This window comes from Centroberyx gerrardi, chromosome 11 (assembly GCF_048128805.1).
Source record: "Centroberyx gerrardi isolate f3 chromosome 11, fCenGer3.hap1.cur.20231027, whole genome shotgun sequence".
NCBI lineage: Eukaryota > Metazoa > Chordata > Actinopteri > Beryciformes > Berycidae > Centroberyx > Centroberyx gerrardi.
Genome location: NC_136007.1, coordinates 4,041,183 through 4,113,115, shown reverse-complemented (window position 1 = coordinate 4,113,115; position 71,933 = coordinate 4,041,183). Strand labels below are relative to the sequence as shown.

Below are 71,933 nucleotides of genomic sequence, written 5' to 3'. Positions count from 1 at the left end.
CATCTTCGCTTTATGGATTCTTTTACATGTGCCTAAGACATCGGTAGGGTACAACAATGTTTTTTTTTAAGCTTTTGTGCAATTTCTAAACTTTTCGAGAAATTCTTTAGTCATACATTTCCAGACTTGTGTAGGAACCCTGGGAAAGGGAGAGGAGAAGATAGGGAGTGGGGAAGAAAGGTAGATCATTGGAGAGGGATAGAAGAGGAGAAAGGATGGGGAAGGAGAGAGAAAGAGAGGAGAGGATAGGAAAGGAAAAGGGGAGAGGAGAGCAGAGTAGGAAACATGGTTCTCGGCGCCTAAACGTGTGTTGAAGACATGAGAGAGTCTGCCTGCAGTTCGCTCCTCGCTCTGTCAACTATATTGATTTCTTCTCTTTGTTTTTCTTCTTTTTCTGCCTTAATCTCTCTTTCCCTGTCTTCTCCCGAACCCTCCGCTCTCTCCTCCCAAACCTCCTCCGCTCTCTCTTCTCTTCTTTGTCCTTCTCTTTCAGTGAACTCATAACTTCATAACGATGTAGTAAAATATTCTGTTAACGACGGCTATAAAATTGATGAACTGTCATATAACCTCCCGTTCCTTTCATTCTCCCAATCCCCTTCTCTCCTGTCCTTTCATTACATTACATTAAGCTAACATTCCTATCCAAAGTGACTTGTAATGAGTGCAACAGTAGAATAAACTCAAATTGTTAGATCACCTACATGGCACTTATAAAACTAAGGGCTCATTCTTCCGAGATCTAAAGGGAGCCAATAAATACCTTTGGGTTTCGTTATTAGAAAATATATCTGAAGGCTTCTTTGAAGAAGGTTCATCTTTCATAAAGAGGTTTTTTCAAGGAGCCTTCCTGGGTTCCCTGTGGTTGCAATTTGGTGAATCCCTAAGCGTTTCCTCAAAGCACTTATTATTTTAGTTTTTCCTCTCTTTTTTTACTGTGTACAAGCAACCAATAATAATAGGTGCAGGGGTTAAAGCTACAGTGCCTAGGCGATGTATAAAGGGTTTCATTCCAAATTGCTGTTAATTCCTTTTGGATTTTTTTTTTTTATTATATTCATCAGTCAATATTTCAGAAACACAAATGATTCTCTCCTCAAAAACAGCTATTTTGTATGCAACAGTCTTTATGACTCATAGCTGCAATAGCAACTCATAACATGCTTTCATGCCAACAATAATTGTGTACAAGTAGGTGTATTTATTTATTTTTAAAAATAGTGGATGTTTCAGGAAAACTGAGATACTAGCTCTAAGATTGAAAACCTCCAGTGAGGAGAAGGTAAACTCTTTAGCTTCAGGACAGTTTGCCTCGAAACACGTTGGCTTTAAGTCATGATAATAAAGGCTTTTTCCCTCCTTACTGGATTCAGAGAGCCTGGACTTTGTGCATACAGCTCAAGATTTTACTTTTTTCTCACTGGAGGGTTTTAATCTTAGAGCTAGTATCTCAGTTTTCTACAGATTTGGTTCTTGCTTCCAATGAGCGCCTGTAAACCGAAGGACTTTACTACATTTTCTTAATCCAAAAGAGCACCAAGTGTGACTTCTGTCTAGCGGATATCTCATTTTGGAATGAAACTCATTCTTCTTCTCCTCTCCAGCCTGTCGGCCAGCACCCTGTCCTGTTCGTCGGGCAGCAGTCGCGGCTCTCTGACCTCCAGCCGCGGCTCGCTGGCCACCACCTCCAGCCTGGGCTCCACCTCCTCCCTCAGCTTCACCGACATCTACCTGGAGCAGCCGGAGCTCGCCGACCCGGACTTCCAGAACAAGCTGGACAGCCTGCTGCAGGAGGGCGGGCCGGGAGGCTACCGCCCCTCCAGTTCTATTACGACCATACACGAGCACGAAGTGGTGACGGCGTCCGGAGGGACGGACGCGGGGACGGCTGAGGCCAAAGCGGGAGGGGCGGGAGGAGGCGCGGGGTGCTCTGCCGGCGGGGGCGGAGGAGTAGGAGGCGGAGGAGCGGAGGCGGGATCGTCCAGGATCCAGGCGCTCAGACTGTCGGAGACGCCGCGCTCCATGAACTCCTTGTCGCCGCGGTCGTCGCTCTCCTCTCTGTCGCCGCCGTGCTCGCCGCTGGTCACGGACGCTACTTTCCTGTCCGGGGAGGCCTTCGCGGGCCAGACGGGGCCGGGTGGGCTGGCCCTGGATCTGGAGCTCCACAGCAGGCTAGCTGAGCTGGAGCTCGGCCTGGACTCCCAGGAGCAGCGGCAGGAGGAACACGGGGGAGCCGGGGAGGCGGACGGCAAGCAGAACCACAACGCCACGCCGGGCGATGAGGTCAAAGGTACGAAGGAACATCCACAGCAAACTAATACGTAACCTTTGCAGTGGAAATGCCAATTCATTGTAGGACAGGAAATTCTTATCTGAATGTGATTAGAAAATGTTTCCCCTCATGAAACCAGTGTGTGCATGGTAGTTAGGAAGTGTGACTTGCACACAGCCGTGGAATTAGCATGAAAAATTAAAGCACAGGCAATGAATAAAGACATTATCACTGCATTAAAGCTGCGACAGCAACATAAACACAACAGTAGCAGCATTCAGCATAAGCATTAGGCGCTTTGTGGCAGATTCAGTGCTGTACTGAAACCTAAGGCTGCACAATATGAATATAAAAAATTTAAATTGCACTGCTGCAGAAACACAAGAGGCTGCAGTATTTTGGTCAGAGGGGAAAGCGGTTCCAGCCAAAAAAAATCCCTGGTCAATGAATCATAAAAGAAGCCTATATATTAGCATGTTATTTTTGGATTTATTTATTTTTTAAGTATATATTTTTCAGGTGGTGAGAAGGACGTTGCAGTACGTAGAAAATGCCCACATACTGTACATTGCAATATTCAGCAAAAAACATTAGCAATTTTAAATCACTTGAACCAAAAGTCAATGATACAGCATTCACTGAAGTCGAAGCTCCCTGTGAACCAAATGCAACTTTCTAAGCATCTCATTCACGTTTTCTAGACTGGAAAAACTCTCGCTCTCTTGTTCTTACTATGCTATCGCTATCACTCTCTCTACCTACATGTGTAACCCACAGCTGAATACAACAAGTTCACACCTGTTCTCTGGCGGGTGTCGAAAGTAGAGGCGCGCATTCTCAAAAAAATAGTTTTGCGCTCGAGTTAACGATCAAATATCGATGTTTGTAAGGCCCAAACATGTTACAAGCCCCCCCTCCACACACAAACCACACCACACTAGGGCTGAACAATTAATCGAAATTTTATCGAAATCGCAATATGGCCTACTGCAATTTTCAAATCGCAGGAGGCGCAATATTTGTTAAAGGCGAAATGTGTGTCAAAATACCATTTTAAATGAAATATTGTCGTGCTGCAGAGGTGTCCTGGCCTACACATCATATTCTACAGACTTAAGAAAACATCTTTGTTTGGTACAGATCCCCGCAAAAATCACACCATAATCATTTTAATACGTTTTTCAATGAAAATGAGAATAATGATGTAAAAATGATCATTCCCTCTAATATCGCAAATCATATCGCAATTGCAATATCGGTCAAAATAATCGCAATTAGATATTTTTTCAAAATCGTTCTACACACTTAAAATAAAAGCATTATCCAGACAAAAAACTTGACTCACACTGATAAGCATATGGAAGCAGAATGGAGGCTATAATCATGACTAACTGAACACTAACTGAAGTAGGAGTAGAGAAAGCAGGTTGATGGAAAGTGGGTTCACCAAAAAAATAAATTACAACACTTCATCACAAAATAACTCCTGGAATGCACTGAACTTCACAGATTGGTGATCTATAACAATCTAAGCTTATCCGATGGGGGATTTTTTACTTTGTGACAACAATTAATTGTCTTAATCCCTAAGAGAGACGGAGGGAGGGAGAGAGAGAGAGTGAGAGGGAATGTGAAAGAGTGAAATGGAGAGAGAGAGGGAGAGCAGAGTATATGAGGAGTTGGCAGAGAGTCGGGTGATGTAACACCTCTCTCTCTCTCTCCGTTACACTAGACGACATGCAAACACACTCCGACTTTATTGGAAAGCAGGGTCAGGAATCCTCCTCCTTGCTCTGTGTGAGTGTGTGTGTGTGTGTGTGTGTGTGTGTGTGTCCTCCTGAGGAATTTAATATTGCGCCTGAAACCTGATTGCTAGTGGGAGCAGTGAGAGGGAGGTGGTGAAGGAGAGGAGAGGGGGCTGAAGAGAGTAGAAGAAGAGTGTTGGATTACAGCCGCTGTGTTGCCTCATGTGTCATGATGTTATGCTAGGATGCTTTATTTGTTTTGTAGGGATGGGACGATACATCGAAATTCAACATATCGCAATACAAAAATGTGACAATACGGATCGTGGGGCAGAAAAATTTATCATGATATTAGTTACATTTTATTCTGCTGTAGTAATCACAAATGAGACGCTTGACCATCACCGTTTCACAAGCTCTCCATCCAAATTAAATAATAATAATAATGCATTTTATTTGTATAGCACTTTTCATTCATAGTGAATCTCAAAGTGCTACAGAGTTAAAAACATAAAAAATGAAAACAAAGAAAAAAAGAGATCGCTAACAAAAGTTAACACGAAAAAGCCTTCCTGAATAAAAAGGTTTATATTATTTACACTTTGGAATGACATTTTTAAATTGTTGTTTACATTCTAGCGAGCCAATGCCATTGCTAGAAAGATTTGTGGCTCAGAAATAAACAACAACAACAATAAATTCTGCACAGTCAGGCTTTGATGTCATTGAACTTTAATTTATTACATCGTATCGTGGTTGTATCGAATCGTGAACCCCATATTGCGTATCTAATCATATCATGAGATAAGGATATCGTCCCATCCCTATTGTTTTGTTATTATCTCCTAACTGTCCTGTAAATTAGCTTGGCCTTAGTCGCTTTAGATGAAGGTTTCAAAGTGAATCGAATGGAGGTGAGTTTAAATAAATTGGGGTGAATTGAATTAAAGTGAACTGAGCCCACTCCAGCCGTGGAACCTGACCCAGGTTCCCATTGTGGACGGGGGGGTGAAAGGTTGACGTGGTGTCTGGTTTCTCCAACACTCCTGCTCACTCTCTATCCCTCCTTCCAGGGCTGAACACTATATCAGGCACTAGGAAGGCAGACAGGCCTTCGAGTCCAGAAACAGGAGAATCGGTCCTCATTGGGAAGACCAAGAGGAGAGACTCCCCCAGTCTGCCTTTGTAGAGCCGCTGGAAGTGTTTTACAAAAGCCAAGATACGCGTACTGTGCAATAAGTAACATTTTTACTGCCTCATCACTAGGCCTGTGCTGATATGAAAATTTCATAGTACGATTATCTTGGCCAGAATTATCTCGATATACGATATTTTTTATTATATTTTTTTTATACGTTATCCTGATAATTATTAATAAGATGAAAACTTACAAAAACAGTACTGTAATATGCTTCAATGACTTAAAAACTAATTTATCATATCAATCACAAGACATTTCTCTTTTTTTTAAATGTAAGACTGTAGAACATATGTAACATATTTATGTAAAATATTGACTTTTTGAGTTTGTCATTTAAGTCAGTGGTTATCACGTTGGTCACAGTAATAAAAATTACAGTTTCATAACCGTTATTGTTTTTTACCGCGATATATAGTAATACCGGTTACTGTCCCATCCCTACCCATCACACAAAATGACCATAATGCATCTGTGAGAAGTTAATAGGATTGTCGATCAGTGCCAGTGACTCAACGATTACTTCGCCAGCTGCTGAGATTTTTGGCACACACTCACACTCTTCTCGTCTTCAGACTCGGCCCCCCAGCTGCGCGGGTCGGGGGCGGGGCCGAAGAAGATGGGCGTGACCTCGGCGGTGTCCGACGAATCGGTGGCCGGCGACAGCGGAGTGTACGAGCCGTCGGAGCGCAGGTAGGAAGGGTTTCGCCTACGTTGTTTTTTTGTGTAGCGGGATGGGAGGAGGACGGGGGGGGGGGCGGGGGGAGTTTCATTCCAGGTTCATTTCACTCCTGGTCCGATGCTGCATTCATGTCATGTGGGAATAACCGTCGGAATGACTTGAAGATTGAAAGCAATGACTTGGAAATGTTCACAAGTTTGAACTCGCTTGAAGCTGTCAAACGCCATGATTGAAGTTTAGTTGCTTGTGATGAGCATTTCAAACTTAATATACATCCTTGGTGAGGGATATGTGTATATGTTTGTTTTACAGCAAACCAAACATTGCAATCTCAACCAAAAAAGAAAAATACAGCAAGTAGTTGTGTCCTCTCATGTCATCTTAAGAGTTGGGAACAGAAAATGACTTACGTGATGAAAATCGCCACTTCTGGTCGTTTTATTTGAAATGAAAATATGTTTCCCTACACTTGACTGCAGATATTTCCTTGTTGGTTGAGTCAGAATTCATTAAGCTGGAGATATCAGAGTTCATCACCAAACCCAGAGTTTCCAGGTAGTATCTACCACCTGAAAGCTGAGATGAACAGTAGTTTGTATGGTTTCAATTAGGAAACTCAAATCTACTGTCTTACCCATGTGACGTAAATGCAGCATTAGGGAAATAAACATATCAGGACTCGGGGTCGGTCTCAGCATACATGATTATTGTGTGTGTGTGTGTGTGTGTCCTCAGGCCGGGCCACCCTCCAGAGCTCCTCCTGGGCCCCTATGAGGAGAGGCCGTGCTGCTCCCAGGTCCAGCTCGGCCTCCGCTACGAGCCCCGAGACCAGCGCTTCACCGTCTACGTCATGCAGCTGTCCAACTGCAGCGCCCTCTGTCTGCCGGCTGAGCAGAAAATGTACGCCGCCGATTCATATACAGTACTTCCTGCCAGTGTACTTCTTGTGTCTGTGTTTGAGATTTCATGTGTTCGGTGAATATATTTTAGGTGTAAGTTTAAAAAAAGAACAAAAAAAAAGGAGCTTATATAAATCTATATCTCACCCCAAAAGAAAAAGACAGGAAAAAATCAAGATGATTGAGACACAGATGAATTGGGCAACAGAAACTAGACATCAAAACTTAAACACAGAGGAGAATACTACCCAAAAATATACATAAGTGCATATTAAATGCTAAAATGTATTTGTTTGTTTATTGTTATGCACAAATTGCAGAAGACGTAAACCATCTGAAATACTTTACATATTTACATAAGGGTTAAATAGTACATCATTAAACTAGGTTAAATGTTTTTAAAATTTTAATTAATTTATCTTAAGAGCTCCACAGATGAATGTCACTCTGCTTTACATTTGATCACAAAACAAGGCAAGAAAATCCAAGTTTATACAGAGAGACTGTCCATCCTCGCTGTTTAGGTGTGTGTGTGTGTGTGTGTGTGTGAGAGAGAGAGAGAGGTGAACACACAGTTTATTGTGTTGACTTTATCCTCCAGCTGTCATGTTTGTCGTCCTCCTGTACGCCTGCGACTTGCTGTGGCTGTGCAGACACTGTTTGTTTAGGCAGATGTGTCTCTTCTGCACGCCTCTGTGTCTGTGTCAATGTTGTGCATTTGTGTACTTAATGTTTCTCAGTGTTGTCCATTTGTAACCTAGTTCACAGTGTGTGTGTGTGTGTGTGTGTGTGAGTTGGAAGCAGTGATGGAGCGGTAAATAAAACGCTGGAAACACTGTGACCTCATCATCATAAGGCATCACAACAGCCAATATAAACAAAAATCAATTATATTTTCAGATAAGCGTTCATTTGTTAAACCTTACTTCAATTTGACACTACTTACTATGATGTATACTATGAATTTATGTCATAAAGATTTGTGTTTATGCCGGGCAAACATTGTTGTGGGAATAGAAAGTGTGATAGACTGAGGTTAACTGGCTTTACTCTCCACTACATCACTGGTTGGAAGGAAACCAATTTCACCGCAAATGTGTATTCAGTGCATGCGTGTGTGTGTGTGTGTTTTGTACGGTTGATATATGCTAAAACATTTCAACACGGCTTCCAACACCCACATAATAAAGCGTCAGGCGTGTTTGAAGCTGACGGTGAAGCATCACGCGTGTTTGAAGCTGACGGTGAAGCATCACGCGTGTTTGAAGCTGACAGTGAAGCGTCACGCGTGTTTGAAGCTGACGGCGGAGCGTCACGCGTGTTTGAAGCTGACGGCGGAGCCTCATTCGCTGGGTAAACGGTGTCTTCTCGGCCGCTGCAGGTACCTGCGGCTGGTGGTGCTGCCCTGCTCGGAGGCGACCCGCTGCCTGTTCCGGACCCGCGGCTCCCTGCCTCACGACACTGTGGAGGTCAACGAGGTGTTCGGCCTGCAGATATCCCACAACGCACTGCGGCAGAAGACCCTGAGGCTCGACGTCTGCAACACCGGCAAGTCGGGCCGGGAGGACTGTCTGGTTAGTGCCGCTCTGTCTTCTTCCTGCTGCATGTGGTGTTTGTCTGGGTTTGTTTTTGTGTTTGTTTTTGGGTTGTTTGTTTTTCTGCACACCCTTCCAACAAGATTTCCTTGTGCCCGTCCATCAACATATGAAGAATTTTGTTCCAAATTGAGATAAACATTTGACAAAACAGTTACACCGAGTGTTAGAAAATCATGGATGGTACAAAATTAAAATGATGGTACATGTAAAAGAAATGTAGGAAACTTGTACACACTTGTTTATTTTAGAGATAGTGAATGATGAACAGTTTTTTTCCCCTAAAACTGATATTTTGGAAGTAAACGCCTCACATTCTTGCAACCATTCAAGATAGAGCCGCGCCACATCGACCAGAATGCTCAGCTCAAGTTCATCGTTCAGTGTTCCTTTTTTGAATATTTGATTTTTCATTTTTCACAATTAGTAAAAAGTCGAAAATATAGACGATCCAGTCTGCCTAAGAATTCTAATTTATCTAAGGACCAATGTTAAGTCATCGTTTGTTTTAACTATCAGCGGTTTTGAAAAAGTAGGTGTCCCGATTCTAAACTGGTAGATATTTCATTTTGGAAGGAAACTCCGCATCCGGTGCCCATCTGGTGCTTATTTGCCAAATGTAAAATTGATTTCCCAAAGTGCGTATTCATCATCGGGGCGGTAGTGTAATCAGTCGTCTGGTGTTTCCAGTCGTCTCAGGCAGAGTGTGTGTAAGTGTTTATAATGTGATGTGAGCCTCTGATTGTTCAGCCATATTGTCCCAGCAGCAGGATATTAATCGGGGCTTCAGAGGCTCTTGGGTTCGCTCGCGTACGACTGTTGCTTTGTTGTTTGATCTTTCAGCCGACGGTAAATAGACTCCAGGCCGAGATCTGAAGAGGTGTTTGGATTTGTCTGCGTGTGTTTGTTTTGCGTTTATGGGTCCATTGTTTATTTTAGTTTTCTTTTTATTTGTTCTTTGTTCTGTGAGCGTGTCATAAATCGAATTTTATGCGCAGTACCAAGAATATTAGCAGTAAGCAGTCAGCAAGAAAATAAAGTCTGTGAGGGCGATGATGTGTGGTTCATGTTTGGAGGCAACAGGGCATGGACTAATATGGCCTTTGATTGGGATAGGGATTAGTTGAAGTTAGTTGATTAGTTGAAGCCCAAAATGTGACCAATATCGTGGGCTACAAGGAACAAAAGCATGACTGCAAAAAACTATTTGTGACTTTTGTTTTACATTCACACTGCAGGCCTTTGTGCTCAATTCTGAATTGCTGCTCATGTCTGATTTTTTTGTTTGGATGACAGTTCTTATCTAATCTAGGATGTAAGCTACATCTCATACTAATATGAACTCATGGTGATGTCAAAAAGACACGCGTGGTGGAGTAACAGTAGCAAAAGAAGTCACATCAGTTTTCTTTTCCTGAACAGATTTGGTTTAGATTTAGAGTTTTGACAAAATGGAGGCGTTTCCCCAAATAACAATCAAGTCGGCTACTTTGTTTCGTTGTCCTGTCTGCTAACGATGACCGTAGGCTCCAAAATTATGAAACTTATGTCTCAGGTGAATGACGTGATATTTACTTACTGCTGACAAGTTCCCGGCCTCCTCTCTGCCCTCCTCCTCTCCTCCCCCCCCCCCCCCCCCCCCCCCTCCCCAGGCGGGAGCCCAGATCAGCCTGGCTGATGTGAACTGTTCGGAGGAGAGATGCACCAAGTGGTACAACCTGCTGAGCCACGCCTACATGCCCGAGATCAACAACAAGGACAAAGACGGCGAGGCAGCCGCCAAGCCGGACAGGGTACGGAGGGGAGAGTTTGTTCAGATCCATATATACATACACACATACATGAAATATACAATAATACTAATTAAAAATAAAAAACAATAAAAGGCTCGGCAACAACTTGGTAGACCTGTGCTCTTGCTGCTGCTCATTATTGTTGAGGCAGTTTTATCCCATTTATTAGCCTAGAGTAACACAAAAAATGTATTCTTTTGTTCTCCATCTATTGTCTGCTTGTGCAGATTTTTACTGGGAACTGCGTTGTTAAAAAGTAATTGAATGAAAGCTTTTCCCTCCGCTGGATTGTGCGGATGAGTATTTTGTAAATGTTGAAATTATTTCAGTAAAATAGAATGATTGTTTTGGGCTGAACAGACGGGCAGAGTACAAAAACGTTACTGCCTGCACAGAATATTCCCACACTGATTTCACATGTCTTGAGCAGTCAGTAAGTGTATGGACAACTGATTTGTGTGCGGGAGTTTCCCACACAAACAATGTGGGTCGAGGGAATAGGATGGAGATAACGAGTAGTACATGCATAAAAGCACATTCCTCGCATTCCTCCAAGCAAACACTGAGCCTTGTTTTTACGTTAGAAGTTAATCTTATTCATTTGTTCACACCAGTCGCCGGTCGTTCTCATTATTTTCTGTAACGCAGCAAGCAACAAGCTAGGCGGGTGTGAACAGTCGGACAGATTGGATTTAGAGGCTATTAGAGCAAAACTACCAAAGCCCACCTGTAGGTCAGTGAGCAGAAATCACCCAGCTGACTTCTTGATGATTAATTGAGTTGCAGCAGTTGCCACCTGCCATTTTGGTTGAGGCTGATAAATGTGTTGTTTTGTTTTGGCCGGTGTGGGCAGCAGCCAAACAGTGTTGTTATTCTCCTCTGATAAATGCTTTGGCTGCAGAGGAATTAAATCGGAGAAATTCAGAATCAACTTGCCTGTTCACTAAGAAATGATGCACAGCGCAGAAGACGTCTCGTCCGGTTTCTTCTTGAAAATTACATTGACAAGAAACTCCGGGTTTGAACTGGGGCTGAACAGTTAATCGAAATTTTATCGAAATCGCAATATGGCCTACTGCAATTTTCAAATCGCAGGAGGTGCAATATTTGTTAAAGGCAAAATGTGTGTCAAAACATCATTTGAAATTAAATATTGTCGTGCTGCAGAGATGTCCTGGCCTACACATCATATTCTACAGACTTAAGAAAACATCTTTGTTTGGTACAGATCCCCGCAAAGATCACACCATAATCATTTTAATACGTTTTTCAATGAAAATGAGAATAATGATGTAAAAATGATCATTCCCTCTAATATCGCAAATCATATCGCAATTGCAATATCGGTCAAAATAATCGCAATTAGATATTTTTTCAAAATCGTTCAGCCCTAGTTTGAACAGCAGCTTAGCGCGTCACAGCAACCGAAATGAACGTTAATTAACATTATATGGGAAACACTGATGTATTTCCCTGTTGTGTTTTCTGTGTTCCAGACTGTTTCCAGCAGCGAGAGAGTCAGAGCGAGTCTAGAAGGAGCTGCCGAGGACGAGTGGTGAGTCTCCTCTTTGTATTCCTCTTCCTCTTTCCCTCTTTCTCCCCTCTCATTTTTTCTTCCCCTTGCTCGTCTCATCTTTTGTCACCACCTGGTTTCCACCTCTGTCTCCTCTTCTCCTCCCCTGTTCAACTGTAGAGACTTTGAACTCTGAAAGAAATTCCCCCTTCAGACCCGCTGTAGACTTTTCTTTCCACAGCTAATAGTCTAATTAGCTAATTGTCTCACCATGAATTTCCAGATTTTACGTTGAATCACAATGTTGTTATGTTATTTAAGTTATTTTTCAATTAAAATGTAAACTCTATTTTATTATATTGTATTTTAGAAATTGTGTCTAACAAATTACAAATTTAGTCACATGTTAGTTCGTCATATCGCGTTTCTCTCTCTGACGCAGTCAGCGTACAGTCTAGCTACGTTTTAAACTTAGTTAAATTCGCCAGCAGCCATGGCTTCACTTTACTTCACTTCATTACTTTAACTAACTTTTTAATGTTGGAAACCGCTAGCTTGTTTGATGAAGCTTTTGCGATGTAGTGCCAACTTATTTGATTGGTCTACACACTGCCGCTTTGCTCCATAGGAAATGCAGTTTTCTGGCCGGTAACACTGAATAGATACACACTCTTGTACACTTAATTTCTTGAATATCATAGTTTTTTTTAATTTTACTTCATATGTTTACACCTAGTGGATAAGTTTACTTCCGGTACCAGCGGAGCGATTGCATAGGCTCTCCCCCTTTCTATTCTTCCCTGTAGAATGTACACACACACACACACACCCACACACACACACACACACACACACACAGAATGCTACCCAGCAGGTTGACAGAAAATGATGCTGCTTGAATTTCGGATATACCTCCCCCTCTGTTGAGTAACTGCCGCCTCCCCCTCTCCTCCGCCCTCCTCCTCTCCCTCCTCTGTCCCACGGGAATTAGCAGGTGTCCCCAGGTTATAGTGACCCCTCCCCATCCCCAACACACACACACACACACACACACACACACACACACACACACACAGGAAGACATCTGTCCTCCAGCTCCTCTTTCACAAACGAGTGAAGGATTCAGACCGCCTAGACCTCCGTCGCCCGTTCCACCTGCTCCTTTCTTCTTCCACTCTCTCTCCTTTTCTCACTTTACTGTGAAATACTCGACTTGACGTTGACAGGTTCATTCATACAGAGGCACAGCACTCGTCAGTTAACATCTCTTTAGTTGTGCCAGCTAGTTTTCATCTCCAGTAGTGCTGAAGCCATTAGTTGATCGACAGAAAATTAATCAATTATAATTTTGATAATCGATTAATCATTTTAGTCATTTATCACGTAAAAATACCAAACATTTCCTGGTTACAGCTTCAAGATTTGTTGCTTTTCTCCGTTTCATATCATTATAAAATGAATACTTGGGTTTTTTTGGCTGCTGGTCAGACCAAGTAAACAATTAGAAAAATCACTATTGGCTCTGTTAACTTGTGATTGGCATTTGTCATTATTTTTGACATTTTATAGACTAAATGATTAATCGTTTAATCTGAAAAATATTCGATAGATTAATCGATAATGATAGTAATCGTTAGTTGCAGCTCTAATCTCCTGCACATGTCCCTTTCTTTCATTCTGTGTGTTCTTTTGCACTCCGTTTGACATTTCCCTGTTTAGATTTTAGGCATTTAGCTGACTGACTTAAGTGTGCAACAGCAGAACAAGCTTCACTTCCTAAATCACCAACATCCCAAGCAACTAATAGTAAAGAGGTCAAGGGTCAGAGCTGCAGTGCCTCGACAATAGATGTAACAAATATTCCTTTGACCCTAGACTGCTCACACATAATAGAGAAGTGATGGGTAAAGAAATAAGAGCCTGGCAGAGAAGGTAATGTAGTCTTTTAGTGGCATGCACATACACACACACACACACACACATGCAGTAGTAGTAGAGGAGAGGGATATCCCATCTCTCTCTCTTTCATCCTCTAACTGCTTCTCTATTGTCCTCTGTCTGTCTGTCCCGCCCCGTCTCTCCCTCTGCCAGGCACGGAGACCCGCTGGAGGCGGACATGTTTGACGACGAGGAAGGAAACGGCGTGGAGGGGGAGGGGCCTCTGGAGGCAGAGGAGGAGTTTTATCCTGACAGCAGCCAATGGGAAGCGGAGGAGGAGGAGGAAGAGGCGGAGAAGGAGGAGGTGACCAAACCCGCTCCAACAGGAGCCATTACAGAAAGGGTAACTCAACTCTTCAGTGTTCGTCCCATTGATGCTCACCGCCTCTATCACACTTTAAGGAAAAATCTGCCTGAAAACACTGTAACACTGCTAAAAAACAGCTAATAGTGACTCGCACTGGGTCCATTTTGTTGTTTGGTGTATTTTTCTTATTCCTGTGGATAACTGGCCAATCATAGATGATGCGATCAGAGTGTGTGCAGATCCTGAAAAAGTCTCAAAATGTCTTAAATTATATTATCTATACTGTAAATATTGTGTTTGAAGTCTTAAATTCAGCTTCAGAGGTCTTAAAAATGTTGTGGTTTCTTGTTGCACCATTTTTCTTTTCCGTTGAGAAATTATTTTGGTCATGCGGACTATATTCTGATTGGTCTACAGTTGTTTTCATTGTCACGTTTTTTTCAAATGTGAAATTGGCCTTATATTTCATTCTAACTGGAAGTAAAAGGGTCTTAAAAGTCTTAAATTTAAGTTGATGAAACTTCCGTCCAGATATTTCCAGCAGCTACAGTGGAGTTTGATATCAGAAAATGTTTCAGGATGTAAAACATCAGCGGTAAACGTCAGGTTTTGGTGTCAGTCCCTCAGAATCAAAGAGCGAGGGCTTCTTTCTACAGCCGCCATTTTGCGCCGACGTTCAACAGTCTCCTTACCCTCCTCCTCCTCCTTTTTTTCTTCTTCTGTTTTCTTCTGTTTCTCCTCCTCCTACTTCCTCTTTTCCCTCGTATTCCTCTCCCTCTTGTTGTTCTCCACCTTCTTCTCCTTGCTCTTTTTGTCATTCTCTTTCTGTCCTTCTTCCTTTTTCTCTTCTTCTTCTTCTTCTTCTTCTTCTTCTTCTTCTAATCACTGTGTGTCCTGTGTCCAGGTGAACAAGGAGACCAGTATGGACGGTTTGTTGCCTCACCACTGCTCCGTGGTTCGGCCCAAGGAGCGCCGTCCGGACGTCCCGCAGCAGAACCCCTTCGTCAGGGGAAACACCATCATCCGCTCCAAGACCTTCTCCCCGGGACCCCAGAGCCAGTACATCTGCAGGGTAAGTGGGACACACACACACACACACACACACACTTTTTGCGAAACCTCATTTTGAACGAAAGCTTCCAGGAGAAATTCTTTTTTTTTACTCCCACAACCTCAAAATATCACATCAGACATAGATGGACAGACCTTTGACATCATCGTCATTTTTCCTCCCAAGAGAAGCAGCAGTCAGATGTACAGTGGGCTCTGTTCACCGTTGATGTGACAGACGGCGAGCGGAGCCTTGACATTACTTTTGTCTTTTCAGATCAACCGCAGCGACAGCGACAGCTCCACGCTCTCCAAGAAGTCGCCGTTTGTCAGAAACGCCTCCGAGAGACGCAGCATGCGCATGAAGAAGGTAGAAAACACTCCACACTGTCTCCTGCTCTCTGTCTTTTTTAAAAAATGAGGTCTTGAAAAGTCTTCGATTTACTTTGGTGAAACTTCAGACAACCTGAAATCGGTGCGGCTGATGACACCAATATGCAAATCAGCATATGGCGTCATCCTGCCAGGCAACGGCAAAAGCCCATTTCAGACCAGGAAAAACCCTGATAATATTTGCTAGGCAAAGAGTTTCAAAATAGAGTAGGTGTCACTTTTTTTCAAATGGTGGAAATCCCAGTCTGGAACAAGGCAAAACTGTTTTGTGGTTTTTGGCTGATGAAGAGGAAGCTGAACGCTAAAATCCAGCTGTACAAGATCCAGGATATCTGACTCCAGCATTTTGGTTTTGTTATAGCCTCTTTGATTTGACTCCTATCTCTCTCTCTCTCTCTCTCTCTCTCTCTCTCTCTCTCTCTCTCTCTCTCTCTCTCTCCCTCTCTCCCTCGCAAAAGACTCATTTTCTGTCTCTGACCAATCTCCGTTCAGTCGCCTCTTGCCTCTTCAGTTCCTGACAGTTTAATAGTGAAATCAAAATCAGAATTCACCGACCACATTAGGTATTCTCTCCATTCTCTTGACACAGAGAGAGAGAAAGAGAGGCTATTTGCATTTTTTTTTTTTTTTTTTTTAAGCTTAAGCCGTGTGACGAGTCTCAGTAAAAGTAACTCTTAATATTTAATGGCCGTCTGAATGTTTAATGCGCTCTGACATTTGCCAGCCTCTATTAATTTAGTGACAGGCAGCCAGCTCCACCTTAGTGTCCCTCCTGGGGATCTGTAGAGTAGCGACAAGAGTGGGGAAATCACACGAACACAAACTTAAAGTAGAGTAACTAAAACCAAAATCTGTGTAAAGCCTGACATCTAATGGTAAAACGCGTGGTACTGAAATGGCCATCTGCTATTGGCTGATCTGTGGTGCCAAGTGATGTCACGATTTGGGGTTTAGATACTCTTTTAATCAGGTAACACACACACACACACACACACATACATTTCCCCATGCATCAGATGTGGGTGACATAGTATTTCGAGTTTGGAGTACCAGATGGGCGGCTTTTACTGAATCGGGACAGTTCAAATAGTTCCATGTAAGTTGTGATTCATAGAAAACTATCCTCAGTTGACTTTCAGATACTTTAGTGCAGTGGTCTAAATTTTCTAGGACTCCCTGTATGTATGTATGTATGTGTGTGTGTGTATGTGTGTGTGTATGTATGGTTTGGTAGCATCCTATGCAGTAAACTCCACCCATCTGGTACTCCATGCAGATTAAAACAAATGCAAACAGTTATTTGCAAATGCCGCTTGTCTCAGGTCTGATATGTCGTGTTTATGTTTTTCAGTCTGTATTAATAGAGTATATTTTCGATTTTTAGTGTTTGTTGTTTGTGTGATTTGAATCATTTTTTCTATCTAATGTGCATTTATAAAAAAAAAAAACAAACAAACATGCTGGTGGGAGAAGAGAGTTGGGGAACATATTGCTTGGGCACAAAAGTGAAAATTTAGAGTGGATTTATTGGGAAAGAGTGAATGTAAAAGACAAAGTGTTTTGCCAGATTCGTATTCAGCTGGCAAGACAGATAAGGAGTGTACGTGCATGTGTGTTTGTGTGGATGTATATGCACATGCACACTCTCATGCATGCACACACATACACACATGGAATTGCACAAAAAAATAAGGTCTTGCTCCCCTGCTTTTTTTTTTTTTTTTGCTTTCTTTGTGTTTTTGAGGAGTTTACTCACACTAACCCTGACTCTACTCCTCTTCCTGCACCAGAGGGTCTGCTGTGAACCTCCCTGGACTGTGTGTGTGTGTGTGTGTATATAGCACTAACCCTGTCTTTCCTCTTCCCCCGTCCCCCTCCCCCCCAGCCCCCGGTGCCAGTCAAAGGGCTGGACGGTCTGCTGCGGACGTCTCTGGACCTGGAGCTGGACCTGCAGGTGTCCCGGACGCGGCAGGCCCGGCTGGCCCAGGAGCTGCGGGTGCTGCGGGAGCTCAAGGAGCAGCTGGAGAAGGCGAGGCAGCAGGGCCAGAGGGAGCTGCCCGCCTGGGTGCAGGAGGACGAACGCTTCCGCCTCCTCCTCAAGCAGGCCGAGAAACAGGTGACCGGATGAACGAATATCTGTCAAGGTTTTGCAGAATTGCCCGTTCATTAATAGCGGCTACATACAGTATATAACAACTGGGCCAGGAAGAGATGGAAAGATGGAAATTGTGGCTGTGAATCTGTACAGTAGTGTTACGGCTGAAGGTGAATAGTCTGACAGGGTGGATTTGTTACTGTGACTCAGTAAACTGTCTTGTCTTTAGCCCTAGTCTCTACTCCAAAACACTCTGAGTTGTAGCTTGAGAAGAGTCAGCTCAGTTAACCTTGAGGGAGAAATCCACCCTAAAACACTTTAATACTGTTAAAAGACATAGCTATCGGGGATGTGGTGTAATGTCTGCGTCCATTTTGGTGTATTTTTCTTTTTCCTGTGGATATCTGGCCAAACCTCGACACTGTGCCGTCACATCCAGATATTTCCAGCAGCTACAATGGAGTTTGATAGCAGAACATTTTTCAGCGATCTGAAACATCAGCGGTAAACGTCAGGTTTTGGTGTCAGTCCTTCAGAATTGAAGAGTAAGGGCTTTTCTGTTTTAGTCCCACAGAGATACCAATTTCTCTCTCCACTCTTCTCTTCTTTTTCTGGACTGAAAAAACGTATTTTGCTCTAGGAGATGAGGCAGGTTGAGGGAAAGTGATAACTGCTGGAATTTATTGAACATCACAGATTGATGATCTAGCACTGTACGAGAATCTGAGGGTGGATTTTAACTTTAACAAAACGTTACCTTAGCAAAGTCAATATATAATCTAGTGTCTAACAAGCTGACGTGATCTAAACACAAAATGGATCAGGTGTAAAGTGATAAAAATGATCAGCCCACAAAGAGACTGAAGTTTAGAAGGGTGTGGAAGCTTCTCTGCTGAAGCTCGGGTCTCTCTGCTCCTCCTCTTCCTCCTGCTCAGACTCGGGAGGAGCAGCTCCAGGAGCAGCGGGTGGAGAAGATGATGAGGGCGGCGGCCAAGGACGTCCACAAGATCCGGGGCCAGAGCCGCAAGGAAGTCCCCGAGATCCAGACCTTCAGGTGGGGGGGGAACAGCTGGTTCAGGTTCTGCTCAGAGGCGGAGACGCCGCTGAAAGATTAGACTCAAGTTGACTCGTTATTTTAAGTCTCACTGGATGAGAGCAATCAGCTAAATACCTGTAGATGTCATGTGAATGCAAGTACTGCTAGCTCTGTTCAGTTTTACTCAAAATCTAATCAAATTTACTGAACAAAAAGAGAAACCAACTAAAGAAACACTGAAATACTCAGATACTTTCAGCAGGTTTCCCTCTGGTCAGAGAGTTTCTGGAATATATGTATTCCAGACGGGGAAAGTCAGTGGAAGGAATTTGATAAATGATCTGGGAAAATTATTACAAATGCGTTACCGTACAGGAATATACAGGACTGTATTTTACACCTTGTTTCACACATTTGTTGCATTAGATGTTGGTTTTCAGCTGTTTTTCTCGGGCACAGCAGTCCAACTGTAGGGGAAACCTGACTTGTTACCACTTTAGAACTTTCCTGATCTGAAAACAACATTAACAAACCAGAAAGTAAAAATATTTCATCGAAGCGCTATGACTTAGCTATGTGGGAAAGTCATGGAATTTAACATCAGGGCCATGGTGGGAACCCTGTGTCAAACAAAAATTAAAATGACATGAGGAGAAACAACTTCAGGCAGGAACAAGTCACCTTAAGTTAAAATAAAAAGCTTTTTAGAGTGTATAAGCCATGTTATAATAAAGGCTTTTTATTATACCTACGGTGACTTGTTCCCGCCTGAAGTTGTTTTTCCTCAGGTGATGCACAAACCTTTCTTCTTCATTTTTTTTATATGAGAAAGAACAGCACCCATTTTTTTGCCGTGGGTGTTGCACATGAGCTCATGAGGACGGCAGCGTCTCATTGGTCTGACGGCTTCCCGTGTGTTTTCAGAGAGAAGATGGCGTTCTTCACGCGAGCGAAGACCAGCATCCCCGACCTGCCGGCCGACGACGTGTAGAGGAGCGTTTCAAAGTATTCCCCCCCCCCCCCCCCCCGAGTCTTAACCTGCTGTTTCCACGGAAATGAAGCAAACATTTGGCGGTGTTATGAAGAATTAACAAATAACAAAACATGTTAAGTAGGAAAAAAAACAGTCAAAAATCATTGTTTTTTTTTGTTTTTTTTAAGATCTCAGCGTTGCTAATGTGCATAGTGTTTCTTTTTAAATTAGTAATAGCACTACTAGAACTTTTTTTTTCTCTCGCTCTTCCACTTTTTTTTTTATGGCATTGTTTTACTGTTACTAATAGGTGGATGTTGATAGGCTGCGTCTTAGATGTTTTACCATAAATCATTCCAGCACAAACTCGCACATGTGCACGCACACACACATACAACTGCACACGTGCGCGTGCACACACACATACACACACACACACACACAGGTGCATACAAAGGGTTTTGTACTAAAAAAAATGCTGTTTGGACGGTAAAAGTGACACCTGCTCTTAAAAATCGATTGATAGCACAAAATTCAAACAAATCATGGTACTAAACTAATTAAGTTCTTGTTTGACAAAATAAATATCTGTATTTTAGAGATATTTCATGATGATCTTCAAGTAATGATTTTTCTTTTCCGAAATTTACATGTAGCATTTGGGAAACAAACTATACACATACACACAAGCATACATATACAGTACACACACACACACACACACCAGTGTATTTTTGAACCTGTGGTGTGGTGAAGCAATACAACGATCTGTCCACAGACCCACTAGTGGAACGCTCCTCTGTAACTTCCATACATGTGAATTTAGATCTGAGAGGTACTTGCTTAACTGTCTGTAAGTCACTACAGTTTGTGTTTGTAACCGGTTTGGACAATTTGTTGAAACTGAACCAAGGGGGGAAGGAAGGTGGGAAGGTGGGAAGGTAAACTGCTGATTTACCAACTCCTCACTCCCATCTTCAACAAGGGGGATTCATTTCCGATCTTTGTGCTGTTCAGAATCTGAGCTGCATACAGGCGGGAATTCAAAGACAAACAGCACCTGTATTATAAACGCATTTATTAAAAACAAGGGGGGGGGGGGACACTCTTTCCCCTTCATCCTGCCCCCCCCGACCACCTCAAATTTGTATGATGTGTACAATATCGACAGGACGGATTGGTTGTACATAAGCATGCCTTCTGTTTTGGCGCTGTCTGCTCTTAATATAGGACACACACACACACACACACTGCTGTCATGTAACCGGCAACACCCATCAGCTCATTCAGTGTTCTCGGTCTCGACTGTACGTATCTCCAGAAGTCTTGATCGAGAGAAAAAAACACACCTGTACAGATCGAATGGCTGTTTTTTTTATTTTAGCTGTGGGTTGGGATCCAGCGGCTCCCGCCTGGCAGGGGAACATGGGTTTTATCAGTGAGACCAAGGTGAGATTAACTCATTTTGGCTCTCAGACAAAGTAAACTGGAATCAAATAAATTAGGGATGGGACGATCTGCTTATCTCACAATATGATTCAATACACGATCTGGGGTTCAGGATTCGATAAAACCACGATACGATGTAATAAATAAAAGTTCACTGACAACAAAGTCTCAATTATGTTTATTTCTGAAATGCAAATCTGTCTAGCGATACCATTGGCTCACTAGAATGTAAACAACAATTTAAAAATGTCATTATAAAGAGCAAATAATATAATTTGGATGGAGAGCTTGTGAAATTGTGATGGTCAAGCGTCTCATTTGTGATTACTACAAATTTCTGCCCCACGATACGTATTGTCACATTTTTGTATCGCGATATATTGAATTTCGATATATATAAATCGTCCCATCCCTATGGTAAACAGTGGCATCAGCTGATTAAAAGTAAAAACCTTTTTCAAAAACGTCTTTGAAAGCTTCCTATCGGTGACTTTTCCTCAGTCAGGCCGATTTGTCTCTTACCAGTTACACACACACACACACACACACACACACACACACACACATTCAGCATGGTGTAGAAACAGCACTAACTCTCACTAACACTCAGGTAGTTGATCGGATAGTTTGTGCACTTTAAGATACTTGAGGTAAAAGTAAAAAAAATAAATAAATAAAAAAAAAGAAAGAAAGAAACTCGGCGTGGGTTTTTCCCCTCCGACCCGCGCCGGGACGATTGTTGCATGAAGCACACGATGATTGTCGAAACACATAGGAAGTGAAGATCAAATGTATTTTGATGACTGTGAACTTCTAATTGATTGTATGATTGTTAGACTGGAAGTGAAGTGACTAAAAAAACCCAAATGCTGACAGAAAGCCTTCCTACTCCACCAGCCTTTTTCACCCGGAAAACAACCATCATTTTGCAGCTTTAAAAATCGATTTGGTTGCTAATATCTGAACATTACGTTTGAGCGTTTTATCTGCTTTTGATTTGAGACTCCCCCCCCCCTGCCCTTCTCTTTTCTCTTTTGTAACCGATGTTTTGGAGAATCATACATATCATAACAGGTCTCATGTGTTCATCTCTCACGCCTCTTTTGGAGAATCATACATATCATTATAGTTCTCATCTCTCTTTATGCCTCTTTATAACTGGACGTCCTGCAGGTGAATCTGTCTGTGTGATGTTGTTTCATCTCAGCATGGTGGCCCCAGCATACTGCAAAAAAAAAATCGCTGCAATTTCTTCTCATATTAAGTCTTTAAATCTCTCTTAAATCTCTTAAAAATCTCTTAAATCTCTCTCTCTCTTGAATTTTCCTGAAACCAGTGGCAAACAAGACATATCACTCCCAACTGCTCAAAGATGAAATCATTTGTTTCAAGACATTTCCTGAATTAAGTGGATTTAAGGACTCAATGTGAGACGAAAATACTCGTTAAGATGGCTGTTTTTGTTGTTTTTGTTGTTTTTTTGCGGAGCAGTGTTTCCCAGGTTCCCTATTGGTGGTTTGGCAGCAGGTGGGTCAGCAGTGGAAAGGACTGGTGACTTGCTGTGGTGTCGGTCTGTGGCCAAATCCGGACTCGCACTCTGACGTGACTTCCTGTCTTTTGGTGATGTGAATTCATACATATTTGGGAAGCTAAATATCAAATTTCATAAATATCTCTAGAGATTTATCCATATAAAGAGTTCAGTTTTGAACTTAAACGAGCACAAACCCTTAGATTGCATTTTGGGGCGACAGTGTTTTCATGTAGAGGATTCATAGTAAACAGTGACTAGTATCTCTGTGAAGAGTATTTATAAAAGTGGGTGGCGATGTTGGCTGATAATAGAGCCTTGGATAGAGAAAAATAGAGGCTTCAGTACCTAGCTTGCAAGTCCTACAGCTATCTGTGACCCTGTGAAGGTGCAGGAAGTAGGGCTGAACAATTAATCGAAATTTTATCGAAATCGCAATATGGCCTACTGCAATTTTCAAATCGCAGGAGGTGCAATATTTGTTAAAGGCGAAATGTGTGTCAAAATACCATTTTAAATTAAATATTGTCGTGCTGCAGAGATGTCCTGGCCTACACATCATACTCTACAGACTTAAGAAAACATCTTTGTTTGGTACAGATCCCCGCAAAAATCACACCATAATCATTTTAATACGTTTTTCAATGAAAATGAGAATAATGATGTAAAAAATGATCATTCCCTCTAATATCGCAAATCATATCGCAATTGCAATATCGGTCAAAATAATCGCAATTAAATATTTTTTCAAAATCGTTCAGCCCTAGCAGGAAGGGTTAATTTCCAAAATACCACGAACTAAATTAAAAAAAGGTCTAGAATTGGACACGCCAAGAGAAATGGATTCATGAGAAACTTGAATGAAAACAGGACAGGGGTTTGGTCAGGTGCTGTCTGGAAGTGGCCACACTGAGTCGTGTGTGTGTGTGTGTGTGTGTGTGTGTGTGGGGGGGGGGGTCAATGTGAACCACAGGGGCAGAAATCTATTGAAATGCTTCCTGGTGACATCAGGTTCCTTGACGTGTGTGAGGAGGCGGTGAACTGACTAGACTAGTTCAGTTTGAGTCTTAAAATGAACGGGTTACACTTAAATACATCTGTGTGCCGAGTTAGGGACTGCGCTTCTTCAGCTTAACACGTTGAAGTTGTGTTAATAGAAATAACGTGTGCTGAAAAGTCCTTCACTAGACTCGCAGATGTTGAAAATGACACTTCAGGCCTCCAGCTGTGAGGTATTTTTTATTTCTGTATTAATGGACCGGCGTAAGATAAGATGGCTGCATTTAACTGTCATGAAAGTGGATCAACTGGGCCTGCGTGTGTGAGGGGAAACGACAAGCTTTTTATTTTAGTTTTATTTTATTTTAGACCCATGGAAGCAGCAGGGAGGGGAATGGAACGACTCTGTCTCAGTCTCTCTCTCTCTCTCTCTCTCTCTCCCTCTCTCTCTCTCTCCCTCTCTCTCTCTGTAAACACTTAATAATGCATGACATTCCAGATGACGGGGATGAGCCAGATAGTTAGATGTGGTTTTCGATCTGGTTTCCCCGAGAGGCTGGAAATTCGGCCGGCGTTCCTTTTTGATGGTGTTTTGAAACACAGAAGAGTTTCTGTGGAGAGAAATCTGAAGGGGCTCGGAGCTGTAAATTTTTGCGATGCCTCTCTCTTCATCGAACGGCACATTGATCGCTGTATCGGTCAATATCTTTGCTTTTGGCTGTTTAGCTTTCTTCAGGCACTGAGTGAAAGAGGTTGATTTCTCGTGAAAAGGAGAATAGCCAGTCCACCCCCCTTAGTATTTTCTTCTTTGTTGAGGCAGTAGGAAATCTGAAAGTCAAAAGTTTGGACACACCACATTTTTCTCTATTTTTTTTACTATTTTCCACATTTTAGAATAACAGTAAAGACATCAAAACTATGAAATAACACAAATGGAATTATGCAGCGACCAAAAAAGTGTTAAATCAAAACTATCTTATATTTTAGATTCTTTAAAGTAGCCGCCCTTTGCCTTGATGGAAAGGCTTTGGAAAGAAATTCATACATAGGATCAACTTCACTATTTATATTTGTCTAAGAAACACATTTCAAGCGTTTAAGCAGAAGCCTTTAGATCAAAATGGCTTTAAGAGAATGAAAAACATAGAACATTCAATCAGGTGTGTCCAGACTTTTGGCACAAGTTCTCAATACTTCCATCTAAATCCCATCAAGATGTATTTTGCTGCATCATGCCACCACCCATCGCAACACATTTCCCAATACACAGCATCTGACTCTACTTCCCCTTTAATATTTAGTGCAAAGTGCAGCAGTCGTTCAGTAAGCAGGCAGTATCTGTATGTGCAGCGTGACTCAAAATCTGGACCGAAGTTTTCATGGAATAAGTGGCTTTCCCATCTCTATTCATCCGACATGATTTCTATTCAACTCAGCAGTGAGTTACTGACACCTGGCTTTGTTGCCAAGGCAACCCGACTTATAAAACAGCACAGGACCTTGGCTCCGGCGGGTCTTTTGTGTGAGACCCGGGGTGACTGAGTTGTGTGGGTGCTTCTGTCTATACATGCATACCTGAATGTGCGGTAGCTGTTGTAGAAGTCGGCCTTCATGCCTTTATCCTGCATCCATCCTGCGTTAAAGGAAAAATCCACCTTAAAACACGCTAACGCTGTTAAAGAAAGCAGCCATTGCTGTTGTAGCTCGCATTTCTGGGTCCATTTTGTTGTTATTCCCAGCAACTTTTGTGAGCAGGGAAATTTTCAGCTATCTGAAACATAAACTGGATATGGGATGCAGGTTTTGGTGTCTTTCTAGAGCCGCCATTTTGCACCAAGAGACGTTCAACAATCACACAGAGGAGAAATCCATCGTAGAAGAGGAGAGAGACCGATTTCTCCTCAATAGACCAGAATGCAATGCAGCTAGAACAAGACATGTTGCATTTTGGGTAAGGGGGTGTGACCGGCGAGACTCACTTTTTCTCAACTGGAAAAAATCTTTCGTTCTCTTGCTCTTTTACAACGCTACTGCTATCGCTATCTCTCCACCTACACACAGTATAACCCACAGCTGAATGCGACAAGTTCAGGCCCGTTCTCTGGGGGGTTGTAGTACGGCATTCTGGGAAATGTAGGAAATCGCTAACTGAAGCAGAAGTAGATGAGGCAGTTTTTTTGAACAGTTTTTCTTTTAATACCGCAGACAATTTAGAACCAAATGAGAATACTGCATCGCATAACATTTAGTGTGTCGCTCCACCATCTGGTCACCGGGTCATTCCCTTGTAACTGGAAGAAAGAGGAAGAATTTGACTTTTCCCGAACAGTAGTTCCTCCTGGGGAAAGTGCAGCAGTCGCTCAACAGGCACGAAGTAAAAAAAAGTACAAGTTGCTGTATCTGTGTGCCGGTTTACCATCCGAGCAGACGATTGGCAAACGCGTACGTGCCGAGTCAGCGGAGGGCAAAAGGTCACGAAATGTCTCTGTAGGTCACTGCGTAGAGCGTGGCACCGATGTGTCCGGCGTTAGGGGTTCAATTCCCACCGGAGGGGTTTCACTTCCCGCCGGGGCCACCCGTGCTAACAGTGTGTGCACTCACGGTGCTGTGAGGCGCTTCGGGGTAAAAAGCGTCCACCAAATGGCAGAAGTCATACATTCAAATATCCTTTCCATTCCCAGTCTGCACCAGAATCTAGTCCGCTATAAAATCTCCACTCCGAGGCTGTGAAGCTGCTTGTGTCATTCCGTACTCATCTCTCATTTTGCTGTTTTAGGTGAACAGTTAGTTCCCGTAAAGCGAGTTACGACTTGTTTTGCCTTTGTTGGCCTGGCAGCCGTTTCGTTCATTCGTTGCCTCCTTGGCTGTGTGTGTGTGTGTGTGTGTGTGTGTGTGTGTGTGTGTGTTATAGAGGATCTATCATCATGATACAGACTAATAGAGGAAGTTGAATTTGACCCATTTCCTTGTTAGTTTTCCCCTCATTTTCTGTTCCATTTCCCATATCGCTCCGCACACCATCGGGTGAAAACGTTCTCCAAAATAGTCAGCCCGCCAAAAACTAAAAACAGCCTTATTTTCCAGTGAAGGAACACACATGCTGCATTTGAATAATTTTTTTTATGGGTTTAAATGACCCAGTAAACACAATTCATGTTAAAAAAGAAACAGAAAAAACATCACAACTGGAGACATTTGCAGACAACAGTAGAAATATTTAGCCGAGATTTCTTATATATATATAAAAAACTAGATTTCTATAAAGGAAAAAAAGTATCACACAATTAATAACATTGCAACTCCTTCACCCCTTGTCATTTTAAAAGCACAGATGAAGCCTGATGGAAACAGACATGAAATCAGATGCTGTTCATACTTATTGATCCGGTGCCTGTAGTCTTGACTCTCGGCAGGTTTCGGGTGGAGGGTTCGATGTAGCAGGACACTGTGAAGTTAACGAAAAGCCTTTGGAGTCAGCGTTATGTGAGAGAGAGAGAGAGAGAGAGAGCGTGCCTTTTGAGAGCAAAATGTTAATTATTGTTATTATTTTTTTTAGTCCGATGAAATGTCCAAACCTAGCCGCCGTCTGAGAGAAGCTGGAACGTCCTGTAGAAGAAGAATGTTTGCGTTATTTTTCTAAATGTAACCTGTTTGACAAAAAAAATCACATAAATCATGTTTTGTTTTGTTTTTTTTTTCTTTTGTTTTCCTCCAGTAGAGCGAGTAGACTTCGATTTAAAGATTAGAAATTGCATTCCTCCGATTTGATTTGCGTAATCTATGGAGCAGTACTATTTTCAGTCTGTATTACGATCAATTGAAACTCGTCATGATTGACAGAATGTTCTTTTAACCTTGGAATCAAAAGACTCAAATGTACTTATATATATTTATATATATAATAAACACCTGGCTGAAGGAATGTAGGTCTTTGCTGCGAGAAATCATGATCATTATCATTCAGAGAAAATAAAATATGCTGGTTAGTCACAAATGATTATTTTTTTTCATCATGTAGGTTGTGATATAATTCTTGTTTGTTTTTGAAGTTCAAGTGCATTTTTTTCCCCCTCTTGTTTGATTATTGTTATTTTTATTTTTTTTTTCTAAATAATCTGTTGTTGTATTAAGAACGGCGATGAACCCGGTCTGTGTATGGAGACGGCTATGAGAAACATACAGCATGTATTTATTGCACTTTGTGATTTGGGTGTGCTTTCCTGTTTTCTTTTTTCTGGCGAGAGTCCCGAAAGCTGTGAATTTTATCTCGGACACTGTACTGTCAACCAGAGTTGTAAATATTTCACCAGCACAAAAAAACAAACAAACAAACGATATGTTTTGTAGTTTCACAACAAATAAAAAAAAGTTCTTCTCTTCTATTTTGGTGTGTGACGTGTTTTTTAGTTCAGGAAATGAAATGTTTGAAATGGATTATGTTTCTACTACTGCTACTACAGCTACTACTACTCAGTGGTGGGAAGAGTACCAGAATGTCCTACTGAAGTAGAAGTATTATTACTTTGCTGATATTTTACTTAAGTAGAAGTAACAGTACTGGAGTAAATATCTAGTAAAAAAGTTTAAAGAAAAAAAGTAAAATTTACTTAAAGTAAAAGTTCCTTTTTAGAAAAGAGAACATTGTTAGCTGTGATCTTTTCCATGTGATTCTAAAAGGAGAGAGGACAGAGTTCAAACTAGATTCTTTTCACTGGAAAAAATTGGAAATGACAAAATAAAGTGCAGAAACAAAGTAAAGTCAGATTCCTCTTCTCACTGTGAATGGATCCACAGTTTGTCAGTTTACGTTGATCCAGTTTCTGCTGCTGATGGAGAGACACAAGATCTGTTCTGTGATGGATGGGATTTAAATACTTCAGTTAAAATTACTGACTTAAAAAAAATACCAAAAAAAAAGTACAGGTACACAAAAAAGCTACTCAATTACAGTAATGTGAGTAAACGTAATTAGTTACTTCCTCTCTTGCTACTAATACTACTGATACTCCTTGGTGATATTACTACTACAGCTACTATTACTACTAGAACAACTAGACTACAACTACAGCTGTACTACTACTGCTCCTATGGCTGTAGCTGCTGTATTTCCAGATCTGTAGAGATGTGATTGATTAAAGACACAAGTGGAAATCATCACAATCACATCAAATCATTATTACTGTCTGTCTCTGGCTCTGCCGCTAGGGGGCTGTACATAAAACGTGTGAGGGTTGCTGCCTGTTCCTCTTTCTCCTCTCTTCAGCAGCCAGCTTCATCAAAGATCGTCTATTGAAAAGATGACTCCAGTAGTTGAAAAACGGCCACGTTACAGTTTGCAAAAATGGGTGTTAAAAATGTAATGTATCTCAGTCAGAGTTTTTCTTTGATGTGTATGGATAATGTGTATTGCTTCTATAAAGAAGAATGAAAAAACGAATAAACAACCAAAAAAAACGAAACAAGTAAAGTCATGTCTCTTTTCCTTCACGTGCCCCAGGCATAAAGCCGTTACCATAGTGACAGATCCGGTACAGATCCGAGTCAAAAAGTCGTTTTACTCAAAAGCTACTCAGCTCAGAAACGCATAGTTTGGCTCTGGGTGTTGACAATACTTTCGGCGTGTGTGTGAATTGATACAAATAAACCTCAGATGTTTCTAACCGCAGATATAAGCAACAGAAGGAGAGAGTTCATGGAGAGCAGACCAAGCAGACGAACAGACTCCGCTCCGCCGCGCTCTCTGATGACGTTTGTAGTCCCCGGAAGTAGACAACCCATAAGTGAAAACTGTGTTTCTTCCTGCTCTCTCTGGGTTTCATCAGCCACACGTTTTCCACAACCAGACGACAGAAGAGTTTTTCCACAGTTGACAGAAAGATGGGAGACCCGGTGGCCGAGTACACAGCCCGACTGCAGGAACAGGTCAGCAGCTAGCTAGGCTTCTCTCAGGCTAAAGGCGAAACACTAGCTAGTTAGCAGGCTAAATTTAGCTCAGTGTAAGAGTAAGTGTCTATGTGTGTATGTGTGTGTGTGTGTGTGTGTGTGTGTGGGGGGGGGGGGGGGGGGGGGGGGGGGCTTGTTGCTGAACTGGGGAAGAAGCTAACTATGAAATGACACACACACACAGACACACACACACAGACACACACACACACAACCAAACCATGCATGAACTCGCCAGTTTGTAGTTTGGGTGTTTTGTGATCAGGAGTGATAATGAGGCAACTTTTGGTTTCATTCTGACTGACAGTAACTGATGTCAAGTCAAAATGTATTTGTACAGCACATTTCATACACAGGAAAACTTAATGTGCTTCACACACAAAAACAATGAAAAAAAAATAGTAGTAAATGTATATAAAATATAATAAAAAAAATGTACTGTACGGTTTCCATGTACTGTAAACCTCTTTCCATTCTATAATCAGTTGACAGTCAGCTTGCTCTCCTTTTCAGGCTGACATTTCTCTTTAAGACCTAAATTCATAGTGTACATCACAGTAAGTCGTATCAAACTGATCAATGTTACACGAACATAGGATCTTTTAAGGGAAAAAACAGTCATTAATGATTTTCTGATAACATAATTGATTTCCGTGTGTATGCCTTATGATCACTGACAGAAGTCCAAGTTTCCCCACTTTCTAATTTAATACTACATGCCAAAAAATGACAAGTGTCCAGTTTTATTCTTGTCACGGTGGAAAAACTTCTAAATCAGCATTTAAGCCACGTGACACTAAAACTGTTCATTGAAATCCAGGGTAGTAGTAATAATAATAAAACATATGCGTACTTACACAGAATCTGATCAAAATGTTTCATTAGAATCAATCTAGGTAAAGGGTTTTCCATGGACAACCAGTGCTGTATTGATCAATTATACAATAAATATGTAATCAAACATCAAACTGCATAATATCAGAGGTCAGTATCCACCCAATATATCACAAAACCAATATATTGGTCTAATGCTAGAATAGAGTACATGATTAGATACGTTTCAAATGGAAAGTCATTCCTGCCCAGAATTTCTCTTTCAAGGATCAGTAGAGAATCACAGATCAAAACGTCTGTGTGTGTTTTCAGGAGCGGGAGATCCGGTGTCTGTCAGCGGAGATCGAGAGTCTGAGGAACCCGCAGAACCTGAACGCGTCTCCGCAGCTGGACGGGCTGCGGGAGGAGAACGCCCGGCTGAAGTACCGCCTCAACATCCTGAAGAGGGTGAGAGGCCGAAGGCAGCAGGAACACCGCAGGGTGCAGCTCTGTGCTGTGACACCGGGTGCAGCCGTGGTTACTGCCGGGCACGAGGCGCGGTTTGATTACTTTGACATCAAAAGATAGTTTGTGTCTGGCTTTGATTACAGAGCTTTTCTCTCCCTAGATCTATAGATGAAGCTGTTTCCTCTGTTCCAAATACGAGGAAATAAGAGAAGCAAACTGTGTGTCCTCCTGGAAGACACAACTCAAACATCAGTTTTATAAACTGTATTTAGGCTGTAGTAGTATTGGTAATTTGTTTCCTGTGAGTACAGTGTTTCTGAATTTTGTTGAATTAATGAGCTATGGGCATTAGTGGAATTAGCGCCTGTGTGATTAATTATATTGGCAAGATTTAAATTTAAAACCCCCATTTTATCAACTAAATCATGAAGTAGAGCTGCAGCAGAGAAGAGCGTTCCATTCCGGCTAATTAAGATGCTGTAGATTCCCTCTGTTTGTCCAAATTAAATCCTGGTGTTGGTATGATCACTTCTCTGCTCACAGTAAGTGACGAATCAAAACTTCAGAGTAGAAATCCAATCTGTCTCCTAAACAGCAGCAGAGGAAGCCGGACTCACCAGCGTTAGATCTTCTCCTCTCTCATCTCTTTGGTTTCCTTTGATATAAAGCATCACAGACCGGCCGGGGCTGTGGCAGTTTACTAACGACACCGCACAGGGATTCTGGGTTTTGAAGTCTGCAAAATTCAAACAGTTACCTCTCGCTGCTATTGGAGCCACCAAAGACGTCTAATGTAGCTTTTGTAAAGTATTCTTCCTCCTCTTCTGTCATCATCGTCACTTTTTAATGCCTGTTGGTTAAGCTGACTCCCTCTGTGTCCGTCCTGTGCAGAGCCTGCAGGAGGAGAGGAGTCAGTGCAGTAAATCCATGATGAACATCAACCAGCGGCTGCAGGAGATCTTCGGCGAGGCGATCCGGGCCTCCTGCCCCGAGCTGGACAACCCCCCGCTGGCCGTCACCCCCAACCAGCAGGCCAAGTTTGGAGACTACCAGTGCAACAGCGCCATGGCCATGGCCCAGGTGTGACTACTTAGTCCAGCCTTTCTGGCTCATGACCCTTAAAACAAAGTGATGCCTCCTCACCCCCCCACCCCATCACAAGCTGCATATACAGAGTGGAGATCAGTTCAACCAGAGAATGATTTTCATTTTCAGGTTGTTTCATTTGATTATCAGAGGAGGCCTAGAGGCTGACAACGATTCAGTTTATCACAAGAAAAAAGCAAAAATTAGCAAAGAGTCAGAAAAAATAGACATGAAAATAAATTTGCATAGAGGAAATACGTTTTTTTTTTCCTATCCCATAAATCATCTTGTGACTGTGTGTATCTCACGACCCTCTGGAGGGTCCCAACCCCCAGGTTGAAAACTACTGACTTAGTCTCTCTTTTTTAGTATAGAAAGTGAAAAACTGTGTGCACATAATGTTGAAATTAAATCAGCAGGATGTCTGCAGGCCCCGAAATAGTCTTTAACTTTTAATTTTATCACTTCAATTTCAAGCCTCATATGTCCTTGAATAGTGTTAAATGCAGCCTTTAAGTGTTGAATTCAAGTTTAAAGGTCTAGATGTTTTGCATTTTGAGTGCGCTGTCTTTCTAGTGAGAAATCAGCCAAGTCACACAGACTCAAACTCAAACTGTATTTTCATTTTCATGTTCATTTCAGTTGTGAAATTGGCTTCATATTTCAGTTTAACTGGTATTAAAAAGGTCTTAAAGTCTCATATTGAACTGGATTGAAAGTTGCAGATGCCCTGATTAGATTCAGAGACTTATCATTCTAACAGTGCTGTGGCCGTGTTTCACTGCAGTATTAAGTAGTACAGACCATCAGTACCAAAGACTGTCTCTTTGGTGGGATGAAAGCTGGAGAAATGTGTGTTTGTGTCAGAAACACATGATGAGCCTAATTGTTTCTGACCTGTGTGTTTCAGATGCTGAAGGCCAGGGGGGCGAAGGTCAACCCCAGGGAAATCGCAGAGAAGATCATCCAGAACATTCCAGACAACGAACTGATCCAGAAGACCGAGATCGCAGGACCAGGTGGGGAGTCTTTTATTTTATTTATTTATTTTTTTAATGGTTTTAGGGTTTCATGGGAATCTTTGGGGCTTTTTGGACTCAACACTCCGCAGAGAATTTCAGGCTGCGTCTTTTCTCCATTTATTTCCTACGTCTTTAGTGTTACTCTGATCACATTCCAGCATAGAAATGTAATCACGTTGTAGAATTGAGTGACTTGGCAGAATCCCTAGAAATCCTGAATAAATTAAGTATTCCTGAATTCCTAATTACCATTATTCCAGAAAAAGTAGTTTGAGGCTGCTCAAGTTTCTAGTCCACTTCACAAAACATCAAACATTCAAATTAAATTTAAAGTATTTATTTATACATACACACGTATATTATTTACACTTTGTAATGACATTTTTAAATTGTTGTTTACGTTCTAGCAGCCAGTGCCATCGCTAGAAAGATCTGTGTCTCAGAAATAAAGATAATTCTGCACAGTCAGACTTTGTTGTTATTGAACCTTTATTTATTACATCATGTCGTGGTTGTATTGAATCCTGAACCCCAGATCGTGTATCCAATCGTATTTTGAGATAAGCATATCATCCCATCCCTACTTCCTATTAGGGCTGCAACTAACGATTATTTTCATTGTCGATTAATCTGTCGATTATTTTCTCGATTAATCGATTAGTTGTTTGGTCTATAAAATGTCAGAAAATGTTGAAAAATGTCGATCAGTGTTTCCCGAAGCCCAAGATGACGTCCTCAAATGTCTTGTTTTGTCCACAACCCAAAGATATTCAGTTTACTGTCATAGAGGAGTAAAGAAACCAGAAAATATTCACATTTAAGAAGCTGGAATCAGAGAATTTTGACTTATTTTTCTTAAAAAATTACTCAAACCGATTAATCAATTATCAAAATAGTTGGCGATTAATTTAATAGTTGACAACTAATCGATTAATCGATTAATCGTTGCAGCTCTACTTCCTATCGGTGCGTCCCTGCTGTGAGCCTGCGGGCTTCCTGTGTTACTGTAATGAGTCTCCACGTCCGTCCCCTCTGATGTTTTGTCCTCAGGGTTCATCAACATCCACCTGAAGAGGACGTTTGTGTCCAAACTGCTGACCAACCTGCTGCTGAACGGAGTCCAGCCGCCGCCGCTGGCCTCCAGGAAGAGGGTTCGTCCGCCTTTCACTGTTTAGTGTCACGAAGTCGTTAATGTCATTTAGTAGAGCGTGCAGTTCTTTTTGTTTTATTCACACAGTAAGGATAGAATGGGGATAAAATAGAGCAGATTTTTTTTTTTATTAACAAAGTAAGGGTAGAATAAAATATAGCAGAAATGTATATCTCCAAGGAGACATGAATGGGTTTTTCTCTGTTTGGAGCCCTGTTCTAGATTTTATTGGAGAGGACTATGCTGAAATCATATTAAAAGGTTTTGCAACTTTGGGATCCAAGTGATCCCCAAAGGGTGAAGTCCACATGTTCATTAACATTTCATTGTTATTGTAGTTATAATATGGAGGATGATGATCTATGTTTGTGTTGTTTTCTTGTCTTTTTTCGTCTGTTAGTCTGATTGTTTGTATGGTTAGCTGTTGTCTAGCTCTAGTATTTGTGTCATGTACCATTCTTTTTGAGGGTAACATTGAGTGTGTAATCTGTATAAACTGAAAATAAAATGATTGAAAGAAAGAAATATAACAGAATAGAGCTGATAGCTTTAGATTAAATTCTCAGTTTTCCATATTTTAACTGAGCTACCGTTCTGGTGAAACTGAAAAGTTTTGGGTCTCAGCTGTGTGTGTGTGTGTGTGTGTGTGTTTTCTGTCGTTCAGGTGGTGGTGGACTTCTCCTCACCCAACATTGCCAAAGAGATGCATGTGGGCCACCTGCGCTCCACCATCATAGGAGAAAGCATGTGCCGCCTGTTTGAATTCCTGGGCTACGACGTTCTCAGGTCAGTAGGTCACACCGACTTTTTCCCAAACAAGCTCTTTGTTCAAACTTGTCACCACAACAACAAGAGGATCGGTAGTCCAGCGTTTATTTAGTTAAAGTTGCGGAGGTAACGGTTTGGATTTCACTCTTAAGGGAAAAATCCAGATACTCTCACACTCATCAATCTGTGAGGTTATGTATACCAGGAGTTATTTTGTGATCAAGTGCTGTAATTTACTTTTTTGGTGAACCCACTTTCCCTCAACCTGCCTTGTCTACTTCTACTTCAGTTAGTTATTTCCTACATTTCCCAGAATGCCTTTCAACAACCCCAGAGAACGGGCCTGAACGTGTTGCATTCAGCTGTGGGTTATACATGTAGGTGGAGAGAGCGATGGCGAGTCCTTTAGTGAGACCCTTACTCGAAACTCAGCCTGTCCTGTGTCTGTGTTTCCAGGTTGAACCACGTTGGAGACTGGGGGACTCAGTTCGGGATGCTCATCGCTCACCTGCAGGACAAATTCCCAAACTACCTGGCCGTCTCCCCACCCATAGGCGACCTGCAGGCCTTCTACAAAGTCAGTGGTAACTCTGTCTGCCTCCGTCTGACTGTCTGTTTGGGTTTCACTGTCGCTGTCTCTCCGCCCACACTGTTTGATTGACAGGTGATTTCTGGGAAGTTACAGTGCAGAAACACCACAGCGATGAGCGCTTAGCAACAAAGACGGAGACTAAATAATAAAAACAAGAAACTGTGGATTACAGCTTTAAAAAACCAACTGCATGTAGTAAATCAAAGGTGCAAAAACAAATTCTAGATGAAAGAACTCCATCAAAACATTATAAAGTCCAGAGGATACAGGCGCAAATATGGAAATGTAGTGTTTCTTTAACTTAAAGATTTTGTTAAAATTAGCATATAACCTGTTAATCAGACAGTGACAGTCTATTTAGTTTCTCTGTCTCACTGTCTGTTTGTTGTTGTCTGTCTCACTCAATTTTTCCATTTCACCTTGCTGGCATCTATTATTATCATGACATGTAAATCCGTCTGTGTTGCCAAAGCTTATAGAGACGGAAATAATAGATAAAGGGGAAAAGAAAGAGAAACTGGTAAAAAAAAATCTGGTAATAAATAAACAATAAACATCAAACTAAAAAGTGAACATAAGGGTAAGATCAAATGATTAAAGAAAATACCCGAGTGCATTATGTGCCTACAATATAGTACTATGTGTATAGTTTATACCTTTGCACACTTGTACAGTACGCATATAGGACATTAATGTACCTACATGTAAGTTAAAAAGACATGTTTCTCATCATGTAGCACACAAACTTAGCTGCTTCTTCTTTTTCTCCTGTCTTCTTTCCTCCTCCCTCCATCAGGAGTCGAAGAAGCGCTTTGATGAGGAGGAGGACTTTAAGAAGCGAGCGTACCAGTGTGTCGTCAGACTGCAGAGCAAAGAGCCGGACTTCATCAAAGCCTGGAACCTCATCTGTGATGTTTCCAGGAAAGGTAGACTGGCTGTGTGTGTGTGTGTGTGTGTGTGTTACTATCCTGTCTTGTTAAAGGAAAAGTCCACTCTAAACAAACAGCCATTGGTGATGTACCTTGCATTTCTGTGCCCATTTTGTTGCTTGACAGTGTATTTTTCTTATTCCTGCGAATAACTGGCCAAACATATACATCGTTAAGTAGGCCTTAATTTAAATTCTAGGACACATTAAAAAGTTTTTAAAGGTTAAGGTTTTCTTAAATTTGGCTGAAAACCTGTAAATATCCTGAGTTAACAATAATAATAATAATAATAATAATTCATTCTATTTATATAGCGCTTTCTTATGACTCAAAACACTTTACAGCTTAAAAACAAAACGGCATTAAAACACCATTTAAAAAGATGTTTTAAGTATACTTAAAACTAACAATGCAATCATAAGTGATATGCTTCTCTAAAAAGGTAAGTCTTGAGAAGAGATTTAAACGAGTCAACACTGTCCGATGCTCTGACTGTGGGAGGTAGGTTGTTCCAGATGCGAGGGGCAGCAGAGGAAAAGGCTCTGTCTCCCAGGGAGCGGAGCCTCGTCTTGGGGAGAGCCAGAAGTCCATGGCTAGAGGATCGAAGAGAACGAGGAGGACAGTAGGGAGAGATGAGTTCTGATACGTAGTCTGGAGCAGAGTCGTGCAGGGTCTTGTAGGTGAGGAGCATCACTTTATAGACTATCCTGTAACGTACAGGAAGCCAATGAAGGTCTCTAAGGATTGGAGTGATGTGGTGTCGGGAGGAGGTGGATGTCAGGAGTGGAGCCGCAGAGTTTTGTAGTTGCAGGTTGTTGTTGAGGAGAGGCCAGTGAGGAGCGCATTACAGTAATCCAACCTTGAAGTGATGAAGGCATGGATTAGACGTTCTGCATCAGCGAATTTGAGATATGGACACATCCGGGCTATGTTCCGGAGGTGGAAAAAGGCCAACTGTCTGGTTTTGTTTATGTGGCGTTCAAATGAAAGTGCAGAATCCAGGAAGACTCCAAGGTTCTTTACTTGCAAGGAAGGTGTGACTGTCATGTCATCAATAGACAGGCAGAGGTTGCGGACTGTATCGGTTGTGGACTTGTAGCCGATGAGGATTATTTCAGTTTTGTCCGAGTTAAGTTTCAAAAAGCTGCTGTGCATCCAGGATTTGATATTCTGATTTGATTTGGTAATAACTACAACAGTCTGACTTTTCATGGTAACAGTTAGCGATTTTAAAAATTGAAACTATGTCTTTGTGAGCTGTATTTCAAGGTTTTTAGCTTACGTGGGAAGTCAGAAAGTAACGGGAGTAGAGCAAACGCATTGTTGATTTTGTTATTTTCATAGGATTTGTTGACGGTAAGAAATGCATTAAAAAACACCGGCCTTATCCTTTAACTGTAACAAACTGCAGCCTGTTGCTCAGGTAAGATTTGAACCAGGTCAGTGCAGAGCCAGAGACACCAATGAGGCTTTCCAATCGTTCCAGCAGTATGGGATGGTGAACAGTATCAAAAGCAGCACTTCGATCCAACAGGATGAGGATACTGAGGTGACCTGAGTCTGCGGCAACGAGGAGGTCGTTAGTAACTCTGACTAGTGCTGTTTCTGTACTGTGTTTCTTTCTGAAGCCTGACTGGAAAGGGTCAAGGAGCTGATGGGATGCAAGATAATTTTGCAGCTGAGTAGAAACAACATACTCCAATACTTTGCTCAGGAAGGGGAGATTAGTAACGGGCCTATAGTTGGAGGGAGAGTCAGCATCAAGGCCTGTTTTTTTCAGGACAGGGGTGATAGACCCTGTTTTAAGAGCCTGGGGAACAAGGCCAGAGAGCAGTGAGGAGTTGACAATCTGTGTTATCAGTGGGCAGATCTGGGGTGAACAGGATTTGACCAAGGCAGTAGAGATGGGGTCAAGATGGCAAGTAGTAGAGCGCATACCAGTGATGACTTTGCTAACCTCGGGCACACTAACCGGGTTGAAGTTGGACATTCGGCAGGCAGGAGGCGCTGGTGGGAGAAAGATGGCAGGGCCTGGGCGAGGAGACGCCCGTATCTGAGCTGTAATACTGTCAATTTTGTGCAGGAAGAAGGACATCAAGTCATCAGGATGGAGATGGAGTTAATCAGGATTCCGGCAGGTTTAAGGAGAGAGGAGATGGTGGAGAACAGAACTCTTTGATTATTTCTATTGCACTCAATAACACCAGGATAGAAGACCGTCCGTGCAGCTTTTTAGTGCTGCATGTTTTGTTGTTTTTTGGGGGGGATAACTCTGAATGTCTGTGTGTGTGTGCTGCAGAGTTTCAGAAGGTTTACAACTGCCTGGACGTCCAGATCACAGAGAGAGGAGAGTCCTTCTACCAGGACATGATGACGGCCGTGGTGAAGGAGTTCGAGGAGAAAGGTCAGTCCGGATCGAGGCGAGGCAGCCAAAGGTCAAAGGTCAAAGGTTGTAGATGCAGTGTGCACAGCAGGACTCAGGAACGATGGTCTACAGACAGATCAAAGGTTTCCACTGCACACTAGAAGGAACCAGACCTGTTTCATATGTAAATACATACAGATTACAAAACTCTCTTCATTTATAGAACTTGGTAATTCTTAAAAATGTTGTCTGCAGTTGCATTACGTGACCACCGGGGGGCAATATCGCCTCATCAATGTCCTTCAATCCTTTACCATTCCCTGTCTTTCTCCGTCTCCTTTTGGACTGTCTTCATTTTTTCCCCCTGTCTGTAACCCCTTTTCCTCCTTCTCTGCATTTTCTGCATTCTCCATTTTACTCATTCTCCCGTCTTCATTCTCTCTCTCTCTCTCTCTCTCTCTCTCTCTCTCTCTCTCTCTCTCTCTCTCTCTCTCTCTCTCTCTCTCTCTCTCTCTCTCTCTCTCATATCATCATATCTCATTATCTATTACCCTCTCTGCTTCTTCCTAACCATCCCGTTACCATTTCCTTCTCTCTTTCCATCTCTCCCTCGTCTACTGTCCCGCTTTCTCACTGCCCTCATTTGCAATCCTGCCTTTTCGCTAATCACCTCTCTCTCTCTCTACCTCTCTCTCTCTCTCTCTCTCTACCCGTCTCTCTCCCCCCCCCTCCAGGTCTGGTGGAGCTGGATGAGGGTCGTAAGATCGTCTTCGCCCCGGGTCAGTCCATCCCGCTGACCGTCGTCAAGTCGGACGGCGGCTTCACCTACGACACCTCGGACCTGGCCGCCTTGCGCCAGCGCCTCTTCGTCGAGAAAGCCGACATGATCATCTACGTCACCGACAGCGGCCAGGTGGGGGGGGGGGGGGGCTGGGGGGAGGGGGGGGGTGGATGGAGGGGTCGGGGTCAATTCATGAGTGAACTCATCAATTCCAATTCAACTGGAATTGGAATTGGAATTTGAAAAAACCTACAGGAAACAGAATTGGAATTGAATTGGAATTTCAGGGAATTGAATTTAATTCAGTGAAATTTTTTCTTACCACATATCTGAGATTACATATAGTGTTATATATTATCAATACTGTCAATAATATCATAAGCTGTTAAAGGTTCCTTTCAGGTTCAGGTATTTGATGCAGAACATGTAATGGTAATCCACACATTATGATTGAATGTGTTTGATTTGTTGAACTGTCATTAATTTGATTCATGATGTTTGATTTATAATGTTCAGCGAGTCGAGACAAACTCTATTAGAAGTGGAATTTCATGTTTCCTTACAGCTGGGTGACATTCACATTTTAAATTCCAACTCCAGGAATTTAACTGGAATTTTATCATGCATTCTCTATTCAGTCCATGCATGGCCCCGACCCTGGTGGATAGATACAAGTTCAGAATGGATGTGAGTGAAGGAGTGAGAGAAGGGGTGATTTAGGGATGGAAAGTTAGGTACAGATGATCAGGAACACTGACAAGAACGTACATCTGCAACAGGAGAGGGATGGTTAGAGAGAAAATACAGGTGGTGGTCAAAAGGACAGAGACGCCTAACAATATACTGTATGAATATCCAGCACCTAATAAGGAGAAGGGCCACTATTTGCCTTCAGAACAGCTTCAATCCTCCTTGAAGTCCTCTTCCAACTCCTGAACTGTATATAGTGGGATACTGGACCTTTCTTCAAGAAGGAAAACCTCTAGTTCTTTGAGGGATGAAGAAGAAGGGAATCTCCTTCAGACTCCACGCTCCACAACTTCCAATAAGCAAAATCCGAATCCAAGAATGCCGAGTCGATAATTGCGTCCTTGGAGAGAGAACAAACTTCTTAAGAAAGTGAGCGCAGAGGAGCGTCTTTACGGTCTGAGCTGGGCTGTGCGCTTGATGTCGCACCGTCAGTTAACACACACACAGCTGTTCGCTCTCCCAGCAGGCTCGGTACAGTAGACCGTTGCGCCGTCAAGCCTCAGTGTGCCGTTCTCGCAATGAATCTTGGGGCTTTCCGTTCGTTCACGTCGCTCAAATCGCCATCTGATGCGTTCTTGTTTAGAAAGTAAACTTCCAGGATCTTTATCTGTCTTGGATTTGCACGAAACGCTGTGCAAAGATTGGTCATGGGGCAGAGAAGAACTGAACTTTTCACACTGATTGGTCAAAGGGGGCGTGGCTGGGGGCATGGCTTCTCAAGGCATATAACTTCTGAACGGATTCACCTAACATCAAACTTTGTGGCCAATCAGCAGAAGAAGAGGCAAACCCTCCAGTATTGGCCCAATCAAAACAACATGGAGGCACTGGAGAGCTCATTTCCAGTTTAGACAGAACCAGAACTCTGCAAAATTTTCCAAAATTTGGTCCAGTGGTAGAAGGGCAGCTCTAATGGAAACTGAACAGATATAGTGCTGCTTGGTGTTGAGATAATTGGCAAAAATGCAGCGGCTAAAAGTGTCTAGAATCTGAACCGGCAGATCTCATGTCCCATTCAGGTCCAGTCATGAAAATGTGTGAATCTCCTGAAACAAGTTGGTAATGCGGCACAGAAGAAATATATTCACTTTTGGTGAAAATCCGTCAACTGGCATATCTTGACAATTGCATAGCGTTGGCGGAGGAATGCGCTGTACTGAGTGCCATCTAGTTTATCATGTAAATTAAGCTGCGAAAGGAAAATAAAAATCATCATTTGGCATCAAAGCTCATCATTTGGCGCTTGTTACAGGAGTTGCGAGCTGAAAAGTTTGAGAAGCACTGATCTGCATCGTTGACAGCAGGCTGGGGAGAGCGGGGAGACGGAGGGAGGATGCATTAAAATGTTATGTGGGCTGATATGAAGACAGACAGCAGGAATGAGAGGAAGGAGGAAAAGAGGAATGAGTTCTTGGTTTGTGGGATGAGTGAATGGATAAACGGAGATAGATCGACTGTATACAATCTAATATAAACAAAAGCCATCATCTGAGAGGAACACGATGTAGGCGGCCTGTCATACTGTAATTTAATCTGAATCCCATTATTCGCCAAACACAATAAATGTACTAGAATTTGTCTTGGTGCCGCTGGTGCAGAGACAACACTGGCAACCTGCAGAGTGATTCTCAACCTTTCTCATACCAAGGACCCCTAATTTAGTCCACATTAGAGCCACGGACCCCCATTTGATGAGATTTTGTCTCCTGGACCCAAATCTGACAATATTTTTATTGTCAGATATGATTTTGTCCAGAATTCCTGTCTGTATTGTAGGCAGAGAGAAAACAGTGAAGCTATGACCAAAACAGTCATTCTTCTGCATTCTCTAATTATGTTAACTTAAATGAAATGATGCTGAAGTTTAACAATTCAGAAGTTTGCTGGGGACCCCCCTGGAACCCCCCCACAAGGACCCCTGGTGGTCCCCGGACCCCACGTTGAGAACCACTGCTCTAACATGTGGAACAGAGATGACAGTACACTCACATACAGTGCAAAAGGGCAGAGCAAGAGCAGCGCTGACACCCTTTGAATGAGAGTCTTCTTCTTCTCTTGTTTCTTTTGTGCGTGCTGCAGGTGGCCGGGATTCAATTATGTTCCAGCAAGGCTGCAGTGACATATAGGTGCTCTTCTGTTCCGGGGAAAGCATGACATGACATTTAAGACATGTCATTAAATTTGTGTGTGTGTGTGTGTGTGTGTGTTTTCTCAATTGCAGGGCTCACATTTCCAGCTTGTGTTTGCTGCGGCACAGATGATTGGCTGGTACGACCCCCAGGTGACACGGGTGGAACATGCAGGCTTTGGAGTGGTGCTGGGGGAGGACAAGTGAGTTTCACAACATAGGTAGAAATACACACACACACACACACACACACACACACACACACACACACACACACACACAGATAGATGCATCCTGTCTCTTTCCTGCATTAGCACTGCAGTTGTAGCCATGAATTCCTCAAACCTGTAGCTTATGCCCCTAAATCTATATTTATGCTTGAAACTTTGAAAAAACATGTGTGTGTGACATGAGATCAAAAAGCAAATATAGTTTTTACATTTCCTGTGCGTCAAAAAACGCTTTGAAGAGAAATGTCACTGCAGATTCACGTTTTAGGAACAAACATCTGGTGAAGGAGCTTTTATCCAAAGCGCCTTACAGTGACATGTGGAGCAGGCTGTTGGCTGGGAAAGAGCATCCGCGCTCAGCCAACCTACCATGGGTAAATAAAGGTTAAATAAAATAATACAAATAAAAATAAAACACAAGTGCATATATTTTTACTGTGGGGGCCCCAGTGGCAATAAAACCCATAACCATGACACTGTTACTGCCCAGTGAGCTACACAGGGCCAAGCGCCTGCAGCTGCCTGCGGAGTAATAAAACTGAAGGGAAAACCCCATCACTGAACTCCCAAATCACCGTCGTTAAGGCACCAACACAAACAACAAGGTCTTATGTAGAGTGGGAAATTACCACCAGACCAATGCTGGTGAAATATAAAATTTGTCAAATCACTTTATTAGTTCACCAGCAATCATTTGGAGATCACTTCTGGTACATTTTGTTTTTTTAAATTAAATTTAATATCGCTCGTAAAACACATACATTTCCTACACTATTCCATAACCAAAAATAAAAAACATGAAATATACAACTACTGAACAACAGATTGTGTCCAATGGGCATCACAAAAAAATATAAGCCTTTCTTTCCTCATTATATGTGGCGTGTAGTGACAGTACAATCAAGTCAATGTTAGTTATTTCACTGGTATGCAGGACTGTTATTATTCACCACTTTAGAAGTATAATAATAACAGAAAACATCTAGAGAACAACAATAATGTTAGCATAAGATGAGATTGCACTTTTATTGATCCCCTAGGGGAAATTCGGGTGTCACAGCAGCAATTGGCAGAACAATGTCAAGGCAGTACAGGAAAGGTAATAAGGTAATAAAAACAGTACAGGAAAGATATAAGGCAATATAACTAAATATAAAACTATGAAGATGAAAATATAAAACTATTAAAGTGTCTCAAGTGTGTAAGTGGTGTTGAGCATGAAGTTCTAAGTAGATGCAAGGTCAGGGAGTTTCAGAAATCCCGTAGGTGCCAAGGGGATTTCCTTCGCTTCTGGTACAGCATTGAATAAAGTGACTGTTGCATTGTGGGATGTAGCAGCCGCTGTGGTCAGTCAACAAACAAGTCTTAGAAAATGTGGTTTGGACTTTTCTCCGGCAGCGTAACTGTCCAAGAAGCCTCCCTCACTCCCCCCCTCCTTGTCTCTGCCTGTTTGAATTAGCGCACTCCAAACACCGTTAGATTTTATTTGTCAACTTATTGACTCTCGGTTGGCCTCTGTTTGGCCCGCATCATCATCATCATCATCTTGTTGTCGTACGCCGCTGCCAGTGTCTTTGTTGCAGAGCGGCCGGTAATATCATCCGGCAGCGCTAACAAAGTGGACATCAGCGGCGGGGACGAAGGGGGAGAGGGGGGCTGTTAACGTTTCCAGGGAACAGGCGGGGATTGCTTAAATCGTTTATTATTAATCTACTGTGTTGTTTTTTATAATCGCTCACCCGCATGACGAGAGGGGCGGGGGAGGCTGTTCATGCTGCTGCGGAGACGGAGGGGAAAAGGCAGCGGATGAAAATGGTGTTGAGCGCTTGGCGGAGGATTAAAGAGGTGCGGCTCGTCCCCAGTGTGGTCGCACTACCTGGAGCGCCATTAGAGCTCTGTCATGTCGTCTCTGTAATCACACATCCAGGGAGCCGGAGCGGAGCGCAGCCAGGGGAGGAGGCCGCTAATGTTCGGGGACGGGAGAGGGAATCGTCAAGTGAAGGGAAAACGCCACACTTTTGAAATTTAGTTGGCTGAAATGGCTCGTTGGCATCGTTAGACTCCTGAGTAGAAACTGAGGGGCGCGACTCACTGCAGGCTTTCAGAATTAGAAACGAGGTTGAAACTTTTTTCTCTCTAATGCGACAAGTGCCTGGTGAAGCGGGGGGGGGCGAAACACTGAAGTGGCGATGGTTACTGTCATGTTGTTCCCATAAACGAGTGTCAAGGGAAGAAGGGCAGAGCTGTTCATGTTTGGAGAGTGGAGTGAGCTTCACTGAAGGGATGAAGTGATGCTGGGGTTCAGTTACAGTCGAGCCCTATGAAATCTGTTAGCAGTTTTCCCCAAAGTCCATTTTATTTTATTCCCATTTTCATATGGGAAATAGCTTCTGGATTTCATTTCTGGTTTGTATTTTGGTGAGATCTTTGTTGCTCAGCGCTCATTGCTGTGGTGTTTCTGCACTGCGCTTCCCAGAGATCACCTGTCAATCAAGGACAATCAATGACATAAATAATAGAAACATCTGAACACAATAAAATGGTAAATGGACTGCATTTATATAGCGCTTTTCTAGTCTACCGACCACTCAGAGCGCTTTACAACAATGCCTACATTCACACACACATTCATACACCGATGGCGGCAAGCTACCACGCAGGGTGCAGTTTGGGGTTCAGTATCTTGCCCAAGGACACTTCGACATGCGGACTGGAGGAGCCGGGGATCGAACCACCGACCTTCTGATTAGTGGACGACCCGCTCTACCTCCTGAGCCACAGCCGCCCAATACATGAATAGAAACTCCCTGCTCTCTTTTGGCTAGCTAGGTGCACGCTCGCAGGGAGCGACAGGATCAGAGCCTAGACGCCAAACTAAACTCTGTATCTACATCTACATTCATTCTCAATAATCTGTTTACTGAAATAAACTAAATCGACTATCACCGTCTGATTAACAGGTTTTATGATGCCATGGGATGGCAATGACAATTTTAACCATGATCTATAGGTTAAAGGAATACTGTATTTCCATATTTGCGTCTATCTTAAGGACTTTGTAATGTGATGGAGTTCTTTCATCTAGAATTTGATTTACTACAGGCAGTTGATTGGTTGAAGTTGTAATCCAGTTTCTCTATTTTGCTAACTACCCAGTTCTGCTTCAGTTCCGGCCGGAAATGTTAAACGCATCACTTCGCCAGAGGATTTTTCCCGGAAAAGACCCAGAGTGTAGAACCGAAAGTATAAAAGCTTTTCTGAACTGGGTTGTTTTTGCATTCAGACTGTTACTTTTTCCACTGTAATTGCTTGTTGCACTACTCAATTCATCTGTGCTTACAGTGGGTAATGCAACACATTTATCTTTCGCTGTTTATTAATTATCCCCACTCATTGTAAGCACTGATTATTGTGTGGCTGATAGCGTTGCAAATTGCATCTGGAACACCTATCTGTCATGTTGTTGTGTTTTTTCATAATCGCTCTGGCAGGCGGGGGGGTTGACGTTCCGGTTTGGAGAGGCCATAACTAAGTGGTGTTAAACACGCCCCACAATAACCTAAGAGGGCTTAAATTGGCCCCACTATTGCTGCGATACTCCAAACTCCATTAGAAATCTATCATGCTGTTTTCATAATCGCTCATCCAGACAATAAGAGCTTGCACAGCCATGGGGTGGCTGTTGTGGCTGGGAGTGAACGGGGAGAAAGGGGGTTATTAAAGCGTTGGGTCCTGTCCAGCTGTGTGACGGGGAGCCACTTATAACGCTCGTCTAATTTGCTGGACTGTACAGAACGCGTCGCCTCGAGGTCCCGGCACCCAGAATGAATCTAATAGTTTGGTTTCATCATAAATATTCTGGACAGAAACTCTGCTGCCTGCCGAAAAGTTTTGCTTTTGCGATACTGAGGCTACTAATCCTTTCCGACCTGACCTGCTCTTATCACAGAGACTGTGTTCCTCCTCAAAATCACTTAGTTTCTTTTCTTTTTTTTTTTTTTTACATTATATGCATTTACATGGTGTCATGACTTACAATGAGCGTAACAGTAAAATAAGCTTCAGTTCATCTCTGTATGATGGATGAAATCTGCTGCTATATATTCTTTTTTTAACCTTTGTTATTTATTGATGGAAGGGTGACTCCGCAACATCCTGCAACAGAAGTATTATTTATGAGGCGGTTTCTATGTCTGAAGGCCTTTTTTCTCTCAGCTCTTCAACCTTTGATATGAAGACGAGCTGTGGGAAGATGTGTTTCATGGCTTACTGGCTCTGATAAAGTACTGCGGTACTAGATTTGACGAACAGTACTACATTAGATATACTTACTATACTTACTATACTTTTCCCAGAACCAGTACTTTATCTTATATCATCAGCTTTCATAAGATTCTCACTTAAGAATCAGTTTTATGCGTATTTACTTTATATTTAACTCAAAAATCGTGCTCTGAATGATTGAAAATGTCCTAAATTTCCTATTCCTATTTCCTAATCCTAATTTAAATGAGCGTTATGTTACTTTTAGGTTACTCTTTTCCTTCTGTTTCTTGCTTTTTCTGGTAACACTTTACAATAAGGGTACATTAATTAACAGTTAACTAATGTGTCTGGTAATCATTTACTAATGGTGTTCATGTTAACTAAGGTATTCATTTATACATTATTTAATAGTCATCTTTATAAACTATTAAATAATGTATAAATGAATACCTTAGTTAACATGAACACCATTAGTAAATTATTACCAGACACATTAGTTAACTGTTAATTAAGGGTTAGTTAATGCTTATTAAGCATTAACTAACCCTTAATTAATGTACCCGTATTGTAAAGTGTTACCCTTTTTCTCTGCATCATGGTGTTGTTTTGAATTGGAACCATGAGACTTGAATTGGTATCTTTACTAAAGTCAACACTGTGGCGGGAACTTCTCCTCTGAATGTTTAGTGTTTTAACCACTTTGCTCTTTGCTGTCCCCGCTCAGGAAGAAGTTTAAGACGCGCTCCGGAGACACGGTGCGGCTGATGGACCTGCTGCAGGAGGGGCTGAAGAGGTCCATGGACAAGCTGAGGGAGAAGGACAGAGACAAGGTGAGAGAGTCGTCAGCCTCTGAGAACGAGGGTCACTGTTAAGACAAATTGACAGAGACAACGAAGGAATGATGAACGACAAGAAACGTGACCAATTCTTCCCTGCAAAGCCAAAACGAGTAACAGCTTCTGCTTTGAATGTGAAAAAAATTACCTCAAAAGTATCTCCGGTATGCAACTGAACAGTATATTGTTTAGTAGTATTTTTGGGTATCATATTTTGTTGATTTGAAACCTAAACCCTAAACCCTAAAAAGTACTTCCTGCCATTTCCCTTCCTAGGGCAGAATTGCAATCTGACAACCTGAAAGAGAACAGGAACATGAATAAACTAAACTGAGGAAATAAGACCAGATGGGACAAAGCGAGGCTGAGACCAGACACAAACTGAAATGGAAGGACAGAACAATGTTAGGATAAAGAATATATTAGAGGTAGTGTTGAGTGATGTGGAGGGTCAGAGAAGCAGGTCTCAAAAATCTCAACTGGGAATCGAATCAAGTGCTCCCAGGTGTGAAAGTGTGGAACTGGATGCATGTGAAGCAGGGTGTTGCTGGGAAAAAAAACACAGGCGTGCTCAGCAAGCCTTTCCTGGGTAAACAATAGGGATAGCTCTATATATTAGGTTTATTTGCCTTTTTATTAAATATCAAATATCAACCAGTCAGTGTCGTCCAATTGCCGATATGATAGAGGTTCCTCCCTGGCCATTTAAACTGTTAAACCTGCAATAAAACTAATTGTTCAATAGTGTTTTTTGTAAATTAATTCCCTTCACTTAAAGGCAGTAATGTATCCCAGAGTTTCCCCTGAACAGGTGGGATGGGTCACCCTGTCTGAAAGAGCTGCTAACCCTAAAAAAAAGGCTTTGAATTAGTTTCAGTGAAGAGTTTTAGTGTCCCATGATGGTCTAAATGCTGTTTCAGAGGCTTTTCCACCCTGACAACAATACAGTTCTTGGGGAAACACACACAGCTTAGACATAGTCTGTCTGAGAGGTTTATTTACTACATCGAGTTGAGGGCAAAGTACAGTTAATCGGGCTGTCTGATCAAGAATTTCTTCGCTATTTCATATAAACCACCAGTTATAGTCTGCATCATTTTCTTTCCCATTCACACCAGTTATTTCTCTTTTTTCCTCTCATATCCATCCTGACAGGAAAGACGAGCGCTAAAAAAAAAAAACTAGCTTAACACTCTGCCCAGATAGGTATTACAGCACACACAAAGTCAGTGTAATGATGGTGAATGAAGAGTGGGTTGTGATCTCTCTTAAGCACTCTGTCCTTGTGTCTCAGACTCCAGCTGGTTTAAAAAAAACACCCATTGACTCCCATTGACTTTGCCTCTCGATTGCACATTGACATTGAAAAGATTGAAATGGGGAAAATTGAAGATTTGTTCTAGTTCTTTGGACAAGAAAAATATTCAGAGGACGAAACTGAAAGGGAAAAAAAAGACAGGCGTGAATGAAGCGCACTAGTCTGCTAAACCACCTTGGGTTGCTTATTTTTCACATACTCCATTCTGATTGGCCAATGAATGCATTCTGAGGTGTGTTATTCCTGAATAACAAGCCCGCTGTTTCACAATTAATGACATCGCCCCGCAGATTTCTAATCAGATGAACTGGTGAAATCTCACGCCACAAACACGTTGCTCCTCGGTTACTGCAGAACATCCTGCTGGAATACTTTGTGGTAGAAGCTTGCAAATTACTTCAGCTTGTAATAAAATAATTTTGGATCAATATTTCGTGTCAAACTTTTAATGTCTCTGATAAGCAGCCGTGTAATAAGCGGGATAATGTCCAGGGAGGGAGCCGCTCATTATATCCGCTCCTCGTTCGGGTCTCGAGTCGCTCTGCTGGGGCTTATTCTGCAGTAGTAATGACCGTCCCGCTCGACATTACCCAGTTCTTCTACTCGCTCTGCTCTGCTGCACAATCCAAACCACGACCTGCATCCCGCACATCACATCCAGAGAAGAGGCTGCGGCTGAAATATGCAGCAGCGCTCTGAGGCCGGCCTGCTGGTTGGCGGTCTCTCCTGAACACACTCTCTCTCTCTCTCTCTCTCTCTGTTTCTTCATTCTCTTTCTCTCTTCTGTCTTTTTCTCATGCTCTTTTTGTTTCTCTCTCCCTATCTTGCTCTCTCTTTTCTTTTTTATGCCTCCGCGCCGGAGACAGCCGTGGCCGAGTCTGGACAGACATGGATGTAAACTGCAGCTGACTTGTCGGCGGAGGCATACAACCGCGAGGCGGTTATTTCTAGTTTCTTTTTGTGTCTCCCATTTCTCTCTCGTTTTTTTCTCTTTCTTCCCACCCTGACTCTAGTATTCAGTATTTGAAGGCAGAACAAAATGGAGAGAAACTCTTCCTCTTACCTCCGTCTTCACCGGTTCCTTGATCCAGTGAATCTCTGTCTCCGCTTTTTCACCTGACATCAGTTTGGACCAAATCTTTGCGTCTACTTTAGAAATGCAAAGACGCTGTACTGGCATGCCTGTAAAACAAAACAAAAACAAAAAAATAAATGTATTACCAAAGCGGTTTACAATACGTAGTGAAGCATAACGATCTTCTCAAAACGATACAGAAAAACGAGGAGACTACTAACCGTGACAAACAATAGTTCCTTTAATTGATTACAGAAATTATTAGTGATAAAACCTGTTCCTCCACCTCACCTGTTGTACCATGTGTTCTTCAGTCTTTTGGTATCCTTTTTTCCCCTTTCTCCCGATGCATTGATCGATTGTTTTTCACAACCGTTACAGATTTCAAGTTCTAAACTTTTAAGTATTGGCTGATACTGAGTACCGATCTGATCCATTACTTTTACTGAACAATGCAGACCAAGATCATCAGTTTTCCCATCAATGTTGAACAAAATGATTTGAGGTACAGTCAGTTTTTTTTTTATCAGATGTCAAATTTTTATCATACGTTCATAAAAGTATTAAAGTGAATAGAAATATCTAACATACAGTAGATATATTATGGAAAAACCCAAGCACACATGCATATATACATACAAACGCACACATGCATTCATTCCTATGCCAGCCTTGTGTTCCCTGTTGGACCAAGCGAGGCTCTGCTGTAATCTCTCCGCGACGAGCGTCTCTCCGCTGCTGAAGCACGGCAGCAGCAGCTGTATGTTTTTGCATAAGCCCTTAATTGGCAAAGATATCGGAATTTACACATGCTGCATTAAAGTATGGAGAAGAAGTTAGCAGCAGTGTGTGTGTGTGTGTGTGTGTGTGTGTTTGTTTGTGTGATCACACAGCTCTCCAGGCCTTAATCAATTTAAACAGACGCCACCAGAAAGAGAGGCTGAGCAGCAGTCGCAGTACGATGCTGCAGCTATCCAGGAAGCCAGGAAGGGGGCGTGTCTTTGAGGACAAATTTTAAAAGCGCAAATTACTGACTCAGCGCTGCGCTGTGCAATTTTTCGCACATTGGCGGCTCCAAATGGCAGCGAGAGGCAAATATTTCAAGTTTGAGGATTTCAAGTTTCCGTTTGAGGATTTCAGTTTTACCCAGAAATCCTGTAATGTGACATCAGTGAATGACAAGCAGCACGGTCATGTTTACCAACTCTGCTGTCTCTGATGGCTTTATACTAAAGGATAACACGGGATGAGAGAGGCAGGGTTAGGGTTAGGAACTCTAACATTTTTGATAAAAAGTGGAAATGTCTTGCTTTGAGGTAACTACCTTCTATTCTGGTTTTTGTTTAAGATACTCATTAAACATGTATTTTCCAGTTTTGATTAATCTCTTCCTGTGCACAGAGAAGATTACCAAACCCCAAATTTCTCAGCTCGTAATTAAAATTTTTTGTTAGAATATGTAGATTCCATCCCAACTGCATTTTATCCTACACATTGTTCATTATCACAATTAAATAATCTAATGGTTCAAATAATCGACACTGCTTCTCCACCATCCAAACTAGCTCAGCCGGGATTGGCTCTCGCATTAATACATTACTTCTGATTGGTGGAGCTGACTACAGGACCTTGCCCACATATCAAGAGCCACTGATACGGCAGGAAGAGGTGCAGTAGAGCGGCTCCAAGAAATAGTGACAAAAACCTTTACTACTAACTCCCAGCACTGGCGTTCCCAGAACAAAAGGAAAGAAATATCCACATGTGAACAGAAAATAACGAAACCTAAGTCATAAAACCAAATATTGTGGAAGACACAGCCTCCATCAAGTAGCTTCTCAAAAGTCAGACATAGCTGGTGTCGCCTCCAGTGGGTTTTGTCCTTGGACAGGTGACTGAAGACTCCTTTAATGGCTGAAATGAAGGCTATTGAAGTCATTATGCAGCACTATTTCAAGGAAACTATTGGAACTCATTCAAATGTCCTATGCAAGGAGAGGTTAGACAAATATTTTGTAAAGGTGGGAGAAAGATGGATGTTCACCTCTTTCTTTTTCTTCTTTATGTGTCTGTCTTTGCCTCTCTGTCTTTCTGTCTTCCTATCTTTCCATCTTTCTTTTTTGTCTTTTTATCTTGTCTTTAAAATGTGGCTATTATATGTATACTTGATCCCATTCAGGGATTAAATAGGGATTTGGGGATTGATTTTAATTTTAATTACACAATTTGCGTTTCGTAGTTGCAATTAAATAAGTTTCAAATCAGACAGTTGTCCATAACCCTAGAAGAGGAAGAAGCAGCGCCTCTATTTACAGGTATCACAAATGTCATTGCAAACTGTTGCAGGTAAAATAAAATTGTGAGATATGGCCTTCTGTTGCAGATATCTTCTGTTAAAAACATCTAAGGTTCATTTGAACTAAATTAGACGGGAGCCAAAAGTATTTTAATAGCCAGAGCTAAAAATTGTGTTATTGTGTTAAGTCATTTTTGAGAAAAAAAAACACTGTTTCAGGGTTAATTCAGATCAGTGGCTATGGTGTCCAGCTGTAATAATCAGAATCAGAATCAGAATCAGGTTTATTGCCAAGTAAAGTTCACAATACAAGGAATTTGCCTTGGTATGTAGGTGCATACAATAAACATGGAGAAAAATAGGAAGTAGAAGTAAAAAAGCACAACAAGTACTGTAAGTCAAAGTCAAGAATATAAATATATAAAAAAAACAAAAAGAGATATTTACAATACAGAATGTGAAAAAAAATAAAATATATATATATATATGTATATAATAAAAAGAAACATGTGCAATATATCTGCCATTGAAGTGTAATGCTGTGTCTGTGAGAGGTGAAACTGTAGGACAGCGCTTCCATGAGCAGAGGGAAGGCCAGCAGTGAACCTTTGCATTAATCCACTGCTGCATCACTATCTCAGCTGATCAAGGATCAGCTCTCACATTAATATGTTACTTATTGGTGGAGCTGACTGCAGGCTTGATACCGGCGTTGCATTACTTCTGAACAGTCCACAGTACAACAGCTTCAAGAACACAGAAGAAATGCTAAAAATTGTCTTCAGGCTGCGCTTAGCAATGAAAGGCAAAGGCTGTCTCTATTATGTATGTTGGTGCTGCTAACTCCCAGGCTGACTTTCCCAAAGCAAAAAGGAAAAATTCATCTGCACATGAATAAAAAAATGAAGAAAGTTAAGTTATAAAACCAAAACGTTCTGGCTAACATGGTCTCCATCAGACTAACATGGCTTCCCATAAGTCAGACAAGTGGTAACATCTCCAGTGCCTTAAAAGCCTTAATGTATAATGTATTTTGCAGCAATATTTTGAATTTTATGCGGGGGTGGTATGCACTTTTTCTCCATATGTGTTTGCACTTTCTGATGCGGAGGTGTTTGTATCTAAAATGAAAATTGGAGGCGGGGTAAATGAAAATAAACTTGACCCGGTTAAGTATTATCTGGAACGCTCTACGCAGTGTAAACACTCTCAGTGACTTCCAATTGAACTCCGATGATTTTAATGCGAGGAAGATTTTGGGGAACCGGCGCCAAGACGGTTTCCCTGCAGGCCCTTCTGGGCTGGCACGCTGCTCTGCAGTCTGGGTCGCTGCCCGCCTCTGCCATCTGCTAACCTAGCCTCATTAAAAGAAACCCCGACCCCGGCCTCCCTGAACCTCACCGCTCCGCTCCGCTCTGCTCTGCTAGGGTTCGTTTTTTTTCCTGTTGTGTTGTGTTGTATTCTGCTCTGTTCCGTTTTGTCCTATCTTGCTCTCCTCTATTCTTTAGTCCTGCTGTGCCTTGTTCTGTTGTGTTGTGTTCGGTCCTGTTGTATCCCTTTATGTCCTGTCCTGTCCTGTCCTGTCCTGTCCTGTCCTGTCATCTCCTGTCTTATATTCTGTCCTGTCATGTCCTGTCCCATGTCATGTCCTGTCCTGTTATGTTCTATCCTAACCTGTCATGTCCTGTCACATCATGTCTCGTCACGTCTTATCCTGTTACATCATGTCATATCCTGCCATGTCCCATCCTGTAATTTCCTGTCATGTCCTGTCACATCATGTCTCGTCACGTCTTATCCTGTTACATCATGTCATATCCTGCCATGTCCCATCCTGTAATTTCCTGTCCTGTCCTGTTATGTCTTCTCCTGCTATGTCATGTCCTGTCCTGTCCTGGTATGTCTTGTCCTCTTACGTCATGTCCTGTCCTGTCCTGTCCTAGTATGTCTTGTCCTCTTACGTCATGTCCTGTCCTGTCCTGGTATGTCTTGTCCTCTTACGTCATGTCATGTCCCATCCTGTGATATCCTGTCCTGTCCTGTTATGTCTTCTCCTGTCCGGTCCTGTCCTGTCCTGTCCTGTCTTCTCCTGTTCTGTCCTGTCCTGTCCTGTCCTGTTATGTCTTCTCCTGTTATGTGATGTCATGTCCCGTCCTGTGATTTCCTGTCCTTTTATGTCTTGTCCTGTCCTGTTATATTTTGCCTTAGTCTGTTATATTTTACTCGCCTGGACTCTTTTCTTTAACAAACAAATCACTATCAGAAAATCTCCATAATCCCCCTGCTCACTGTGTTCCACTCCTCGCGGTATAAAACACACTTCAGATACAGGTTCACACAAAGGCTATGACCTGGTTAAGTCAATTAAATCTTAGCCTGAAGTCAGTAAATTACATGGCTTGAAATTGGCTTAAAATCAAGTTGTTATTTTTACCATGAGATCCATTGGGTCAAGTGCTGCCTAAGGTAATGAAAAGCTAGTAAAAGTTACAGAGTATGAAAATTGCCCTTTTAATGCTTTTATGAGTCTTGAAAAATAATGGACAGGTTTTTGGGCTAGTCTTTATTTTCCCCCATTTTATGTTTTTTTCTCAATAAATTTATAGTTTTTTGGAAAGAAACTCTTCATCTATACATTCACTCTTGTATTACTGTGTGTTCTCATCATTGCTCTTTTGTGTGATGTGCTGAAAACGTTCTGTGTTTTTGGTTTTTGTCTTCTCCCTGTGCAGGTCCTGACCCCGGAGGAGCTGACTAAAGCCCAGAAGTCGGTGGCGTTCGGCTGCATCAAATACGCCGACCTCTCCCACAACCGCATCAACGACTACGTCTTCTCCTTTGACAAGATGCTGGACGACCGGGGCAACACGGCGGCGTACCTCCTCTACGCCTTCACCCGCATCAGGTGAGGCTTCGCCGTACTGTTGTCACGATAAACAGAATATGAATACTACTTCGACACTGTTGCAAAAGACTGAATTCAATACTGAACTTCATAAAGGTTCAGTACTTTCATCAAATGTGTTTTGCAAGCTGAAACTCCATTTCCACGTCACCTTAAGAGCTGAAAACATGATAACAGCATCAAACCGTCCACTAAGTCTTGAACTGGATCCCAGTCCGCATAAATTGGTTGATAAAACTGGTGAGGAGAGAAATAGGGAGGGAGCTGACAAAGACAAACATCCAACCAACAGTTTTTCTTATTTGCCGTGGGATCGTCGTTGCATTGAATTTTTCAGTATCAAAGCCAGAATTCTGGCATCGTGACTCTACTACGTCTGGGTGGTAGAAATGTTTTGATAATGTTTCTCATATTTGGCGATGAAGAGGGTGACATGACTTGGAGCTCTGTTTAGGTTTAGTCTAGTAATCTATTAATCGAGCATCAGTGTTGCCGTCCAGACTTCTCGAATCGCTTGATCGGTTCCAAATCCAGAGCTTAATTGTTCACTTTGGGACATTGAAAGTATCTGGAAAGTTAAATTAAGTTCTTCACATCTTCGAAACCCTTTCTGGGTCCGTTTTTCCCCTTGTGTGTGTCCTCCTCTCTGCTCTGCCCGTGAAGATAAGCCCTCCCTCCAGTATACTGTCATTACCCGTATCAGATGAGCCTGGCCGGCCCTCGTGGGGGCCGGAGGCAAGAGGGGCTCGTCTTTTGGGGTAGCTGCAATCTGCGAGGCCCAATTTCTCCACACCCTTTATCCCTGCGACTCTCTGGGCTGCAGGACGCTCCGCTGATCCCCTTCCTCTCCGGGCCCCTCCGGAGGCGGGAGGCTCGGGTGGCAGAGCGCCCAGTCCGCATCGATCTGCTCTTCGAAGAGCGGGGAAGGAGCCGTCTCGCCTGGGAGGATTAGATGTTCCCGCATTCAGTCAATAGAGCGCTCGCTGGTGGCAGCTGCCCCTACTGTGGGAGTTCAAGTGTCGGAGAGAGAGAGAAGGAAAGACAGGGAGAAGGAAAGACGGAGAGAAAACTTTGTGTGAAACCACAAGGGGGCTGTTCATCTTGCAGCTGTCCGATTGAGAACCGTAGAGGAACACAACTCCAGCCCTTGTAGACACATTCCCATTAGTGTTTTTTTTTTTTTTCATCAGCATTCACCACCCAAACTCTACCTTGTATTCTTTCTGCAAGATATTTACTAACACTAAGAATATACTGACTGTTTTTTTTTTTTATCAAACAAGCTCTTGGATCAATTTCAAAAGCAGTTATATGTGTGTTTAATATGTATTGCACTGCAGTGCTTTTGAAAAAGCCTAAAATGTTGGCACATCCTTCAACAAGATTGATGTCAGGTTTTGGAACTCCAGAAGAACTTGTCGTTTTTCATTGTGTCGTTACACCCGTTTAAGTGCATTTATGTATTAGGGAAGTTGTCTTGGACAGTGTGATCTTGATTTGTGAATACAAGAAGTTTCTCTCAAAGAAAATGGAGAACGATCACTTTTACTCTGTGGTCATGAAGACGTTGACTGTGTCAGAGTCTCAGTTCTCTTGTTTCTAGCATTAAGAAAAGACTCATGTTCATAAATATCCGAAAGATCCAGAGATCCTGATCCTGATCTTTCTGCTGTTATTCTACTGTCTTTTGACAACTTAAGCACCAACTTTGGACTTCGCACTTTTATGCAATTGTATTTTTTCTTTTATATGTCGTTGTATGTTGTTTGTATGCTGCTTTTGTTTATCTTAATGCTGCTTTCTTGCCCAGATCCCCCTTGAAAAGAGATTCTTAATGTCAGTGGGACTGCCTGGTGAAATAAACGTTAAACTGGTTGATCTGTCTAAAATATTACTGGGATATAACATGTGACATCTTATTAATGTTGGCCGTGACTCCCCAAAGGTCCATAGCGCGCCTGGCCAACATCGACGAGGCCACGCTGAGGAAAGCGGCGGAGACCACGGAGGTTCTGCTGGAGCACGACAAGGAGTGGAAGCTGGGCAAGTGCATCCTGCGCTTCCCGGAGATCCTGCACAAGATCCTGGACGACCTGCTGCTGCACACGCTGTGCGACTACCTGTACGAGCTCGCCACCACCTTCACCGAGTTCTACGACAGCTGCTACTGCGTGGAGAAGGACAGGCAGACAGGTACAGCCGAGCGGGGGAAATTCTCTTTTTGGTCGCTCCACAGGGAGGTCAGAGGTCAGGGTGAGCGGGGATTCAAGGACACCGTAGGAGGGTGGATGCCTGCAGACATGAGGGCTTGAGTTAAAGTATTCATCCGTAACATTCTCATAAAAATGTCTGTTTTACTACTCTGCTGCTGATTAATATAAATACAATACATGATTCAACTGATACCTAAACAGCCGCTGTCTGGTAGCTCTTTCCTGGGAAAAATCCTGCACTTTACGTTTCTGGTTTGTTTGTAATAAACAGAAGAAGAAGAACTGGGTAGTCAGCATGAGCAGCGATAGCCACCATGACTGAACAGACCAAGAAAAGAGAAACTCAAACTTGAACTCAAACACTCACACTTGGAAGAGCTGCTAACCCTAAAATGATTTCATTTGTCAAGGTTTTAATGGAGAGTTTTAGTGTCCCATGATGCTCTAAATGCTGTTTCAGAGGCTTTTCCACCCTGACAAGAATAAAATTCTGGGGGGAAAACACTGAATACTTGGAAGTTTTTGGCATAAAAATATAAAAATGTGAAAATATTTAATATTTGCATAAAATATCGGCAGTTTCAATAGGAAAATATTGGTATAGACCATCGAAAACCCATATCGGTTGAACCCTATTAAACAGCCAAAGCATCAAATTGTGTAATGATTTTGGGAAACAAACAAATTGGGAAACAAATAAACATACAATATTAAAAGAGACAGATGTGGGAAACAAACAAACAAACAAACATATACGGATGAATTCCTCTCAGGAAGTTTAATGTCACTGTGTTGCAGGCAGCTGAGATCACAGTCAGATAAACAGCTGACAGCACAGTGGGACTGTACAGAATCTCTACTTATTCAGTTTGTTTACTTGTTTTTTTTTTAGTTGGGACTGAAGATAACGACATCAAAGAACATTTAAAATAAAAATCATCTCTCCACGGGAGTCGGCCAATTAACATGAAGGTTCATTCGCAGAGGGCTCGTGTCTGGGGCGGTCCACACTGTTAGCCCGTTACTCTCGTCTGTTAGCGTTTTCCCCCCCGCGGCGCGATGGAGCGCTAACACCAAGTCCCCCTCACTGCAGGCTCAGAGATGTTTCACTATGCTAATTCTCAGGCACACACATTTATTTTTTAATGTCATTTCTGCTTTATTAGTATATGAGAGAGAGAGAGAATGCAAAAAGCGATAGAGGGGAGAGGAAAAGAAGAAGGGGGAGGGAACGAAAGAAAGAGAAGGCAAGAGTAAGAAAATGGGAAGATTAGAGAGAGAAAGACAGACAGGAGGTGAACCAGAGAGAGAGAGAGAGAGAGAATGCAAAAAGCGATAGAGGGGAGAGGAAAAGAAGAAGGGGGAGGGAACGAAAGAAAGAGAAGGCAAGAGTAAGAAAATGGGAAGATTAGAGAGAGAAAGACAGACAGGAGGTGAACCAGAGAGAGAGAGAGAGAGAGAGAGAGAGAGAATGCAAAAAGCGATAGAGGGGAGAGGAAAAGAAGAAGGGGGAGGGAACGAAAGAAAGAGAAGGCAAGAGTAAGAAAATGGGAAGATAGAAAGACAGATAGAGAGAGAGATATTCAAATCCACAAGATGCAATGCCCCCCCCCTCTTTTCTCAATTTCAATTTTTCAATCCAGTGAGCTTTATTAGCGTGACATACATGTGTACATATTGCCAAAGCAGATACTGAAAACTAGGAATAGTGTTAAATAAACTTGTAATAGTGAAACATGTGCGCACATTCGTCAGCACAGCAGAGTTCATCCTAGTGAGACACAATACGGTGATTTATCTTTCTCAATTCAGCTGATTTCTCTTGCCATCTGGCAGGCAGATACAAATTAAGCAGCCAGGAGAGCAGATTAATCCTTGTCTCGATAACATGGGGAGAGGCCAGAGAAATCTGGTATTGAGTAAATTTCTCCTTATTTTGTTGTATTTGGCACATTCCAACAAGAAATGCATCTCTGTCTCTGTCTTATTTATAGGAATAGTTCACCCAAAAAAGTTAACATCACTCTCCAGGATTCATGGTGCCGTCCACGATCTCCAAATTAGGATTCGACAGTCTGAATTTTGCATCCTTCTCTGTTTTTTTTTAATCATTATTTTATTCTATGATTTAGTAGTGGATAGCTGGCTGAACCAGCTCATAAAAGAGGGACTTTTTCCTCTTTGATTATGTTTTGGCATTAAAGCTCAGTATTTTATGAACTTACAGTATTGAGCGCCTGGTTCAGATGGAGTATCCGGTATTTCGAGGCTCTTTTTGTGTCTTGAGAAAAAGCCTTTAGTTTCTGCCTTGCATGCGTTGAGCCGCTGGACTCTTTTGTTTTTATACACCTCACTTTTTCCCACTTTTGGAAAGTGCCCAGACTTCACTCCCATGTACGAGATGAATCGTGACCATAAAACATTTGATTCGGAGCAAAAAAAAAAAAAAAAAAGGAAAACGGGAAAAAAAAAACAAAAAAAACCTTTGCCTTTATTTCTGTTTTCCAATTTTTTTTGCTTCACTATCACTCACTTCAGTTGTTAAATTCAAAGCGGACGTCGTCGTCGTCTCGTTCTTCCTCCCTCCCCCTCCCTCATTAGCGTCTCTTGACCTGATCTCCACTCGGGCGCCTCCTCCTGTAAACTCGGACGCCTCGGCTTGTTTGTGTAAATCACCGACTCGTTTTTGCCGTCCGTCAGTTCCCATCGATGCCGGCGGCCCTTTAACGACCCGCCTGTTTAATTGGCCCTCTCCCGCTCGTTACGGGCTTCTTCTCTGGTTGGTTTTGGCCTGGCGGGCGGCCGGTCATGGATGTTACACACACACACACACACACACACACACACACACACACACACACACACACACACACACACACACACACACACACACACACACACACAGATGTCCAGGTCATTTGTTTTAATGGATGCTGTGTGATGGAGCGTCATTAACTCTGCTCTCTGACTCTCTGTTTGTCTTCCTCTGTTTCACCTCCTGTCTGTCTTTCTCTCTCTAATCTTCCCATTTTCTCACTTTTCCCTCCCCCTTCTTCTTTTCCTCTCCCCTCTATCGCTTTTTGCATTTCCTCTTTCCCTCTTGCTCTCACTCTACCTCATTCTCCCTCTCCTTTGCCCCCTCTCTATCTGTCTCTCTCTCTTTCTCTGTCTCTTTTTCTTTCTCTCTCCGTCTCTCTCTCTCTCTGTCTCTTTTTCTTTCTCTCTCTCTGTCTCTCTCTCCGTCTCTCTGTCTCTCTTTCTTACGCTCTCTTTCTCTCTCTGTCTCTTTCTCTCTCACTCTCTCTTTCTCTGTCTGTCTCTCTTTCTCTCTTTCTCTCTGTCTCTCTTTCTTTCTCTCTCTCTCTCTCTCTCTCTCTCTCTCTCTCTCTCTCTCTCTCTCTCTCTCTCTCTCTCTCTCTCTCTCTCTCTCTCTCTCTCTCTCTCTCTCTCTCTCTCTCTCTCTCTCTCCAGGTGAGGTGGTGAAGGTCAACATGTGGCGGATGCTGCTGTGCGACGCCACGGCGGCCGTCATGGCCAAAGGCTTCGACATCCTGGGCATCAACTCCGTCCAGAGGATGTGATGTCACAGCGCCCCTCCCTCCCTCCCTCCCTCCCTCCCTCCATCCCTCCATCCCTCCATCCACATCTGAGTTCGCCAGAATCCGAAACGGAAACGGAGGAAGAAATGAAGATAACAATAAATGATAAAAAATAAAATCTATGAGCCTCGTTCACTCACTTCACCGCCGACACCCGCAGGACTTGAAGAGTTCACTTCCAACATGTTATAGTTTACATCTAATCTAGAGGATCCGTTATCATTATGATTATGAAACCGAAGTATATTAGCTATCCACTGTGCTGTCAGTCATTCTGTAATCGCAGAAATCACGTTTTTCCAAATGGTGGATATCTCATTTTGGAGCGAGACTCTTCATCGTTGCTGTACAACTAATTTTAGAAAATGTTATACGATGGCCTACATGGAAAAGAAAAGCCTCGCCTGCTGGATCTTCTCGGTGCCAAACGACTCTCTCGCTGCCTGCGTACGACTCAACATGTAGTGCGGTAAACAAAGATCGTGGTGGGAAAACGTGTGCAAAGTCGATTTTTTTTGAGGGTCGAAAACCGCATTAAACTCTGAAATATGCATCAATCGGTTGTCAGAGTGTTATGTTTTGTCAACTAAGGATTTGAGGTCCCTCCTACTGAAGGAAGACTCCTCCCTTCATCATAGGAAGTAAACTACGCTGACTTGCAGATACTTTGCGGCGACGGTCTTCACTCTGACGCCCGTCGTCCCACGAGGCAAACTTCGCCCATCTGACACTCGGGTGCAAGAATTATGCAAATGCCGTTTGCTGTGTCATCTATTGGTTCCAGATCCACCGCAGGGTCCGGCTGACCGGCTAATGTTAGCTTTATGCATGGAAGCGTTTAAATGATCAGTTTTCATTCATTTTACAGTCTGCGAAGAGCGGAGATGGACAAATATGTAAAAGCTTAATAATAATAATAATAATAATAATAATAGCTTACAGCAGAAATGGGGTGATGTTCTAAAGACACAGATGCCACCTGCTCCTGTTACTGTTGCCTCTCTTGGAAAAAAGATAAATAATAAACATTTTTGTCCATTCATGGCACTGACTTTTATCCCAACAAATTATTTAATCAACAAAGATTACTATAAACATACAGAAACTGATGCAGGTAGTTGCATGGAGCAGGGAGCTGATGCTCACATCACTATTATGCACTATTACACTGTTGCTCCACCTCAGAAATTATTCGGAAAATATAATGTTTGTCCCCTTTTCAGCCATCAGAACGTGGAACGAATGAATGTGGAATAGGTTCGGAACGATTTATCGGATATCGACATCAAAACAGCCTGCAAAATCTGCAGAATCATTTTTTGTAAATTTGCTCTTCATATAAATAAGTAATATATCCCACAGCTTCCCTGCCATTGAAGAGGTGAGGTGCGTCTCCCTGCCAAGAATAAAACTCTGTGGGGAAACACTGAGCACCGTTTGGGCATGAAAACACATTTAAAGATACTGAACAGCAGCTTCAAACCAAACAAATGGGAATCGGCATCGGCCTTCAAAAATTCACTTCGGTCAAACCCTAATCTGTCAGGTAGTGGTTTGAAAGATTAGAGTTGTGTGTTGCAATTTGCCCATTCAACTCTCTCTATAGCATTACAGAGAAAGAACAGGCTGCTGCAGCACCGGTGGAGGATGGATGCAGGGCGGAGGACGATTTAAACGGCTGCTACTGTACACTCATACCTGCATGGGACCGGCCCAGTACAGGCAGAGGATGGTTTTAATGCATATGGATGCAAGCTATAGTTGATCTTTGTCTACCCAACCATGTTACAGGTCTGAAAGCAGAGAAATAACTTGTCAACATACTGAATTATAGTTAAAATTCAAGACTAGTGTTATTACAGAAAATGCAGAACGTTTCCCAGTGACCTGTCAAAAAATGTGTTTAGCCAAAATTTGGTGTATTTATTTACCAAATCACATTAAATCATGCAAGTGCCTCAATATGACAGCAACATCATTTTTTTTTTCCAAATCTGCCAATTCACTTTTCTAGATCTTTGCAAATTTTTCAAAGACTGTTGATAAAGGTTACAAGAGTGAATTTGTAATGGAAAACAGTCAGTGATTCACAATATTGTTCATAATACGCTTATTTATCTTATTAGTAATTTTTACCAATATTACTACATTCCAAGGGATTCTCTGACACCCACAGCACCCATTCATATTCTGCTTAGGGTGGTTTTGCACCATCTTTCGGCTGCGACTGGCATGCATCGAAATGCAGGACAAACAGAGTCTGATTTACAGTTGAAAAGCTTTTGGTTTTGTAAATAAACAATAAATATTTAGTGAATATTTATCGAACAACATATTCTCAGTAATCATTCAGTTTATGCAGAAATTAGCATAGGCTGAGTTTAGTTCAGTATGGTTCTTCAGTGAAACTTCCCAGGGTCATTTTTTTTTTATTTCAGCATTCTGACCAACGCTGTAGTTTAAAAGTGACTCGACTCTGAGCAGCGGCTCTACCTCCTGCTTCCTGCCCTGCTGCACCTGCCCTGTCCCGGCGACTGTCCCAGGACAGCAGCTCCTTCACAGCAGTGTCAGTGTGTGACTGTGAGGTGGAAACCTGCGCTCCTGTGAGGTCCGTGCTGTGATCCCGACCACAGCAGAGGGATCTTAGTCTCTGGAATATCTGGTGAAAACATCAAGCTTATAAAATGCATTTACGGTGTGTTACAGTCACTTGGGACGGCATTGGCTGAGAGGTTTGGAGACCGTTTGAGTCCCAGACTGGCTCGGAAAGGGAATTAGAACTAGGGATGCACCGATGCCACTTTTTCAATGCCGATACCGATTATGAATATGAAGGTTTAAGTATCGGCCGATACTGAGTACCGATCCGATCCATTACTTTTACTGAACAGTGCAGGCTTACTTCCTTAGTTTGGGGTCAATGGACAAAATTATTGAGATAAAATCCTTGTTTTTCCCACTGTTTGAGAAATACAGGCTTCTATGTGCCACAAATGCATAAAATCAGGACAGTTTGCTTTTATTCTTTAGTTTTGGGTAAAATCTCCGATACCGATATTCCATTTTAGCCTGGTATCGGCACCGATACCGATACCAGTATCGGTGCATCCCTAATTAGAACAGCTACCACCGAGATGCCCTTGAGCAACGCTTTCTTCCCCCCTGCCTGCTCCAGTGAGCCTCCTCCAAAAACCGAGGCGTTTATAGATGCCGATCAGCCGGGCGTTGGTGTGCAACTATCCCTTCACCTTATTCCAGTGCATCGACCTGTGTATTAACTTATGGAAAAGCACATTTAAAGAAAACACGCCGTGCTAGAAACATGGAACCCATAACCCAGACTCGGTGTTTTAGGTGTGACCTAATCGGAGAGGGCTGGAGCCGAGGAACATTCAGTGTTGGATAGGAGGCTCGGGAATTAGGGAGAGGAGACGGCAGATTCCACAAAAAGGAGATTTATTGTGGCTTGGACATTCCCTTTAACGTCATTAAGTGGTGGGTTCTGTATAGAGCACACAAACAGAAATCCATATGGCATTTAGAAACAGTCACGTATTTTCTCAACTTAACACAAATACATAATTAAACTCAAAGTCTCAGTTGGCATTGAATGGAATTAGACTGATTTCCGAACATACACAAACAATCAGCTGAACACTGGAATTAGCCATAAATGGAAATATAGAAACACATTATATAATCAAACTGATAAGGAATGAAATAATAACCCAATAAGCTAAAGATTAAGCAATCAACTTCATATATCACTCACTTTAGACGCACTTAGGGAGCACAAAGGGAAGGCCAGTCTGGTTGGTGGCAGAGCAAACAGAAGAATGGTTTCTCCTCCTAGTTATGAGAGAGCTCAGGCTCAAAGGCAGATTGAGCACACCTGTGTCCGCTGACCTCAGACAGCAGGTGTGTGCTTGTTGCTCCTCCCAGAGCTCAACAGGGGTGATCACAGACATGGAAGACCTTCAACACTCGGGTTTGGGTAGTGACACAATACTTGTAGCAGCGTTTCATATTCTAAAAACAAATAAAAGGTATTCCGTTACCTAAAAAACAGTATGTATTCTGAAAAAATGGACTGCTCCCTCTCCACACAGTATTGTGTACTGCGTCTCCGCCATGCTCTTAGTGTGTTCGTACGTCTTCGTGCCCAAGCGGCCAAATCCACGGGTGAATTTTGAAGCCAATAAGTTCCTCTAACGTCCACTAGAGTCCGGCTCCAAAAAGACTCCAAATCACCCAACTCCATGAAGTCAGTGGGACCACAACCCAACTTCTCACTCAAAATAATAATACATTTTTTCGACAAGAGGTTATGGTCTCAGTAGCTAATTTCACTTCTTCTTATATGTGTCCTTATTTTCAAATAATTGTGTCATTAAAGGGATATAATGGTTATAAAACAGGGTTGTTTTCCTAGTGATTGACAGGTCGGCAATTATGGACCAATAGGCCCTTTTCACGTCGTCATGGTAACAGCTTCCATATTGAGAAACCAGTACATCATAATATAGAAACAGTTTCTCGCCTATTTTTTGATTGTGAAATATCCCGAAAATTTTGGACAGATCTAGAGTCTCACTTTTTTGAAGCTGCTAACTCTGTCTACTCTTTTAATCTTAGGGATATTATCTGTTACTATAATAATCCAGATGATGGCGCTCTTGAATATCTGATTAATTTCATTATCCTATATGCAAAGTTTTTTATTCACAAACAAAAGTTTTCTAAATCACTACCTAAGATCTCACCTTTTCTCCTAGAACTGAATTCTCTACTTAAATCACTCAGTTTATTAAACAAAAAAAAAAGTAATAAGCTATTGAAACATTATGGAACTTTTTTCCCTGAAACCTCTGACTAGAAATATGTTATATTTGTGTGTATGTGTACTCCTGTTTTTATTTTTATGTAATTGTCTTTTAAATTTTCCCTCTATGTTCCTCATAAACATTTGTGTCCTTAAATTTGATCTATATGTGCTGCTATTGTTTACCTGAATGTTTGTATATTATTCCTTTGTTTAAAAAACAATAAAAAAAAAATAAAAAAAAAGAGAAACCGGTACATTACAACTTCCTGTGGCAACTTTATTTTTGCGAAGACTAGGTACTAGTAAGACTAGTAACTTTAGGCGAAGAACTCTATTCTTTGTACTTCACAAATGTTAATTTTGGGCAGGTTGTGGAGCAATTTAGTGAAGGCCAGAGCCGGGGGACCAGGAAGTTGTAATGCACCTGTTTCTCAATGCAGAAGCTGTTACCATGACAACGTGTAAAGACCCCCTCAGTCTCACTCTGGCTGTACTGGCTCCAAAAAAAATGTCAACGTGCCTGCGATCATAAACCCCAACTTTTGGCTTCAAAACGGCCCTTCAGAAACCTGTGGGTGACGTCACACTCACTACGTCCATCTTTTTTTTACAGTCTATGGTTCATACGTCTTCATTCACATTCTTCAAGTGTTTTTGTTGTTGTGGCTGAAAACCTTGTATGTCATCTTTAAGGTTCACAACCCCTGGAAGGCCATGAACTCCAGTTACCCCTCAGAGCTCGGCGTCTCTCGGCTCTCCTGTAGCTCCGACACAGAAAAAAGACAAACACAAGAAAAGTAGGATGACAGAAGAGGAAAAACGGGAGACTGAGCATTTTGACCCTTTGTCTTCATTGCTTCAGCGTCACTTTTATTATCATCACAGGACATTTTCTGAGCCAAAACACTGCCGCATTACTTCTGCACTTCTGACTCTGTCAAGGTGACGGCGCAGCCAGCTATTAAGCGTCAGTCAGTCACAGAATATCGCCTCGCACGCTTCTCGACTTCAGTTGCTTTTCCCTGCGTCCGCCCCCCTGCTTCCTAGACTTTTCGACGTATAGAAAGTTGCGTTCGACTTGAGCTTGCCTTTTAGAAAACTACAATTACAGCCTTTGCCTTCCGTGACTTGTGCGAGTAAGTGGGCTTTGTTTGCAGGAACAATACGTGTAAGGAGAACAAGCCCATTTGATGAAGTTAATTATACATCACACACACTGCGAGGCGGCGGCCCGGAAGCCTGTAATTGTAAGTCTGCCTTTACCCGCGAGACAGTTGTGTGCTTCTATAGATATAAAACTTGTATGACTCTGGGAATCGCCACAAGCAGTACAAAAGTTGCCGGGACGGGGGGGGACGCGCTCGTGACCCGTCTGTGCAACTTATGAAATATCCATACGCCTTCCCCCTCTACTCCTCTCTCATCAAGTTGTGCGTCCCAGGACTTTATGGGCTGATCTCAATACCGTCCCAGGCAATAATTCCCAGAATCGCTTCATGAAAAATTCATTAAGCTTTCGCAGAGCCGGTACTCTTTTTTTTTTTTTTTTTTTTTGAGCCGCTGCCGAGCTGCTGTTGAAGGACAGTGTTAAAGGTGTTTTGACAGTCACTCCAGGAGGAGAATGCCTGGCACAACGCTTCAATAACACCTGCAGAAGCAATAACACTCACTGCCACGGCGGGAGAGACGGCTCTCATCGCCCGGTGGCCTCATCTCATATTCATTCACCCTTTTTTCGTGTTTTTCGGGGCGGAGTAGAGAAGCAGGTTGTGACAGGGGGGTTCAGCTCCAGAACCAGAGTGCCTGGGAAAAACTGTGTGGGGAGACTAATGAGTAACGTTCACCCAGACTGTCAAGTGCCACTGAGCAAGACACTTAACCCCAGATTGCTCCAGTGGAATCAAGAAAGTAGTACATTTATCAATAATTAAAAATAACTTTTTTTCACCTATTTACAATTATTGGTAAACAAACTATTTTCTTCGTCCCATCGGCATATGTTTCCTCCGACTGGATTTCGGTGTTATGCTTTAAACTGATTGTTCAAACTGAAAGATTTAATAAACATAAAGAAAGCTTTTCACTTAAAAACAATTCAGCAGCATGACTATTTTTTTTAATATATTGTCAGAATCTGCTTTGTCGGCGTTCGTTTATGTGCTAGAAGTGATTTTCAGACTGTTCCTCCATACAATGGCAGTGAATGGAGAGAGAAAAAAAACACAATTCTCCAGTCTCCTCTACTGGAGCAACAGATCACAGAATCACTGATTTTGGGGGTTTTATCATGGAGGAAGATACACAACCCAAGATACTACCAAAGTTCAACAGCACTTTAAGGTTCAAGAAAAATAAGTTTCAGGCGAGGCGCATACTGTGTCACGGTGACATCATGGGTTTGAATCCGGCCTGGGACCTTTGTTGCATCTCTCCTGTCTCTCTCTACTGTCAACTTCCCAATAGAGCAGAAGTGTCATGGCGTCAGGAACGGGACGAGGCTGAGGATCCCCTCACATCGGCCGTCGTTGGGGTCAACCCTGTGACCTCTGGGTTACGGGACGATCCCTCTAACCACTAAGACACCCGTGTTCACCTCTGACCTCTGACCTCAGAGTTCAGAAGTTCATTCCGTGGTTTTCCCACCATATGGCAGAACAGACTTGCACAGGAGTGAAAGCTGCCTGCAGGCACTTCTGTTATTTTTTAATTTGCATAAATTATTCCTCTTCCCTAAAATCCTGTTTAGACCGGGGCATGATGGCCTCGCCGCCAGAATATTTTTACCTCACATTTCGCTGCTCGGCATCCGTCTTTAGCTCCGAGTGCCTCTGCGCCAAGTGTTTATCTGGGATTGAATTATGTGATCTAAGAGATGAATCAATAAGATATGTAAATAAGCATTATGCAAATAGGACACAAGTGGGTGTTGTGAGCGTAAATAATTTCCTACGCATACCGAGAGAAAGAGAAGAAGAAAAGGGTGATGGAGTTTGTCTTCAGAAGTCGGCGGTGCCATAAGACAGACAGCCTTATTAATCTCCTGGGCGTCGGCGGCGTCGGCGGCGCAGTGCGGCGCCTCGTCCCCAAACCGCCTGCTGTTTACTCCACCTTCCCCACAAATTACAGGCAGTAATCAGGTTGGCACTTTGCCAGGCAGAGTGCAAAAAAAAAATAAAACTAAATAAATAAAAAAAAACGGGACACAGGATCACGGAGAAATAAACATTTTAATTAGGTGTTTGTCACTGATAAATTTCAATTTCACACACACACAAAAACACGATAAGATTTTATGAAAGCCTGAAATTAAATAAACATATCTGGATATAATAGATTTGTATATAGATATATATTTAGTTAAATAATCTGAAGTATGGCAGATGTCATTTGATGAATAAAACTGACTTTGTCTACACTTAGGAATATTTACATGTATACCTGCCCTAGATAGCAAGTACAACAAAAGACACTTTGAAATTCATACGGTAGGACAAGAGTACTTTGAAAGTGAAGCAGCACTGAAGTGCCAAGTCAAATGAGTCCGTACAAGCGAAAAAGAATAAATACAAATGTTAAAGTTTCAGGAACTGGGGGAAGCGTCTGTGTCTGCTTGGATATCCGTCACAGCGCTCGCAGGAGTTTCCCCCGTGGCGCGGCGAGGCCTTCGTGAATTCTTAACTTTGCCGCGCTTCAAAGTCACGCAACTGCGGCTTTGTCCCGCGGAGAGGTAGATTTCGCTCATCGCTCGTCTTTGAAGTGTCACACACACACACACACACACACACACGTGTCCCGTCGTACGCCTGCCTGCCGCCCGGATGAATTAGGCCGGGAAACAAGTCAGTCAAATGAGGATGAGACGTTCCATTACGGTGACAGGCTCCTGTGCCGGTCTCGGTAACGTGGGGCGCGGGGGTGCTGCGCCACTCCCCCCCCCCCCCCCCCCTGAAACATCTCATCGGAGCTGGATCCTTCTGCTTTGAGCCACTTCTACAGGAACAAGAAGTTTCTCTGGATCAGGAAAAAAGGTTTCCATTGGTGGGGTTTCCCTTCGACCCTTCGAATTCCCATCAGGTCGCAGGTTCAAGGCAACCGCGATCGTCCGTCTTTGGTATTGTACAACCATGGGTAACTGTCTCGAGATTGAAAACAAAAAGGTTTCTCTTTGGAATTCACATCAGGTTTGTAGGTTCAAGACAACCGCTCACCTTTCAGCTGCTTTGCTGTACAACTGCAGGGGCAACAACCTGTCTTTGGTTTTCGAAGAGTTTCTGTTTGTGGGGATTTCCTGCCCAGAAATCAGGTCAAAGGTTCAAGACAGATGCTATCCATCCGGTTGCTGTACCGCAAGATTCTCAGGGTGATTGTTTATGGATAAAAAAAAAAAAAAAAAGTTCTCTGTGCTGTAGCTCTGTCCATCGCCCTCCACCCTTTCTAACCATCCGCTCTCTCCTCTCCTCTCCTATTCCCCCTCCGCACTGAAGCTAAATGTCTGGAGGCTAAATGTCTGTTTCCTGATCTTTTCTGTCCTCCTTTCCTTTCCTCTGCTCTTCCAGACGAGCTGCCAAGTGATTTCCTGGCTCTTTCTATTATTACATACAGGGAGGAGGGGATTTGATTAAAAAAAAAAGTGTTATTCTTCCCCCCCTTACCAATAGATTTTAGACAAAAAAAGCGAAGGCAAGTAAGAATTTAACTGCCCACTAACCCCCTTTGATAAATTTCACCAGATCGTCCGCTGGCTTCATCCCTGCCTTGTTCCTCAGTTAGGAGTCACATCATGGACTGCACAAGCCTCCGCTTTTCACACTCATCTTTTGCAAAAGTCCTCCATCGTTTGCATTTTTTGTTGTGAACTTGAGTGTAAAGCGTAGCAGGCCCAGCAGGGTATGCAGGTCACAGACAAAAGGGGAACACATAACTCCAAATCTGAGCACTCGACTCCAAAGGACCTGAAGAGAGACATAATATTTGGGGACGGCCTCAGACATCATCTTCCCTGCTTGCTGCTCTCTGGGCCAGGAGTTTTAAAACATAGAAAAAGTCCTTCCTTTTCAAATCATAGTCCCCTATCCTTCACATGTTGCCACATCCTGCGAGGTGGAACGGGATGTATTTTAACCAGCCTGATAGCTTGTGCAGAGTCTTCCAGATTAGTGCAAAAAAATTGCCCACATTAGCCAAAATCTGAACATGGGGCACTGGAGAAAGCACCGCCAGTCCTCAACTTCTGATTCTTGAGCGGCTCATATCTTGGTCTCTCTGTGGTCGGGTCTGAAGGAATCCCTAATCGCCAGGAGCTTGGAGGCCAGCAGATGTCCGCTCACTTTGCTGTGCCACTCCTGGGACCGTCCCCTGCAAGACAGACAGAGACCAGACCTTTTAGCAGAGAAAGAGTCGGGGGGGAAAGTGGCAACATTTGAATAGAGAGAACCAAGGGACTAGGAGTAACACATTTAACAACAGGACAGACGATTTAGTTACAAGCCATGGAGAGAAACCTAGAAACTCACAACTTGTACGGTGTCAATTTGCCTGTCGTGATTCAAGACATAACAAAGCACTGTCCTTTATATCAGTGGTTTTCAAAATGGGGTCCAGGGACCTCCTTGGGTCCTTGAAGAAGCTCCAAGGGGTCCCCAACAAAATGAGGAATAGTTTAACGTCACTATACATTAACTAGAAATTATCCCTTTTTAGAGAATGTATAAGAATCACTCTCTCCACTATTATTTGCCCAAGTACAGTGTAGACAGTTGTTCAGTTCAATACTAAATCAACAACAAAATCATGTGTGGGTCTATGTGGCACACTTCATCATAAAGCCTGGGCAAAACACCTATGTCCTGTCTTTGTATGATACCTGAGTTTAACGAATATGCGTGATGCATGGTTACATCTTTTAAGGACATTCACCCCCATTCCCTGAGGGTGTCTACATGCATACTGTATTTCAGATAAAAGCTTTTATCATGGTTATGTGTTTTTTTCGGGATGTTGTTAATGCATCTTCATATCTGAATCACGAACACAAACAAACATAATATTAGCAGTAGCAGCCATCAAAAAAAAAAAAGTCACACATCCTGGATCTAAGCTATTATTGT

General features: G+C 42.5%; 3 protein-coding genes across 4 annotated transcripts in view; 2 read left to right on the top strand and 1 right to left on the bottom strand.

Annotated features, from left to right (window-relative positions):
- The window catches only part of wwc1 (WW and C2 domain containing 1), a 60,386-nt gene extending 40,710 nt beyond the window's left edge, over window positions 1-19,676 (top strand). The window contains 12 exon segments of the mRNA XM_071910332.2: window positions 1,605-2,290; window positions 5,791-5,908; window positions 6,633-6,797; window positions 8,178-8,370; window positions 10,044-10,184; window positions 11,681-11,739; window positions 13,789-13,978; window positions 14,847-15,014; window positions 15,270-15,362; window positions 17,271-17,501; window positions 18,416-18,534; window positions 19,441-19,676. Of these exon segments, the coding sequence (XP_071766433.2) occupies window positions 1,605-2,290; window positions 5,791-5,908; window positions 6,633-6,797; window positions 8,178-8,370; window positions 10,044-10,184; window positions 11,681-11,739; window positions 13,789-13,978; window positions 14,847-15,014; window positions 15,270-15,362; window positions 17,271-17,501; window positions 18,416-18,534; window positions 19,441-19,507 (2,230 nt within the window). The 3' untranslated portion in view covers window positions 19,508-19,676.
- A 9,602-nt stretch (window positions 19,677-29,278) lies between these two features.
- On the top strand, window positions 29,279-62,045 carry rars1 (arginyl-tRNA synthetase 1). The gene is made up of 15 exons (XM_071910335.2): window positions 29,279-29,390; window positions 30,558-30,692; window positions 31,584-31,772; window positions 32,689-32,797; window positions 33,851-33,951; window positions 34,615-34,736; window positions 35,175-35,295; window positions 36,107-36,236; window positions 38,539-38,643; window positions 39,339-39,517; window positions 42,357-42,466; window positions 47,484-47,589; window positions 55,017-55,189; window positions 57,135-57,382; window positions 60,874-62,045. Exons 1-15 carry the CDS (start codon window positions 29,346-29,348, stop codon window positions 60,981-60,983), a joined length of 1,983 nt encoding a protein of 660 aa, XP_071766436.1. The 5' UTR covers window positions 29,279-29,345; the 3' UTR covers window positions 60,984-62,045.
- Window positions 62,046-69,069: 7,024 nt separating this feature from the next.
- Window positions 69,070-71,933, bottom strand: part of LOC139920337 (rho GTPase-activating protein 7) — a 45,999-nt gene continuing 43,135 nt past the window's right edge. For both annotated transcript variants that reach the window (XM_078286885.1, XM_078286886.1), the window contains exon 17: window positions 69,070-71,181. In XM_078286885.1, coding sequence (XP_078143011.1) covers window positions 71,073-71,181 — 109 coding nt within the window. In that variant the 3' untranslated portion in view covers window positions 69,070-71,072. The remainder of the gene's footprint in view (window positions 71,182-71,933) is intronic.

Coding starts and splice junctions, on each gene's coding strand:
- rars1 (XM_071910335.2), top strand. CDS start 29,346: ATGGGAGACCCGGTGGCCGAGTACACAGCCCGACTGCAGGAACAG. Junction 32,798..33,850: donor GACCGAGATCGCAGGACCAG/GTGGGGAGTCTT, acceptor TTTTGTCCTCAG/GGTTCATCAACATCCACCTG. Junction 38,644..39,338: donor GAAGGAGTTCGAGGAGAAAG/GTCAGTCCGGAT, acceptor CCCCCCCTCCAG/GTCTGGTGGAGCTGGATGAG.